This window comes from Diospyros lotus, chromosome 3 (genome assembly GCF_014633365.1).
Source record: "Diospyros lotus cultivar Yz01 chromosome 3, ASM1463336v1, whole genome shotgun sequence".
Lineage (NCBI taxonomy): Eukaryota > Viridiplantae > Streptophyta > Magnoliopsida > Ericales > Ebenaceae > Diospyros > Diospyros lotus.
The window spans coordinates 15,612,618-15,665,778 of NC_068340.1; the positions used below are offsets into that span (position 1 = coordinate 15,612,618).

The 53,161-nt window shown below is 37.9% G+C and overlaps 1 long non-coding RNA gene across 1 annotated transcript; it reads left to right on the forward strand.

Annotated features, from left to right (window-relative positions):
* The first annotated feature begins 34,079 nt into the window (after nucleotides 1–34,079).
* On the forward strand, nucleotides 34,080–35,779 carry LOC127798259 (uncharacterized). The gene is made up of 3 exons (XR_008022366.1): nucleotides 34,080–34,767; nucleotides 35,055–35,148; nucleotides 35,518–35,779. It is a non-coding gene; the product is annotated as an uncharacterized LOC127798259 (long non-coding RNA).
* Nucleotides 35,780–53,161: the final 17,382 nt, after the last annotated feature.

Consider the following 53,161-nt stretch of genomic DNA (forward strand, 5'->3'; position numbering starts at 1 on the left):
GACGGTCTGGTTGCCTTCGAGCATAGGGAAAGTTCCTCCAAATGCACTTCATTGTCAGGGGGATCTTCTAAAAAATTTTGGTACCGTAGGGGTGCACCAGACTGGGGCTTCTTATGGCTCCCATCCTGGTATGAGTGCTCCTTCGGGTGGGGTTAGGCGGGTACGCCAAATTAGCTGATCTTGTCCCTCTCTGCATCTTGTGTTAAGATTGGTTTTTTGTTCGATTCCCACAAATGGCGTCAAATTGTTGCCAAAAAAATAACAATTAAATTTTATGATGTGGGGTTCACACGAGCTCGGTGCCGGGTGAAGTGAGGTTTCTGTGAGAAAAGTTGTCGCAAGGGAGTTTTCCATAAGGATGCTCGCCGTAAGGGTGTTTGCCACAAGGATCTGTCTTCGTCGCAAGGATTTAGCTCCGCCACAAGGTCTCGTTGCAAGGATATGATTTCTCCGCAATGATTTTCCTTTTCCACAAGATCTCGCCACAAGAATTTACCTCTGCCACAAGGTCTTGCGACAAGGATTTGTCTTCGCCGTAAGGATTACCTTAGCCATAAGGTCTTGCCACAAGGATATGACTTCGTCGCAAGGATTTTCATTTCGCCACAAGGTCTCGCCATAAGGATTTGACCCTGTTGATGCTCAAAAATGGGTTAGAAGGGTCGCGGGAATCCTCCCTTGCGATGACCCTCCAATGCCTAAGTCAGTGTTGGATCAAGATAATTATTCACGAAAACAATAAAAATGCAGTCATAATGTCAAAAGTTTACCAAAATTGGAAGTTCCCTTTAAAGTCTTATAGCTGGGTATTTATAAGGCATGATTCTCAAGGATAGTTGGTGCTGACACGTGGCAATTGCTGAATGGAGCTTAGGCTTCATCGAGAGGGGGCTTTTGCTACAAGGCAGCTCGTGACAAGGCTACTGCGGGGCTAGCCCTTGCGGCCAGCCCCTGCGGCGAGGCAGCTCGATGCATGGCTGCGCATGAAGCTCGCGGAAGCTCTCGCGGTAAGGCTGTTGCGAGGCTGGCCCTCGCGACCAGCTTCTAGCCATGAGGTAACTTGCGGCAAGTCTACTGCAAGGCTTGGCCTCGCGGCTTGCTTCCAGCCGCAAGGCCACTTGCGGCCAACTTCTTATCGTTAGGCCATTTCGCGGCAAGCCTTTTTGCAGCGAGCCTTCATTTTTTATTTTAAAAAATCCTCATTTTTTTCATGGCACAACATGAAGCAAAATCGGGACTCATTCGTTGGATTCTTTTGTTGTAAGAATTTAATTTAGAAATAAGAGATAAGAAAGGAGTTGAAAATCTGGTAGTAGACCATCTATCTAGACTGGGAGTGGAAGAAGAAAAAGAAGATGCATTTCCTATCAATGAATATTTCCCCGATGAGCAATTATTAGCAATCAGCTTTTCCAATACTCCCTGGTATGCTGACATTGTGAATTATTTGGCATGCAATATTGTTCCTTTCCATTTATCTTATCAACAAAGGAAGAAATTCTTTTTTGATATTAAATATTACTTTTGGGAGGATCCATATTTGTATAAATATTGTTCAGATTAGGTTATTAGGAGATGTATTCCTAAAAATGAGATTGAAAGTATTTTAAATCATTGTCACTCTTGGGAATGTGGTGGACATTTAGGTTTTTGAAAAATAGTTGCTAAGGTACTTCAATGTGGAATAGATTTCATTGGACCATTTCCACCATCTTTTTCAAATCAATATATTCTTGTGCCTGTGGATTATGTATCTAAATGGGTTAAGACAGTGGCACTTCCATCCAATGATGCTAAAAGTGTACTCAATTTTCTACGAAAGAACATTTTCACTCACTTTGGCATCCCAAGGGCACTCATTAGTGATGGAGGTAAGCATTTTTGTAACTATTATCTTGATTCTCTATTGACAAAATATGGTGTCACTCATCGTGTAGGAACTCCTTATCATCCTCAAACGAGTGGCCAAGTGGAAATTTCCAATAGAGAGATCAAGTGAATATTGGAAACAACAGTGAATTCTTCAAGGCAAGATTGGTCCAAAAAGCTAGATGATGCATTATGGGCATACAAGACATCATTCACAACACCAATTGGAATGTCCCCATATCGTCTAGTCTATGGTAAGGCTTATCATTTACCGGTGGAACTGGAGCATAAAGCTTATTAGGCAATGAAGCTGTTGAATTTTGATATGAAAGTTGAGGGTGAAAAGAGATTGTTGCAATTGAATGAAATGGATGGATTTCGCCTTGATGCATATGAAAATTCCCGTATTTACAAAGAAAAAAATGAAAAGATAACATGATAAAAATATTGTGAGTTGATAATTTCAATAAGGACAATAAGTACTTCTTTACAACTCCCGACTTTGATTGTTTCCAGTAAAACTTTGCTCTCGATGGTCTGGCCCATTTACCATTACTTAGAGTTTTCCATATAGTGCAGTGGAGTTGCAAAGTGAAGATAGAACTTTCAAAGTTAATGGTCAAAGGTCGAAGCCTTATGTGAATGGATGTTTTTGAGCAACACAAAACTTCCATTAAACTTGATTAATGCGACATGTTGCCAAGTCTAGCTAAAGACTATAAACAAACGCTTTTTGAGAGGCAACCCAAATATATTTTTCATTTGCTGCATTTTATTTTATTTTGTCACCCCAATTTTTAATCTCATATGTGTTCTTTAATTTGGTTTTGCATGTTTTGTAGGAACATCAATGAAAGAAGCATTGAAGCACCACTCATATTCCTTCAAGACTGCAATAAAACTATGGGAGTATTTTGCTTTTTATATCTTTTATTTCTCTTACAATATTGAGTTTAAGTTTGGGGGTAGATGGAAAATTTAAAATTAAAAAGAAAAATGGTTTAAAAAAATATAAAAAATCAAAAATTGTGTGAAAAAAAAATTATTTGTTTTGTTTCGATTTGAGGCTTGTTTGTTTGGATGATTGAAGAGCCTATGATAAAATTTGATTGAAATAAATTATGACTTTTGGGAAATCCTCTACATTATGATTGATATACCCTGCAAACTTGGAAAATCGCAAGACCTAAAAGAGTTGCAAGACATGGACATGAAGCCCAAAGGCCCAATGGGTTGTAGGAGATCAAGGAAACAAAACGAAGGAGCAAGAGGTCGAGCCGAGACCAAGTGGGGAGGACCCACTCGGTTATGCTGAGTGGGTACGACATTGCTTTGGTTTTTCAGTCGTAACTCTCTCATACAAGCACCGATTGAGCTGATTCAAAGTCCTGTGGAAATATAAGAGAATTATCTACAACTTTCATGTTTTTAGTTTTGAGAGATTCATACTTCATCAAGGCTGAAATTAGGCTCTAATTTGATGCATTTGCACTATTAAGGCTCAGAGTCAAGTATTGAAGGAAGATGGATCCGAACCAAGACAAAAGGGAAAAAGAAGGCATGAACGAGTGGCCCCCCACTCGGTCATGGGGAGACCAATTTCCCCTCACTTTTCATGACCCACTCGGTTATGCCGAGTGGGTATGACATTGCTTTGATTTTTCGGCCATAACTTTCTCATACGAGCTCCGATTAAACTGATTCAAAGTCCTATTAAAATCTAAGAGAATTATATGAAACTTTCATGTTTTTAGTTTCAAGATATTCGAGCTTAATCAAGGTGTAAATTTGGAATGAAGTTGAGGTATGGGAACCACCCAAAATCGAACCAAGGTCACTTGGTCATGGTCGAGTGGACTTGGGCCAATCTCTCATCTTTTCCCTCTTGGATGGTTCGCAAAATCATCGAAACGGGCAGCGAGATTCTCACCCCGATTTTCGCACGTCTCCTATCTCTCCTCCGCTATAAATAGGAGACCATGCCTTCATCACAAGGGACACGCACTTTTGGGCTCCTCAACACAATTCCATATTTTTGGTTCTCGAGAACTAACTTAGGCATTAGAGGGTTTACGTGGGGACCCCCACCCGCGCCCTAATGTTGCTCTCATTTTACAAGTCACTTAGTTATGGAGGGCCACTCAGTTATCTAAGGCTATTTGGTTGTGGAGGGCCACTTGGTTATGAAGGGCCACTCGGTTATGGAGGGTCATTCGGTTATCCAAGGCCACTCGGTTATGGAGGGCCACTCGGTTATCTAAGGTCACTCAGTTATGGAGGGCCACTCGGTTATCTAAGGCCACTCGGTTATCTTGGGCCACCTGATCATCAGCCCACTAGATCACCAGATCTACCAAATCCACAAAGTCATCAGCCCACTAGATCACCAGATCTACCAGATCCACCAAGTCACCAGCCTGCCAGATCATCAGCCCTATCAGACTATCAGCTCTGTTGGATCACTAGATCTGCTTGACTGCCAGATCCAGTTGCTCGTCAAGATTCTCATCATTGAAGGCACGACTGCCAAGACTTTTACATTTGTCCATAATTAAAAATAGATTATTGTATTTTGGAAACAACAATGATAATTTATATTTAAAGATTGAGTTAGTTTATTGTTCATTTGGAATTTTTGAAACAATTTGAGCACATAACATTGAGTAATGAGTTGTTTTGCTACTTTGAGAAGGTTTATGTAAATTTTGTAACTTTAAATAGATCTCAACAAACTCTAGAACTTGTTTGATTACCTCTTGAGGCCAAATCCTAGGCATTGCACAATTAAGGATATGATTTATGCATTCTTTGGATCAAAATTAATAGCCTTTAAACTTACCATGTATTTTGTATTTATCCATAGTTTACCCTTTTGAGCCTTGTATATATTTGAACCTTTTTATTTGGTAAACCACGTTAACCTACCTTTTATAACCTAAACACTAAGCCTACCTTTCAAGAGGAATTGTTGGTGAAAAAAAAAAAAAAAAGATGTAAGTGTGAGTGCTATAAATTTAAGGGTTAATTTATTGAGATTGATGAAAATGTGATGGAAGCTACCATTCCCACATACCTGATGAAAATTAAGTTTGGGAGGAATGGTGGAAACAGAGAAAATGTGAAAGAGCAGTAGATATTTTGTATTCATTTCCTATTTGTATTTTTGATTGCATATAGTGAAAATAAAAAAAGAAAAAAAAAAGAAAGAAAAAAAAGTGAAAAAAAGCATATATTCAAAAAAAAAACAACAAGAATTTGCTCTTCATGTGGATTCAATGCATCATATGATTATAATCTTGTAGTGTTTTTGGGGCTTTGAGTGAAATTCTCTTGGGTTAGTGAGAAAAAAAATTTCATTAATTTTTTCTTTTGTTTTGCAATCTGTATCTTTTCTTGTTAACCCCTACCCAAACTATAACATTATAAGCTAATAAAGAACTATTGATCCTTAATTGTGCATTATTCTACATTAGTGGAGAGAGGAATGGAAAGTATGCCTATGGAGTTTGAATTCTTTCTATCTAGAGGTCATTTTCTAGCTACTTATTTGCATAAACTCATTTGAAGTGCATCAATAATTTACAATTGGCTATACACACACTCAAAACTTTCAATGTGAAGATAAATTGATTTTTGATTTAAATATAAATTGTTGTAATATTTGAAATTTTCTTTAAGTTATAAATTTTGTATATCTTTGAGGCAAACCTTTGAAAAATCTAAATCAAATAAAGTCTCTTTATTTTCTGTTTAAGTTTTCATTTGTGTTTCATTTGCTTGAGGACAAGCAAAAATTTATGTTTGGGGTATTTGATGTGCTAATATTTTCTGCATATTTTCTATACCATTCTTACTTGATTTTATGCTTAATTCTTATGCTTATATATGTTTTTTATATTAATTTTAGGTAATTTATCACGTTGACAGGATTTGAAGGAAAAGTGAGAAAGAAGAGCAAAAGTTATGAATTTTCGCTATTGAAGGGTCCGATTAAAAATAAAATCTGTACTAATTGGAATATAAAAAAATTCTGAAAAAAATATATCTGAGAGCTCTATATGTCTACTTTTCTACGCTTCAAATAGTGCATAAATCTGAATTTTTTATAAAAAGTTATGGCTGTTGGAGTGACAAAAGTCAAAGCTATCAAAAATTCAGCATTACCTACGAATTTTTCATTCCATTTTCTCCAAGTTGGGCTGATTTGTAGATGGATTAAGAGACCTTTTAAGGGTTATTTGGGCTTCCTATTTCATGAAGAATTAGGTCGAATTGGACCTAAGAAGGCTAGCCCAAAAGTCTAATCAAATTAATCCTATATCTTACAAAAATCCATAAATTGTAATTCTTAATATTTTGAGGGATTATTTTTTATTAAGTATGGGACCTAAACTTTTGAGTGGACATGGGTGGCATGAAACATGAACAGGAAAACATGGAGGAGGAAATTATGGAGGTAGGGTATGCCATGTTTTAAGGAGAAAATTAAGGAAAAGAAGAAATTGATGAGTATAAATTGAGAAGGAAGGTTGAAAAAAATGGAGGAGTTAGAGGTGAGAGAGTTTGAAGGATTGGAGAATTGAAGCATTCTTGGTGGAAGATTTCTTCTATTTTCTCAAAAAATTGGTGACAACATTTTTGGAGAAGAAAATCCTACACATCAAAAGAGTTTTATTCTCTTTTTCCATTTCTTTTAAATTCTATATTTATGTTCATTTATTTTGTTATGGATTCTATCTTTTGTAATATGAACTAAACTCTATAACTAGGGTGTTTTGATGTAGTTTAATTATGATAATTTGATTTTCATGGATTGATTTTCTTTATTCATGCAAGTGTTTATTATTATGCTCAATGCCATCAAATACTTGGCCAATATTTGATTGATATGTTGATATATGTAACGAACCGTTATTGGGTCAATGCCATTATTGATAACTATTTTGTTTTGGTGTATATATATATAATGACATTACTTAGAAATTCAATAAAATAGATTGAAGGTTTAATGAAGTTAGGCGTGGGCCAAGTTGAAAATAAGCCTTTAGGTTTTGTGAGATGTTGAGCCTAATTAAGTGAGCTGGGCTTAAATTATATGTGAAGGATTAATGGGTTTAGGCTCGAGCCCATTTACAAGAGGATGATTTAAATTTAAAAGAAAACTTAAATGAGTGGAAAATGTCTACAATAGGCATGAATGATTGAGGCTTGTGTACTTGTATGAAGGGCAAAATGGTCATTTGTCTAAGGAGTTAACTTTCCATTTTCTCCTTCATCTTCTTTCCCGAGAACCCCATTTCCATCTTCTTCTTCTTCTTCTTTGTGTGGCTTTTCTCCTATTTTGGTGGTGGTTGGGAGACTTCCTCCTTGTGACAATTTTCTTCAAGTAAGTAGGAAAGGTGAAGCTAGTCAAGGCAAGTTCTTGATCCCTTGAGAGTTCTCCTTCCACTTTCATTTTATTTTGTGCAAGTTCCTATCTCCTCTTCCTCATTTAAGGAATTGAACTTGAGATATGGTGGTTTTAGTAAGAAAAGATCTCATGGTTTTCCCGAAAGATAGTTGTGTAGAAACCTATGTCAAAATATTTATAAATATCTCATTTCCTCAAGTTGATTCCATTAATTTCATTTGGGTTTTGAAATAGAGGTTGTTACGCCCTATGAGATGAGGGAAATTGAAGTGATTTGAGTTTGATTGGGTATTGGAAGAGTTGGGATGGTTTTAGGGTGTTCCCGATCATTTCTGTGCATTTTTGGGTTCATTAGTTGACTTTTTTTTGTCAATAGTCGACTATTTAATGGGTTAGCTGACCTTCGAAACATTATCTCTTGGCTCAGTTGACTAATCCTTTCAATAGTCCACTAATCCTCTCATTAGTCAACTAATCATCTCATTAGTCGACTAATCGTAAGTTAACTCTACACTGCGCACCCTATACTATTTCGATCATAACTTTTTGTGTAGATGTCCGATTCAAGAATTGTTTGAAGCGTTGTAAACTAAAATCAATAGGATTCGTTTTGGTATATAATTTAATCCATTTGGCTAACATTTGAGAATTCTATTCTTGTGAGATTTGAAGGGTTTGGTCCTCTAGTCTGTTTGTAGTGGAATAAAGCTAGGTTGTTGTGGGTAGCTTCTTGTAGAGGTTGTTGTGGCCAAGAGAATTTGTATTTGTTCCTTTTATTTCCAGTATATGGTCAGTTCATATGCATGCGAGAGCTTGGGATATGCATTGGGGGTTCAATGTGACTTGAGTGCTTGTCACACGACCATGATATTTATTTATTAGTTGTTAAGCACGAGCATATGCATTTGACATGTGTTCTTCTAGTTGAGTGAGTCTTGGTGGGATGCTTGGCTTATGGGGGCTTTGTATCCTATCCAGTCTACTACGCCACCCTTATTTGTTGCATCTGTACGAGTCATGGCACTAGTGTTGAGATACAACTGTACGGTGTCGAGTTTTCTGAATCGAGTTATTAGGGATGCCTCGGTGTGCCTAGTTTTTATCTTGGACGCTTATGCATGCCAGTTGGTGTGGTAGCTCCCACCCAAGCGAGTTTTGGGTCATAGTACAAGTACAGTCTGCCTTCAGGGTAGTAACAGGTTTGTTATAAGGACTTGGGTGCTAGTGCATTTCCTATTTGGGCCCCAAGATCCTGTATGTGTGCATTGTTACTTATATAGTTGATACCTGTATCAGTTTATGAGATTACGTGGCATGTTATGCATGAGTTTTGATTTGTTATGCACTGGAGATACAGGTTTACTTTTAACACCTACTCTATTCGTCCTTCTTTTCTTTATGAGCTTGCTAAGTCATTTGAACTCACCTTGTTTTCTCTTCATTACAGGTAGAGGCAATGACCTAGTTGTGGGCGAGTCTAGTGGTTCCTGATTTCTTGGTTAGGCAGTGTACATGGCCATGTAGACCTAGCAGTGGTCAGCCTGGGGGATTCCTTTTTGTGCATTTTGTCACTTTTGGGTTGTATTTTTCTTTCGTTGATTTGAGTCTGTATGGATTATGTTTTATTTTATGGCTGGTGTGTCAGTGATGTATGTTATGCATGCTTGGCTAGGTAAGCCTAGAAATTAGTTGTTGTATAGTAGGTTGAGGTTTTGATATTCATGCCAAGATGACAAGTTTCCTTTATCAGATTTTTCTGGTACTCAACAGTTACATGCATGACAAGATCATCCAGTCTAGGTTGTCTCTATTTTATTAGGGTACCGGCTCTGGTTCTTTGGGGACTTAGGTGGGGCCCTTACATTTCGGGGTATCAGAGCCCGTTTGGAGTTATTAAGGATAAGATGTCCCTGTACACCTAGGCTGGCGGGTAGAGTTAGGTTGTTTTGTTGTTAAGTTAATCTTTGAGACTGCATGTTGTTTCTAAGTATTGTTTTTTATGTAGTAAGCATGAATACGCATAGTGGACGAGGACGAGGACGACCGCCTACTAGAGGTCGTGGGAAAAGTATACCTCCTCTTGAGGCTCCCCGAGATGTTGGTGAGGCAGAACAACAGGGTACTCCCGATGTGTAGGTTGCCCTGGCGAGTCTTGCACTCGCCGTGGAGGCTTTGATCATTGCTCAGTTGAGGCAGGGGCGAGGTGAGGCATCTCAGCTAGTAGCATCGGCAGGTGAGGGTATTTCCAGGGTAGCTCTTTTGAAGACTTTCATAGCATTGCAACCATCAAAGTTCAAAGGAGTAGCGGATGCAGCCGAGGCAGAGAATTGGCTACTTGAGGTTGAGAGGCTTATGCGTCCCATGGGCTACATAGAAGATCAAAAGGTTCAGTTGGGTACTTTTCAACTGAAAGGAGATGTAGGACGCTAGTGGGAGACCACTAGACGACAGTTTGGGGATCGAGCACCCATGTGGCCAGAGTTTGAGGCATTGTTTCATGAGACATACATACTAGACTGGGTGCATGAGTAGAAGGTGTACCAGTTCATTGAATTGCAACAGGGAGATATGAAAGTTACTCAGTATGAGGCAGAGTTCATCGCCTTGTCCATATACGCCCCTGAATGGTGACGCCGGAGGCCCGCAAGGTTAGTAAGTTTGAGGGGGGCCTGAGATTAGATATTAGACACGCCATGGCTAGTGTTCAGGTAGATGATTATCCTACAGTGGTGAGACGCGCTCATACAATAGAAAATTGTCCGGGGTTCACATAACAACGTATTGTCCGGTTCAAGTTGCAACCAATCTCCGGTTTTATCGCTCTGGGATTTAATCCCAAAACGCACGTCACTATGTAGAACATCCTCCGCACTTATATGCCCGGTTCCCCCCATTTGCATGGCCGATGTGGGATTCGCCTAAGGTGCATACACGCACCCCTCTAGGGACTCAGCGTCCTCGCTGAGGTTTGCCCTACCACCATGCTCAGAGGCTCGGGAGTCGGCTCTGATACCATTATGTAACGGTCGGGGTCCACATAGCAACGTATTGTCCAGTTCAGGTTGCAACCAATCCCCGGTTTAATCGCTTTGGGATTTAATCCCAAAATGCGCATCACTATGTAGAACACCCTCCGCACTTATATGCCTAGTTCCCCCCCTTTGCATGGCCGATGTGGGATTCGCCTAAGGTGCATACACGGGTAACGACCCATTAGAGGGCCCAGTATTTATTCAAGAATTATTTAATTAATTGTTGAAGTATTTGATTAAAAGATTTTTCCAATTAATTATTTAATGTGGCAATTTAGAGATTTTGAAGGAAAATAATAGCATTTAATTCTATTTAATTTTGGAGTTAAAAGAATTTGCCAATGTGGCAATCTTGTAATTTTTAATTGAGAGAATAGTATTTAAATAGCATTTATTTTGTAAAAATTAAATGCAAGGGCATGAAGGTAATTTTGGAGTTTTATTGTTATTTGAGAGTTTTAATAATAATTTTTGTATTATTATTAATTAAGTGAGATTATATATTTAAGGGAGAGTGAGAATCCATGTATGAGATGGATTTGGATTGAGAGTCTCCTAGTTAGATTTGGAGAAGGAATCCAAGTTGTAGAAGGAGTGTGATTTAGGGCTTCTATGTGTATATATATAGCCCATTAGCTTAGCTTTTCTTCACGCCGCTGGAAGAGAAGAAGTTGTGAAGATCAGAGAGTTTAAGAAGTGTTGGCAGTGTCTCGCGTAGAGGGATTTCCATTGAAGCTGGTTGAGTTGATTCGTCCATGATCATAAGGCAAGTTTCTTCTCCTTGTAATCCTTTCTTACGAGAGTATATTAGCACTCGATCTCAGTTATTCCAAATTGTTTATCAAGTTGTATTAGTTCCAGTTTTAGATACGTATATATATATGCGATTTTAGTGAGTTCAAGTTAATGCATGCATGATTCTTTTCCAGCGATTCTTATCAATATTATTGTCGAATCATTCATGAGTTTGTTTCAAATCAATTGGGATTCGATTTCCCAAGTTTCCTTTCGGAATGGGGTAGTTTATTTAAGTTTGAATCAAGATCAAAGTCTCTATGAGCATTCGTTTCCGAGTTTAAAAGTTACAGACATCCAGATAGGTTCCCTTATATTCGGATGAGTTTTTCAGAGTATGTGAGTGACATTCAGATCGGTCAAAAAAATTTATGTGAGTGGTATTCAGATTGCTCTTGTTCATATTCGGATGGTCTTAGTGGTATCTGGATGCTTTGTTTCCGTATCCGGATGTGCCAGTATTAGTTTGTGAGTGATATCTGGATGCCTTTCTCATGCATCTGGATGAGTCAAAAGATATCCGGATGCCTCGTTTCACATCCAGATTAGTCTTATATAGATTGTGAGTAATATCCGGATACCTCAAGTCGTATCCAGATGCGTCCAGTACTTGTTGAGAGTCATATCTGGATGTATTGATTCATATCCGGATGAGTTCCAGTTCCTTGCATATGATATCCGGATGGCTTTTCTCATATCCTGATAGTTCTTATCTAGATGCCTTTTCTCCTATCCGAATAGGTCTAGTATATTCGGATGCTTCCTTCCGTATCCGGATGCATCTCTCCAAAGTTGAATTTTTCATTCGAATAGTCTCCAGTTATATCCGAATGCCTCAGTGAGATATCCGGATGACCTGAATCATATCCGGATGTCCTAGTTCATGTTCGAATACATCCCAGCATATCCGAATAAGCTTCTGCTTTGAATGCCAGTGTATCCAGATGAGCCTTCTTCATATCCGGATGTCTTTCATCATATCCGGATATCCTTCCTAATATCCGAATGGCTTTTCCAGAAATCTAATTGAACTTCTAGAATAGTTTAATTCAAGTTTTAATTAAGTTAAATTATTCAATAACTTCCAGTAATGAGTTTAAATGCCAGAATATAACAAGTTAATCATACCCATACCATAAATCATACTTGATAGAATCTTTGTATTCTAATATATAGATGAAGATCATATCATGTTCAGCATTATTTTATTATGACATGATTAGGATTATTTTGTGAGATTATGTGCATACAATTTGGTATGAGCATTGAGCATGACTTTATATGGAGCACTACATATCGTGTGCTAGCATTTATGTGAACATTGCATTGCATTATGCGCGCTAGGCGGCTTGTCCGCATGGATCCCATCAGTTTCAGTTTCAACTCAGTTTATGAGTTGTCCGCCTGGGGGCCACCAGGGGGCTAGGGGCATATTGCCCACAGTATGTGCTTACAGTTTTTATGTATGCAAGATTCAGATCAAACAGGTATGTATTATCAGATTATGTGGGCCTATGGGACAAAGTTGCATGCCTGCATTTAGTTTACAGTTTATGTGCATTACATTTTTATGAATGCAATCAGACAGTGATTATTCAGTACAAGTTCAGTGAGTTATTTATCAGTATCGATATTCTTCGATTCAGCTCAGTATTTCTTTCCAGCTTATTACTTGCTGAGCTTTGTAGCTCACCTTGTACTCTTCACCCCTCCAGGTTCTAACGGGGGAGTACCAGACGTGGGGCGTAACAACAGTGGTCTATAGTATGTGTACGTGGAGCCGCTCAAGATTAAAGATGTCTGGGAGTTTGTTAGTTTATAGTGTTTGTCAGTTTAGTATTAATTTTCAGTTAAGGGATTTTTCCCTTAGAGTTTATGGTTTTCAATTTGTAATAACTTAGAGTTTTATTCCAGTTGACTGAGATGTTCAGCTATGGTATCAGATTTCAGATTATCAGCTAGTTTATCTTATTTTACCCGTAGCACCTATTCTCGAGCAGTTCTAGGAGAGGGGGTATTACATAGTTAGTTAAGAAAATTGCTACAGGAAAGACAGGTCGGAGTAGTAGCAAAAAAAGGAGATGGGAGTCTAGTTCTGGTAATAGCTCAGTTCAGGTTATAGAGTGCAAGACATGTGGGAGATGGCATCGAGGATAATGTAAGGTAGCACAGGGTAATGTGTGCTACCATTGTGGGCAACCAGGTCATATATGGAAAGACTTTATGCGAAGATCAAGTGTGGCATCCAGCCAGGGAATCACATGTTATCGTTGTGGCCAGCTAAGTTACAAGTCTAGTGTATGCACACAGCCAACACCAGTTGAGGGACAAAGCACTGGGGATTTAAGTTAGAGGCCAGCACTGAGATCTACAGTGACTAGAGGGCTGGGAGCTACTCTATGACCTGCCATTACTGATAACCCCAAGTATCAGGCAGGGTGTTTGCACTGTCAACGGTAGAGGCTGAGGGAGGTAATGAGACTGTACATGGTATTCTCTCACTATATGGCTTAGATGTTCGTGCTTTATTTGACACATGCTCCACTATTCCTTCATTGCACCATGTGTTTTGCATTTTGTACCTATTGCCAATAGTCATCTACCGTACATCTTATCTGTCACAACACTGGGTGGTAGTATACTATTAGGAAGTGAAGTGGTGTTAGATTGTGAGATTGTAGTCGATGACAAAGTTATGCCTGGTGATTTGGTGGTGTTAGCTATTTAGGATTTTGATCTTTTATTGGGCATGGATTGGCTGTCTTGCTATTATGCCAAGGTTGACTGTTGACACAAGGTTATTACCTTTGAGCTTCTATATTAGCCAGAGATGATATACCGAGGAGTAAAACCAATTGTGGCTATGCCGATGATTTCAGTTATGCAAGAAGCGCAGTTGATAAGGCAGGGGTGTGAGGCATATGTGGCATTTGTGACTGTTGATGCTGGGGAGAGGAAGGAGTTGGCCGACCTTCCTATTGTTCGGGATTTCCCTGACGTATTTCCCGACGAGTTACCGAGCGTATCACCCTATAGGGAGATTGATTTCTCCATTGAATTACTACCAGGCACTCAACCCATTTATAAGACTCCCTATCGCATGACTGCCAACGAATTAAAAGAGTTAAAGGTGCAACTGCAAGATCTTTTATGTAAAGGCTTTATCCGACCCAGTACTTTTATGTAAAGGCCTTATCCAACCCAGTACTTTTATGTAAAGACCTTATCCGACCCAGTACTTTTATGTAAAGGCCTTATCCGACCCAATACTTCATCGTGGGGAGCACCAGTGTTATTTGTGCGCAAGAAAGATGGCTCCATGCAACTATGCATTGACTATAGGTAGCTTAACCAAGTAACAGTCAAGAACAAGTATCCATTGCCTTGTGTGGATAACTTGTTAGATCAGCTTCAGGGCGCCTCAGTATTCTCCAAGATAGATCTACATTCTGGGTACCATCAGGTCCTAGTAAGGGATGAAGATATAGCCAAGACTGCCTTCTGTACTAAGTATGGAATTATGAGTTTGTAGTCATGCCATTTGGGCTGACTAATGGGCCAGCGGTGTTTATGGACTTACTAAACCGAGTGTTCAAGGATTATTTGGATAGCTTTGTCATTGTCTTCATCGATGACATCTTGGTAAACTTGCCTAGCCTAGTAGATCATGAGATTCATTTGAGGATGGTGTTGCAACAACTTAGAGAGAAGCAATTATACGCCAAAATTTCCAAGTGCGAGTTTTGGAAACCTCAAGTGATATTCTTGGGTCACGTAGTATATGGGGAAGGCATATAAGTGGATCTTGAGAAAATCAAGGCAGTGTTAGATTGGCTAAGGCCTACTACGGTGATTGAGGTACGTAGTTTTCCGAGACTAACTGGTTACTACAGGTGTTTTATTAAGGGTTTTACTCATTTAGGCTCTCATACGACCAAGCTGACGCACAAGGGAGTTCCTTTCATTTGGGATGACGCCTGTGAGCAGTGTTTTCAGGAGTTGAAGTAGCATTTAGCTTGTACCCCAGCATTGGCTATTCCAAGGAGTGGCGAGTTGTTCACAGTTTACAGTGACGCTTCATATTCAGGTCTGGGTTGTGTACTGATGCAAGAGAGACGTGTTGTTGCCTATGCTTCTAGGCAGTTGAAGAAACACGAGATGAATTACCCTACCCATGATTTGGAACTTGCTGCAGTGGTACTTGCTTTAAAGATATGGCAGCATTATCTTTTTGGAGAAAAGGTACAGATCTTTACTGACCATAAGAGCTTAAAGTACTTGTTCTCTAAGAAGGAATTAAATATGAGGCAAAGACGTTGGTTGGAGCTACTCAAAGACTATAACTGTGAGATACTCTAGCATCCAGGTAAGGCAAACATTATAGCTAACACCTTGAGCTGCCGAGGAGCATCCACTGCAGGAGTATTGGTTTAGGAGTGGTCTCTACTGGAGTAGTTGAGCGAGCTCACTATCTCAGATTCAGGTAGTGCTCCTGGTATTTATTGTGCTTTCATGGCTATTCGTTCAGATTTGGTGGACTAAGTCCGTAATAGGCAACAGTATGACGAGACGAGAGGTTGATGCGTATCATGGAGGACATGGATAGATTTAGGCCTTTGGGGTACAGTCTGAGGGATGATGGTTTGTTTCTATATCAGGGAAAAATCTGTGTGCCAGTGGACGAAGGTTGTGATTTTTCACATGGCATGATATTGTTGGCATATTGATACTTGTGAATGGGATGGGATGTCACCCTAATAGTGTAGCCATAATTCTGATAGGGTGTTGCTAGAACAACGTAGAGGAGTATCCCGTTGCCTTGTGTGCATGCTAGGATGATTGCCTAGGGTTTTGTGATGGGTTGGATTACCAGGAAAGTTAAACTAGGGTATCTGTTTATACATGTTCATGCATCGCGTTCCAGGAAAGACGAGCGGTTAGAAAGGCAATGGGGGTGATTGAAGCATGAGTGTGGTGGAGGTTGTGGTGGGTCCTATGCCATGACTAAGACTAGTTATCTAGTTAGTTTTTGTTATTTACATTAACGGTTATTGTAATGATATGATGGATGAATGATATGTATGAACTTACTTATGTATTGATTTACGAGATTTCACGAGGTTCTGATTCTACTTCCGCTTATGAATAAGTTTACCGTTCCTTAGTTCTATTTTGGGAATGTTATTCTTATGTGGGTATGTTGAGGATTTTAGTATGAATTGTGAATGTATGTGGAAAAAAAAAATCATAACATAATTAACGCCTTGAAGAGGCGGGGTGTTACGCACATGGCAAAGGGATACTCTTGTAAGTTATTCCAGCAACACCCTTGGGGAATTATGTCTAAACTATCAATGCGACATCCCATCCCATTCACAAGTATTGATATGCCAACAATATCATGGCAAGGAATACCACAACTATACTTGCAACAATACATGTACAAATATGTCAAAATGCAAATAAATTACATATAACTTAGCAACCTTCGTGAATATCATGCTCAACATAGAGAAAACATAACACGCATAAGTTTGTGGGGAAAATCACATGCAACAAAACCAATTTTTGGGTAGAACCACTCACTTTGAACAAAACTCAGAACACCTTGAATATCGTGCCCACTCTCGATTTTTGTGCCAGGCCTAAAAAATTGCACAATGACTCAACTTTGAGCCTCAATGGACCCTGGCCATCATATTTATTCAAAGAAGTATTAACATCTATTTCCATTTTTTTCTCATAATTTTTCACTATTTTCTTCCTATTTTTTCCTCAAAAATGCCAAAATAAATAGCTCCTCAAATATTTTTTTTTCAAATTTTCCAACACCATAATTCATAAAATAAATTTTCAAAAATATAAATAAAAATTCAGAAAATACTTATAACCCTACACGTGCACTGGGTGTGAAGACTAGCGCGTGCACCTCACGCGCCGGTTATCTTCTCCAACTTTGGCCATCGACGATCTATGGATTTTACTTTTAGTTTGCTCTACACCTTAAGTCGATCACAACGGTGATAGGTTTGAAATGCTATGGCACCAACCCAAGAGGGGGATGCCATAGCATTTCAAACCTATCAATTGGTATCAGAGTCTAACTCCTTATTTCAAGATCTAACAACCTAAGGAGAGATCAATGGCTCTTAGAAAAGGTTATCCTACAATATGACACTGTACTTTGATGGTTCTTATTATGATTTTTGGAGAAAAAAGATTTGTATTTACTTGCAATCCATTGATTTTAATTTGTGGTATATTATAGAAAAAGGATTTGTTTCAAAACCAAAATCCATTTGGAGTGAAGATGATAAAAATCGTTTTGTTTTAAATATCAAATCCATGAAAATTTTGCATCAAGTTCTATATGAAATTGTTTATGCAAAACTTTCTGTGTTCAAATGCTAAAGATATTTTGAATACTCTTGATTCAATTAATCTTACTAATCAATCTTGTGAGTTCATTGATGATGTTCATAAGGAAAACAAGGAAGATGCTTTAAAGGAAAGCTCCCATGCCTCTAGTGAAGAAAGCTCAAATCCCATCATGTGCTTCATGGCAAATAAAGAAGGAGAGGTAACCTCTACTTCTACTCTCATTAATGACATGGAAAATGATCATGAGTGTAGTTCTTTGAATGCTAAACATGATGATCATGATGTTTTTACAAATGAAGAGTTGTTGAATGCTTTAAATGAATTATATGTCACTTTTGAAAAACTTTTCTTAAAGAACAAAACTCTTAAAAAACAATTGGATTTATTGTCAAATGAATTGGAAGTTTTGAGATCAAAAAATGAATATTTGCTTGCTTCCAATAAAGAATTTTCAAAGGAAAAAGTCTTGGAAGAATTTGAATTAAAATCCTCAAATAGTGCATTAAATGAGAAATCCATTTTAAAAGGAGAGATTTCAAATTCATGTGATCATGAAAAAGGTGTTCAAAATTTTAATAGTCAAAGTGCTAATGTGAAAAGCTCACTTTCACACACCTCTCATGATATTAAATGTTTTTATTGTTGTAAATTAGGTCATATTGCATACAATTGTCCTTTAAAAAGGAAATCTTATTGTGGTCCTAAAATGAAATGGATTTATAAGGGAACTAAGGTATCTAGTATTTCTCATACTAAACCCCAAGGATTCTAGCATGTGTTGATACCAAAAAATTCTTATTTTCATAGGAATGTGCATAAGGATAAAATGAAAATGAATTTTAAATAAAAATCCTTTGCTTCACATCCTATCTATTGGTATCATTTTAGGAACAAAGGCTTTGAAAGAAATAATCCACATAAGTTTAAACAAATTTGGGTTGCTAAGGAGGATCTCTATGCTAACAATGGTGATCCCAAGGTGGTTTAGGCACCAAAGGCTCATGGATAGTTGTTTTTGCAGGTTGCTTGTCATCCAAATAAATCTCAAAGTGAAATTGTATGGATGTATCAAGCATGAAGAGAAGAGGAAGGTGAAGAAGAATATCACCTCTCATTTTACCAACCAAGAGTAGAAGATATTTAAATTTCATCCTTGGTGGTATATTCCCTAAACTCTATGTTTATAATTTTAATGATTTTGATCTATAAGTTTGCCTTTATGATTTTGTTGAAAATGTTTATTGATTTTTAAAATTAAGGGACACTTATAGTGTTTTGATATAGGCATTGACTAAGGGGGAGAATAAAATTTGTTTCCCTAAATTTTGTGCTAGTAAATGTTGTCCTAGTAGAAGGTCTTAAGCACAACCTAATTAGTATAAGTTAATTGTGAGACATAGAGTATGCTTTAATGCCAAATCATGTAAAGTATTTTGTCTCAAAACAAAGGAAATAAAGATTAAAGGAAATAGGATAGAAAATGTATATATTATTTACCTAGAATTATCATTGTTTAGTATAGAAAAATGCTTAGTATCAACCATTTCTCAAAACTTGGCTATGACATAAGAGACTAGGTCACGTGAGTATGAATGTTGACTATTTATCCAACATGATCTTGTTAAAGGATTGTCTAAGCTTAAATATGGAAAAGATCACATTTATGGTGCATGAATGAAAGACAAACAAATAAATATATTATTTAAGCCTAAAAATTAAGTAACCACTCCTAGGCCTCTAACTTCACTTCATTTAGATATTTTTGGTCCTATGAGAACACTAAGCTTAGGTGGAAAACAATATGTGCTAGTTATTATGGATGACTATTCTAGGTTCACTTGAATAATATTTCTTGTATCTAAAAGTGAAACATATAGATCATTTGAAACATCTTGTCACTACAAAAAAACTGGCATTTAGTGGCTTTTTTTTTTTGCATTTAGCAACCGCCGCTAAGTGATTCAGCGGTGGTTTTGAAAATCGTCGCTAAATCAGCCGTCGTGGAGCATTTAGCGACGGTTTTGACCAACTGCTGGAATAACCGCCGCAAATCATATTTTTTGCGGCGGTTTTAAAACCGCCGCAAAATTAGTGAATTAGCGGCGGTTTATAAAATATATAGCAGCGTTTTTCAACCATCGTGAAAATTATAAAAAAAATTAAAATTTTAGTGGATGTTTTTCAACTGCCGCAAAAATTTAAAAAAAAAAAAAAATTTAATTTTAGCGTTGGTTTTAGAAACTGCCGCTAAAATTAAAACAAAATTAAAAATTTTAATTTCCTTCACCTGCCCGCGCCCCCACCTGCTTGGACCTGCCTGCCCGCCCACCTGTGCCCACTCGCTTGGACCTGCCTGTGCCCGCTCAGCCACGTGGCCGCATGTCCACCCCTTCCCTAGTTTCGAATACGCGACCTCCACTGTGCACGTGCATGCACGTGACCGTTTGATCTGCCAAGCCCTATTGTTACATAACCGCATATATAAATTATATACCAAAACAACCACATGGAAAACACTAATTGATTAAAAATAAAAAAATTATATATTTTTTAAAATTATTAAAATTTTGTTAAATTTATTTTTATTTTAATTTTTTAAATTAAATTTTTAATTAACTAGTGGTGAACCCGTGTGATATATGGGAGAGTTTAATTTAAAAATAAAAAAATATAATTATTATTTTAAATAATTTTAACAAAATTGATAATTATAATTTTTTTTAATCTTTAATCATGTTGAAAAAAATTAAGTTTACTTAATTATTCACTATTCAATATGCTGATAGAGAACACTTTTAATTCAATATAGTGTCATTCAATTAAAGAATAATTAACATATTAAATAGGTCACTTAAGAAAATACTTATAATTTTTTTTATTATATTATATTTATTTATAAATAAATATTATACAATCTATAATATTTCCACTTAAAAATGTTCGTTATTTTCTATTTATTATATTATATTTATAAATATAAATTAAAACTCTTAAATATGAGTAAGAATAAGTTTTTTCAATAATAAAAAAATTTAAAAAAAATTAATTTTGATTTCTTCCATGGTCTTAAAAATGTGATACCTTATATATTAATTAACATTGAAAAACCATAGCATTTGACAACTTTAAATAATTTTTTATGAATTTGTTAAGACATCATATTTTCAAGACTATAATATAATTATTAAAATAATTAATAATTAATTAATGACTACCTTTGATTTAATGCAAGTTTTTGAGGAAAAAAATTCACCATTAATTGACACTTGGCAAAATACTTTATTTGACTATCATATTTTAATATTATATAAATATATATAGAATAAAGATATAAAAATAATATTTTAAATAAATAAATAATTTTTTATGACTTAATTAATAGTTTAAGTTGTCTATTAATATTTCTCATAAAACTCATGCAAATTTAATACAAAACAATTAGCATCGAAAAACTCGTATATTTAAAATTTATTATTAATTTTACAATAATTAGTACATATTATTTCAAAACAATTGAAAGATTTAAATTATTAATGCAATAAGTATTAAACGCAAATCATTAATTCAAGTTTGGGGGGAAAATTTTATTACTACTTATTATTTCAAAGCAATTGAAAGATTTAAATTATTATTGCAAATTACAAAATACAAATTATTAATGCAATAAGTATTAATTGTAAATCATTAATGCAAGTTTTGGAGGAAAATTTCTTTTTTCAAAACTATTCTACTTTTATATATATAAAGATGCAAATTACAAAATGTAAATTATTAATGCAATAAGAATTAAATGCAAATCATTAATGCAGGTTTTGGGGAAAAATTTTATTACTACTTATTATTTCAAAGCAATTGAAAATTTTAAATTATTAATACAATAAGTATTAATTGCAAATCATTAATTAATGCAAGTTTTGGGAGGAAATTTCTTTTTTCAAGACTATCCTACTTTTATATATATAAAGATGCAAATTACAAAATGTAAATTATTAATGCAACAAGTACTAAATGCAAATCATTAATGCAAGTTTTGGGGGAAAATTTTATTACTACTAATTATTTCAAAGCAATTGAAAATTTTAAATTATTAATGCGAATTACAAAATGTAAATTATTAATATAATAAGTATTAATTACAAATCATTAATGTAAGTTTTGGGGGAAATTTCTTTTTTCAAGACTATCCTACTTTTATATATATAAAGATGCAAATTACAAAATGTAAATTATTAATGCAATAAGTACAAAATGCAAATGATTAATGCAAGTTTTGCGAGAAAATTTTATTACTACTTATTATTTCAAAGCAATTGAAAATTTTAAATTATTAATGTGAATTAAAAAATGTAAATTATTAATACAATAAGTATTAATTACAAATCATTAATGCAAGTTTTGGGGAGAAATTTCTTTTTTTAAGACTATCATACTTTTATATATATAAAGATGCAAATTACAAAATGTAAATTATTAATGCAATAAGTACTAAATGCAAATCATTAATGCAAGTTTTGGGGAAAATTTTTTGTAATATCCCGGTAATTTAAGAATAATTAATAACTATTAATTTAATTGGGAACAACTGATAATTATTAATTTAAATTGGGAATGGTTAATAATTATTAATTATTGTAATTCAAGTGATTATTAAATGGTTATAAGTTTAAAGGAAATATTAATTTAATTTGTATTAAATGAAGTGGGTAAGTAATTATTAAAATTTGGGGGTGTAAGAGTTATAAACTAGTGTGGGGTATGTGGCAAATTTTGAAAGCACTGGGGTCTAAATGTAATATCCAAAAACTGTGGCAAGTTCATGTTAAACTTAATTAAGTGCATATGTTTGTTGAGGGAGCTGCTAGGCGAGATTGCACGCTCGCGAGGAGGGTGGACAGTAGGTCGCGGGTTCAAACTGGGAGGCTGTCATGCTCGCGGTGAGGGAAATGCTGATTTTTCAGCAAAGCCTAGCTCCAAAACGACGTCGTTTTGGGGCAAGGCGGTGGGCAGCCCTTGGCTGCCACGCGGCATGCGCTGGTGGCTCTCTCTTTTGCCTTTTTAAAGGTCGATTTCAGCAAGTGTCGCCTGGGGTTTTAACTGCAAGTAGGAGAGGAAATTACAGTGAAGAAGAACAGCGCTGAGGGTGAAAATTGGGGGGAAAAGTCAAAGGAAATGGTGGAAAAATTTTGTCTAATTAAAGTTTAATTGTTCAGGTAAGTGGGGTAAATTGTGGAAGTAAATCTATACGGTTGGAATTTAATTTAGGGTGTGATTTTATTAATTTTGGTTGATTATACTATTGTTATGTAGTGTGTATTAATTTAGCAGTGTGAGGGCAGAATAACGCTATAATTAGCTAATTTAAGGCAAGCTCTTTACTCCATTCGTGATTCTCATTTGATTTATGAATTTTATATCCTTCCTCAACCCGATTTGGTTATAGAAATTAATTGTGTTCGTTATAGTTAATTACCATGTGGATTTTATTAAATTAAATTAAATAGGAGACTTACGTGGTTTAATTCTGTAAATGCTTACGGGGTATTGTACCGCCCCTACTTCCTTGGGAATGATGTTGAACCTGGTTGGGGTTAGGTTCTTAGTGAGTCAGTAGTTGTTGTGGATACGCTCTGGGATGAGTTGTTATAATCGGGAGTCTTGGGGTTTTATTTGTGTGAGTCGTAGGGTGTGGGATATACAGCTACTGACCGTCGATCGTTGGGTCATGGCAGTTGATGGCTAGACATATGGGAGTTAGTTATCAACTGTTGCGATAGACTATAGACAGGTCGGGCAAGCTGGTACCGTCGAACACCCACCATTGGTGTGTGCCTGTCATGGTGTGGTTATGGTTTTATTTTGTGGGTATGAGTGATGATAACAGGCGGCATGAGCTATCGTCCGGTGAGGTAACGTGTTGACTGTTTGTGACACTGGAGCGAACTATCATCGGGCCGAGGGCGGCTGTTGACTGGTTGTTCCTAGTCACGGGTTGTCGACCGGTACCTGGTCACTATCGACCGGCTCTGCCAATATGTGGCATATTGCATGACATTACATTGCATGGGATTGGGCTTACATCTATTGGGGGTCATGCTTTGTATGTACAGGGATGTGTGCTCATTGGCATAACCCGATTGGCCTGTTAAGTGCTAATTTGGGTACGATAGACGCCCATGTGCATTTAGATCATTTTGCCTGTGTGAGTTCTTATATGGGCGTAGCATGGCCTGATGCTTGGCTTATGGGGGCTTTGTCATCACGTTAATGCTGCAAGAGCCATTGCATTTATTATCTGTTGCATCGCATGGTTACCGTTTGACTTGGTATATGATTGTGGTTTGTGGTATGGAGTTGACCCTCGATAGCTATGAGTGTGAGCTGGGCTCCAAATAGCTATGACACGGGGACTTCGGTATGTAACTATGATGAGAGCTTCGGGCTCATGGGCTTTATGCCAGCTAGTTCATGGCTGTGGCAGGTTGGTATGTTGGGACTTGAGCGCCAGGATGTGCATTTCTTATGTGGGCCCCAAGGACTATTATGTGCATTGTTATATTTATGTGGAATACCGAATTCTCGATTGCACGGTATGGCATGGCATTTTCATATATTGCATTACACTTTGTGCGAGTATATCTTGGGTGAGAGTTGTACTCCCAGTGTTGACATTGTTAAGTTGCGAGGTGTACTTCGATTGTAATTTATTTCTTATTTATCTTTGTCTAGTGAGGCGTATGTCGAATATGGCTATTTCGGGGTTTTGGTTTGTCTTACCTATATTAGTGGGATGCACTCCAATGTGGGAGATCTATGTCCAGCCTTACCTCTATTATTTTGTTATGCTTGCAGAGCCTTGTGGCTCATCTTGTTTTTACCATCATTCCAGGTGTAGGAGCTGACGCAGTGGCTAGACTATTTGGCGTGTCAATTGTAGATAACTGTGTGTACAGGGCAATCCCGACTAAAAGATCCGTGAGGTGCGAGTTGTGGTCAGGGGCTCGGACAGCGTGGCTTGTTTGATTTATCTGGTCGTTATGTTGTTATGTATGATTAAGCCCCTGAGTGGTTTATTCCGTATTTATCTAGCTTCCGTTGTTGTGGTATAATGTGTGATTTTGGTTGAATTGTAATTAAAAAGATGAGAAAATTTTTTTAGATCGTGACAATTTTATTACTACTTATTACTTCAAATCAATTGAAAATTTTAAATTATTAATGCAAATTATAAAATGTAAATTATTAATACAATAAGTATTAATTGTAAATCATTAATTAATGCAAGTTTTGGGAGGAAATTTCTTTTTTCAAGACTATCCTACTTTTATATATATAAAGATTTTGTAATTAATTTAAATTAAAATTTCAATTTCTTTTTAAGATTTTATATTTCTTTTTATTAATTTAATTTTAATTTTGAATTATTTAATTATTTTTAAATTTAGTGGCGGTTAAAAACCGCCGCTAAATTAAAATTTTTAATGAATTTTTCCACGATTTTTAAAAATCGCCACAAATGTTAATTTAATTTTAATTATAAATTATTTTTTTTAATTTAGCGACGATTTTTCAAAACTGCCGCTAAATTAAATTTTTTAATGAATTTTGCAGTGGTTTTTAAAAATCCCTGCAAATGTTAATTTAATTTTAATTATAAATTATTTAATTTTTTTTAATTTAGCGCCGATTTTTTAAAACCGCCGCTAAATTAAATTTTTCATGAATTTTGCGGTGATTTTTCAAAACCGTCGCAAATGTACTTTAATTTTAATTTTGATTTATTTAATTATTTTTTAATTTAGTAGCGGTTTCTCAAAAATCGTTGCTAAATTCAATTTTATTTTTTAATTATTTAATTATTTTCTAAAGTTAGCGACGATTTTTTGAAAACCGCCATAAAATTGAATGTTTTAATGAATTTTGCAACGATTTTTTAAAATCGTCGCAAAATGTTAAAAAAATCGTCGCTAAAATAGTATTTTTGCGGCGGTTTACAAACCGTCGCAAAATTCCATTTTTTGTGGTGGTTTTAAAAACTATCGCAAAAAAACAGCTGTTAAAAATCAATTTTTTTGTAGTGTGTAAAAGAGTTAAAAAAGACAAAGATATATGCATTTTCAAAAATCAGAAGTAATCATGAGGAGATTTTGAAATGAACAACTCAAGCACTATTGTGAAGAAAATGATATTGATCATAATTTTCAAGTTCTAGATCATCTCAACAAAATGGGATAGTTGAATGGAAAAATATATCTCTTAAAATAAAATGGCTAGAACTATACTATGTGATAAAAATCTTTTGGTCTAAGCCATTAACACCTCATGCTATATGTTGTATAGGGATTCCATAAAGCCTATCTTAAAGAAAATCCCTTGTGAGTTATATAAAGGTAGGAAAACAAAATTTCATATCTTCATGTTTTTGGTAGTGCATACTTTATGCGTAACAATGGTAAAGACACTAGTAGCAAATTTGACGCTAAGAGGAATGGAATAATTTTCTTAGGGTATTCTATTCAAAGTAAAGCATAAAAAGTGTTTTAACTTTTGTAGTAGAAGAATAAATTCAAGTTGTAGTTGTGTAACGCCCAGCTCCCACTTACGGGTGTTACTTGTGAACAATTACCCTAATAATCCACCTGCCCGGCCTTAGGTGAAGGGTGAACCATGTTTTCAGAGAAAACGCCCTAGGTGGGAACTATGCTCGTCCTTCCCTTCTCTCAACCTCAGGATTCACTATCAGAATTGGGCTTCAACCACACCATATTTGATTAAAAGAAAACTCATGAAAATGCCCAACGGCTATTTTCTTATTTATTTTAATTCTTTCTCCATCCGAGAATTTTACCGGGCTCCATGAAAAATCACCATTTAAATCAATCCATTGATGGATTACCAATTTTTAGAGGAAAAACTCAAAATTTTTAATTTTCCAAAATTTTGGCATTTTCTCAAAAAATGCCTGAAAAATCCCTTTTATTTTGAAAATTCCTCCGGGGCCCAAAATCAAATAAGAATTGCCCCCCAAATCCTCAAATTTTAGCATTTTTAAAAAAATTTGGTCGGCGGGGCCCGCTGGCGCGCCCGGGGCCTCGTTGGGCCCTGGCTGCGCATGCCGCGCGCGGTCGCCTGCGCACGCGAGGCTGCTGCTTGTTGCCCCTGCTGCTGCCTCTTCACTTCTTTTTTTTTTTTTTTTCCTTTGGGCTTTTAAACCCATATTTTCCAGAAAAATAAATTAAATAAAATACTTCACTTTTATCCAAATTTTGTCTCTATTTTCCAACAAAATCATTTTATTTTACATCTTGGTTGCTTCCCATAACACACCCAACAATGAGGCTTTCACCCAACCTAGGCTTCAACATGCCTTAAGCCAATGCCTCATTTCAAAATATAGATTACACACATGATCTTAGGCTTGAACAGGCCATCACCAACCAAATAAATTTACATCTCATAAATCAAACACAACAACATAGGCTTCCATAAGCCATAACATACACTTGAATCTCCTTTCCATGCTTCCACATGCCATTCCACCATTTCCTTTACTTTACCATGCTTTCACAACCTACATGTGAGGGTAAAACCTTATGAGCTATTAAGCCCAATAAGGGTGCAATGCAAAATAAATATGAACATTACAATTTTATATGATGCCAAATGCATGCAAGTGTGGCTAGGTTTCTTTGCCCTCACAACCTTCCAAGGTTAGAGGCAATCAACCCATCATTTCAACCATGCTCCTAAACTAACCTATGGCCATAAGTCTCATGAACATAAAAGAACATGCCAAATGCAACATATACATTTATAAAACATATTTACAACCCATTGCAAGGCCACCCTCCCAAGGGGCCATCCCTTATCTCTTTTTGAATATTTAAATCTTCATTTTAAGAGAGCTTCCATCTTCATTTTCTCCCATCTAAGATGGCATTCCAAAAGAAATTTACTTTCTTTGCATACAAGAACACTAAATAATAAGAAGAAGAAGGAGACTTACCTTGATTCCTTCTTCATTTCTTCTCCCTTCTTCCATTTCCTCTCATCTCTTCTTTATTTCATTCTTTCTACAAATGGCCAAAAGGGAGACAAGTCTTCCACACTTGCCTTTATATACTACTCTTTTCCATTTTCAAGAATGGATCTCCACCATCCATTCAAAGCACAATCCATGTGATTAAGGAGAATTAAATCTCCACCATTCATTAAAATAAACAAGTCTCCTCTCTAGGAGAAAACACACTTTTAATATGTTGGCAATCCATGCCATTTACTCTCTTTAAATCTCCACCCTTGGATTTATTCTCCTTCTCAAGAATGCATCTCACCAATTAGATCTCTTGCATTTTTCATTTATTTCTCATTTACTTAAATGAGACTATTTTCATAACCATCACACACTTGAGAGACATAAATAATTTCTTTCCCATTTAATTTAATGGGACCATTTTCCACCATCACATGAGAGACCACTTTGAAAGACATAATATTTTCTTTCTCATTTAAATAAATCCCACAATTTTTCCAAAGCATTAATGGGTGACCATTTTCCCATTTCATTTGGATTTAATTAACTCTCCTTAATCATACTCAATATTAAATGCTTGAAAGACTAATTAGAATTTCCTTTGCATTTAATTTAATCTCTTCATTTAACTTGGACCACAAAATGCCAAGTGTCATAACAAGACACTAACCTTGGCTTCCAAGTTCTAATCTCCTTTATCCATGTAGCATTACCACATTTATTCACCAATTTAAGGAAAAATAATTATTTCCTCCAATAATTTCATATTCTCCATTTTTCCTATTTTCCATAATTATTTTTCTCTATGGAATCACTCCAAATTACCAAAATACCCTTTCATGAATTATTAATCCCATATCTCCACATAATACAAAATTGGGATTAAATTCACTTAATCACCTAATTCCACATAGGAATTATTTCCAATTTACCAAATTACCCTTTGTTGGATTTCACTATCCAAATTACCAAAATGTCCCTCTCATAGGGCACCAATATTCTCAAGGATCTAACATCTCCTCAAGGGCATTTTTGGAAGTTTTCTTACGTCCTTTCTCATTCTCATAACACCGGCAACACCGGGTGTTACATTCCACCCTCCTTAAAGGAATTTCGCCCTCGAAATTCACTTTACCATAATCTCCTGCCCAAGAAAATCACATTCTCGGGCTTCATGGCGAATTCTCGTGCTCGAGAATCTCATAGCCTATCCATTTCTCACATTTACCTCGGGCTATACCCACCTCGAGGTCTAGCTTAGGCTTTTGGTTCTTTGCCTCTCGAGGACATTCAACAACCGGACACCGCTTTGGCCTCCCACCAAACCGCACCACTAGTCGCCGGTCATGCTTACTGCAACGTTGTCCATCTCTAGATGGATTTTCTCTGCCTCGAAACATCGCTTTGCAATCCACTTCCCATTTTCCCACCGATCGAACAATCTCTCACTAACATTACATTACTGATTAGTCTACCACGATTTTACGCCAATCACACACGGCAACGTTTCCCACTGCCAATCACACATGGCCACGATTTTATGCTGGTCCAACTAGCAACGTCTTAGCACTAATCATCCACCGCAATGTCTCTTTTAGTGCCCACCAGACACTCTGACACCCATTCACTATGGCATACCGCCATTAATCACACGCATGCATAGTTTGACTTGATCTTCATGGCAACCTCTCATTACCGATCAACTTATCGTGCTAGCTCTACATGGGAAGCACCCATTTGGCCCACCCTGCCAACTTCGACCATTTCATACATGGTCTTCTACCTTGACCAGCCGACCCTCATTTATCGATACGATTATGCATAATCGACATACTTAACACTATGCCAGGCTATCACACATTTCAACTATACGCGCATTACTCGAGTTCACCTCGAGCTTGGCGACGCACGCACCATTACAATCTCACCTCGAGCTCAACCATGCTCGGGCCACAACCTTCTTCCAACCAGGAGCTCTTTGCATTAAGCACACAAAGATACTTACTAGCCGATATCACATGCTAGTAGGGGTCTCATACCCATAATAGGGAACTCTTCATTGAGAAACCCCTTCAATACTTCACCCAATTCAGCTTTCACAATCATGCCCCATGCTAGGCCTTACCTTGGCTGTTTAACCCTACCATGAGTCAATGATCCTACCATTGCGCTTAAGGTCGTGGAACCATTAATCGACCCTTGTCATCACCCACAGTGCGTGGCACTAGTGATTGGCTTATTACCATCTGCACTATCACTTATTGCATCGCACCAGTAGGATGACTTGTGCCTTTGGTCCGCACCACAACAAGCTATCATGGTTACACCCCCACTCTTGTAGCGGTCTTCTAGCCAAATTTACTAGCCCAGCTTCACTTTCATTGGGACTTTTCAAATCTCACCATTTCTCAACAGAGCCTCTTACCCTAGAGACATGAAACTTTCAGCCATCCCACATCAGGTTCATTCTCAACTCACAATAGACACCTGATTTAAACTATGCATAATGGTTCCCTTTGTCCTCCTGGGCAAGGACAACACCACAACAACAATGAATTTCTCTCCACGGTCATTGCATCTCAAATTTCACAAGCACCAGCCTTCATGGCCATTCACACTCGGCTTCGAGGTCCTACCATGCACAATGGTTACCTTTGACCTTCCTGACCACATCTTTTCCCTGACAGCGACGATGACAACACCATGTCATCTTAAAAGACTCGTTGCTTCATGAATCTCACTGGTCATCATGACCAGCATGACCCCACTCTTAGGCCGCCTTTCTCATATCACTTTCTATACTTATAGCAGCTAGCTACTTCCCCGAGAGACTCAGGCTTCTCTCAAACTTCTTATAACCTTTGCTACAACCAGCTCACACTACTCGGTGAGTGACCACATGGGCTCTAACACCACAACAGCTTCACTAGCTGATTTCCTTTCACAACCATTAACCTTAGACACGAGGTTAATTCTCATCAATTGCCCACACTCCAAGGCATCCCTCTAGCTGTATCACTTACAGCCATTAGGTGGTTTCATCACCTTAACACCATTCTTGGAAATCAATCTCATCCCATAAGTTCTTCCTTCGAGCTCTCGTCACCCATTGGCGACATCTTAAATTCGCCCTCATCTTCCATCCAACCAACTTGATTAGCTCTAGTCAGATCGCTCGGCTTACAACCAACACAACCTTCCTCCAGGCACTACAGTTGCAATCATCGACTACTGCTTTGATATAAACTCCATGCATTGGAAATCACCCATGCCCTTCATGTGGAATTCACACTTCCACTCAATGCCTTAGGACTCATCTCCCGAATCAGGCGTTCACCATTACACTGGCTTTTCCCTGGGTGATCTCTCCCGATAAAATTATAGTGCCTTAGGAAGTTCATCCCACACTATTGCCTCATGCTCAACTTCTCTTTGGAGAACATCTCAAGTTCTATCCTGACCACATTTCAACTACCATTTATAACTCTCGCTACGGAGTAACACTCCTTCAAGCATAATTCTACCCTGACCAACCATCTTTTATCACCTTGGATCTCTTTCTCAAAATTCACCTGGTCTAACCACCAGGACCCGCCGAACCTTTATATTAAAGGCATACACGACACCCAACAAGACTTTACTTCACAATGCTCGAGCCTCACGCTCCATCATTGCCATCAGGTGCTACCACCTGGCAACTAATCATATGTTATCAACTGGAAACCCCTCCAGTGCCACATGAGGATATTTCCTCATTTCGCATTGACATAACCAAGACTAACACCAGACTGTGCCATTGCGAGCCTTCACTGATTCTAAGCCATGCCTTAGCCAGGCGTTCAGCCTGCCACAACTCACTTCACTGGATTAGAGATCCCTTTACTCAAAGCCTTCACACGCTTCAATTTCCCCATCTCATGGTTAGCTTCCAACTCGTAAGTCTCCCCCTCCACGACATTTACCTTACATCCTGGAGCCATTTACTGACTCTACCAATCAATCCCATCTTCATGCATTACTGCAAGATCACACTGGGTCCATCATCCCAATTTACCCGATCAACTTCGATTAAATTTAATCACAACTACGTTAGCATCCTTTAACAAGGAGCATCACCACACCTCTTGATATCACACCATAAGATATTACCCAATCGATTCACCAACCTTTTGTTACCATGACAACAAAGGCATTACCACGATACTTCAACCCTCACGGAAGTTTAGGTTTGGCTCAGGCATAATCTACAGCATACCCCAAGTTTTCGGCATCTAATCGTCTCCACTACAGATGAGTTACTCCACGTAGAGGGCTACAGTCCCTCCTGTGGACTAACTGTCTGTATCCAGTGGTCCTTAGCATTAGATCCGTCAACAATAGGCATCAACCGTAGCATTATTCCCACGCTAGACCCATTTCTTTTCCCCGGGTCTCTTTCTCAAACATCTCGAGATGCTAAACTGCCTCAACACCGCTTATTACTCGCAGCTGAGTTGCGGAACTGACCATAGCTTTTGCACCCCTAACGTGCATCTCATAGATCTTCAGTCCCTAACCATTTGCATAGTCACTGTGTTGCCCTGTGCTTTAGGCGAGCCAACACCTGGTCATCATCATCGTGTCACTCCCATACACTGACCCAACACTGGTTCCCCATCGTGTTGCCCTGTGCTTCAGAGAGTCAACACCCAATCATGTGTCACTCCCATACACTGGCCCAACACTGGTTCCCCATCGTATTACCCTGTGCTTCGGAGAGTCATCACCCATCATTATTATCGTGTTGCTCCCTTACACTAGCCCAACAACAGTTTCCAACAGCATGGCTCAGGTCCCACTCTGATCTATTTCACATCCCGTAGTGTGACTTTCAGCCTTCTAGTCACACCTTTGATATCGAACCCGGCATGACTACCTCACCACACTCACAGCCATTATCCTTACCAGGCTTCCTACTCGGTAACAATTCTATCAGATCATTACCACGCTCTGCGTTTCCTCCTTAGGACTACTCTAGATGTCCTATTCCTTACAGGAGATTCTCGGTCTCACCTGACCAAATTTCCTAAGGTGCTGCTCCAGCTCTTCGGGATCTGACCGTCACCTGCAGTTCACTAAATTGCTCAGGCCCATGGACCACTTGCCCTCAACGCGAGCCAACTCATTAGTCTTCTGCCACACGGTCTATAGCATCAGATCCATCACACCGAGCCTTGCACCCATAGCATCAAAGCTACTTAAAGCCTCCTGAGCTACGATGGTTCCGCCACCATCTTACCTAAGTTATGTTACTTGGTTATCCTTACCTTGATAACCTCAGGCTCATACCATAAGCCCCGCTCCTTAGGACTCTACATCTCTTGTCACTTAAGAGACTCTCAAACCACTTCACATCTAGAGGCCTCATGATCTTACCCCACAAGATTATACCTCACGGCTCTCATTCAACATTTGAAAGCTCCAACTTTCCATGACAATGGATCCAAATCCATCATGATTCATTTCACCACCTAGCTCATTCCAAAAGCTTGGTTATCTATAATCTCTCAATCCACAACTGACATGCTGAGCCTACCTCAAGCTCCGTTACCCATAACCATGGAGCGCCTACCATTACCCTCTAGGTAAATTGAGACCTCTCGTCTCTCCTTGCAAACTCACATATGCATTCAGTCACTACGCCCGGCCTGGCCTTCCCGCACACCTCGCTTGGGCTTCCTTGACTTGGAACTAAAATTCCCGGGCTTCCACATTGCTTACCATGCCCCTGCCCTCTTGGCATCCAATGTTGGCATTTCTTGCGTGCGTATAGCCCACGGATGTCCTGTTGCCACAGTTCACTACCCTCAGCCCACATACTGCTCACACCCTTCATTGGGTGACCTCTGCGTCTCCCATCAAGGGTCTCGTGACCTTAGGCGTCATCTCGACCCCAAGCATCATAATGAGGGTCTATTCACCTCTCATCTCCCGACCTTAGGCCTCTCGCTTGACCCCAAGCGTCAATGAGAGTTTAGATTGGCCCCTCATCCATCAATCACATGAACGGTCACTTGGCCTTTCACAATTAGGACTTCTAATCCCATGACTCCCACACGCATATCTACGCAAGCCCAACTCCTTTATCCCAATCCTGGATTCCCCTAGATTCCATCTTTGATATTTTACTCTTGATAATAAAATAGTTTTGATAATGACTATATGAAAATCAATCTCTACAATATGGATTATATGAATGAGAAAATAAATTTTTAATATGTAAATTTTGAAGCAAGGTATAAAATCCTATAGAAGAAATTTTGAGTATAGTTGAGTGTGGTTCATTTAAAAATATACATCTTTTGATAATCTCAACTTGCTTTCAAAAGAATCAAAATGAGGATTTGTTAAGTTTTCAAAGTTGTCAAAATGATAGTTGTAATACCCTAAAACTTGTAATCTATTTCTATTTAATAAATTAAACGATTTCCCGATTTTCTTTAGGTTCTCAAAGACTTGGGAATTTGTGAGATTCAAGGATCTTTAGGGGACTTAAGGGCAATGGACTTCAAAGTTCATTTAAACCTAACTTTGGATTCCAAAACGATATCAAAAGTGGCTGTGGATTTCAAACCCGAATTAAATTCAATTAATGGACACATGTCACCATATGGATGGAGACACATGGGTAGAAATGATTACATGGACACGTGGCGTAATTTGGATGGAAAATTAAAAGTAATAATTAAACACCAATCTCGAGGGACACGTGGCACCGTAGGATGGAAGCAATGATGAAGGCTCACATCTTGAGGGACACATGTCGTAGTAGGAAGAAAGCAATAATGAAAGCTCATATCTCGAGGACACGTGGCGCCGTAGGATGAAAGCAATCATTACGGCTCAAATCTCCATAACATGTGGCGAAAATTCATTCGTTAAAGGGTTAAAAATGTCATGATAAGGCTCATATCTCAAGAGCCACTTGTCACCATGGGAAGAAAGCAATAATTAGGGTGTAAATCTCAAGTGCCAAGTGTCACCATCTTAGAAAGCCAAGTGTCACAATCCTATGGATTTAAGGGCACTATATAAGAATGCCTTGGGTTGGGTTTTTGGCCACCAAATTAAGGGGGTAAGTTGCTTATAAAGGAGGGGAAACTCTGCTGTAAAGAAGGGAAGGAAACCCTGCCCGAGTAGGAGCCAAAAGCAAGCCGTTGGAAGGCACGAGCCCCTTGAAATCCGTGCAAAACAGTAACCAAAACTGCAAGGTAAGCTCATCTTCTTTCTGTAACCACGTAGAGGGTTGAAAGAGGAGTCCGTAGGTTCAAACGGCACTCGAATCGGAGTTAAAATGAGAGAGTTATGCCCGTTTTAGTTTTCAGGGTCGGAAGTCCGTCTGGCGCGTGAGCCGCACGCGCCCAACAGAGCTGCGCGTTCAGGCGCGTGGCCGAATTTGTGGGAGCGCGTGTGGGCGCGTTATAGGTCTTCTTGGCTTGAAATTTTTCATGAAAACTCATAATTTTAGTAGCTACTTATATATCTAAACTTATTTTAGGTTTGGATACAAAAAGGTCTCGGTTTTTATAGAACAGTCCACTTGGAGCGACGTTTGGCCGTGAATTTGTGCAACCAAGAAGTGGGAAGATTCGGTGAGTGGTTTCTAAACTGTATTTCTTACATGTTGTGCATATTATTGAGCATGATGGCGGTGATTGCATGCGCATATCATGTTATTTCATTTGATACGCATGTTTCTTTCCATTTGTTCATGCATCACTACGTGTGGCTTGTGACTAGTTGTGAATATCATGGGTGAAGGGAGTCTTCACTTGGCCGTGTTGTTAGGCTGTGTTACATGATAAGGTTGGCAGGGGTGATTGCAACACCCTGGCGTCACATCCACCTGGAGCATGCATCTCTGCATTTTGCATTTGCACGCATGAAGTTATTTTAACCCTCACTTAGATTTAACGATCTAACCCGGGTGTTCATACCCCTGGAATATTCAAATGTTCCAGATCTGTCAGGCTCGGGCTCAAAGGGAGAAGGCCTAGAGGCGGCGCGAGTGTAGTTATCTTGTTTAGGCGTCTCTTATGATGTTGTAGTATGTTACAAGATTTGTACTCTTAACTTTGACAATATTTTGTCTCGTGGAGAATGAAGTCTACTTTCCCTGCTATCTTGATAAATTGTGTGTGTGAATGTTTATTTTATGGAAGTCCCAACATTTCAGGTTACGATCCTTACTGTAGTATATGGGATTTCCTTAACGCCCGTGTAAATATTATAGTACCTTATATACTATCTTGGGGTTGGGGCGTTACAATAGTCGACTATGTGTTTCATTCTGTTGACTATGCCTAAGAATAGTCGACTATGCTGTTAAGGATAGTCGACTATGCTGGTTTGATCTGTCGACTATTTAAGGCATCTGTTGACTATTTTTTCATCTGTCGACTATCAAGTAAGGATAGTCGACTATGGCTTTTTATCTGTCGACTATTTTTGTTCTTTAAATTCAAAATTCTCTTCATATTTTATCATCTGTCGACTATGCTTTTGTATCTGTCGACTATGGAAAATTTGTGTTATAAGATAGTCGACTATGCATTTTTGTCTGTCGACTATGTCTTGTTTTACTTATAAAAATAATCAACTATACATTTTCTTCTGTCGACTATATCTTTTGCAGAAACTTATAACGGCTAGTTTTTGGCGCATTTAATGCTTGCCCAACCACCACAACTGTCGAATTTTTGGATCTATCTACCATCTACTATAAATATGGGTTGGGAGAACCGATTGAAGGCTGTTGGAAAACATTTAATATCTTCAACCACTGAGCTTTCATTTTTACATCGAGCGATCAATATCTTCTCTCACTGTATTTACATTTCTGAGGCTTTGTATACACTGTTACATTCATTGTAAGCCTAAATTTATCAGTTGGAGAGAGCTTGTAACTAAGAGTTCATACTCTTAGACTCTCATTTTCACGATTACTGTAATTATCCTAGCGTAAGCTAGAAGGCCCCTTATATTGGGAGGTTTGTAAGTGTTTCCTAGTCACGGACTAGAGGACCTACTCGGGTTGAGTAGGGGGTTGATAGTGAATTTGCTTCAAAATCCTTAGTGGGTAGCTAAGGTAGTGAACTAGGCTTGGAAAGCTGAACCACTATAAATTTGTGTCTTCACTGCTCTTCATATTTTCTCTTTTACGTTTGCATCTTTGCTCTATTGACTTTGTTTATTCATTGATAAGATTTCATTTTTATTCTTCACCATATGAAAGTATCTTTGTGTCTCAAAAGAATTTTTTTTTTAATATAACCAATTCACCCCCCCTCTTGGTGTGTGCCATAGCACCTTCCATTTTCTAACAAGCTTGACTCACTTGGGATTTCCATCTCATACAAACACCCGCTAGGGTCCATTTGCCACACACCTATCCTTTCTTAGGATATATCTTGTTTCATCTTGAAACCAATTAGGGTCCACTCACACCCTAGGCACGTCCCCTCTAGGATTGCCATAACCATACGATCACCTCGGACCATATACATTTAGCATGCATACCTCGCACCCGACCCCTTCGGAGTCTTTCTACAAGCCACCAACGTCATGCCTACCCTAGCCATGATAGGCATATGCTTCACATGCTCGCTCCACCTAGAGCCTCACTGGAAGCAACCTTAGCTTACTCCCTTCCCGGAGCTCGTCACACAACCTGTTGACGACTTCTTTGTTTGGGCTTCGAGTAAATCTCAGCCTTAGCTCACCCTAATTCAAGCACACAACCCTTAGCACACCACTCATACGGGAACACTCCATTTCCTCATGCCTGCTTGATCATCTCCCCCAACATAGGGGTGCTCCGCTAATCCCTTCCTGGATTAGATATACTTTCGCTCTCCTTGTCCCATCATGATTCTTATCATGGCTCAGCTTTGTGTCCCCACACAAGCCTCAACACTTCAATCGCAAGGAACTCTTATCCTTAGAATGCCTCATGAACCTCCAAATTTCCACATTCGAGTTCTCGATACCAATACCCACACTTGGGCATTTGACTCTTCTTTGCTCGACCCGTATATCTCTTACGGAATATCATCTCAAACCATGATATTTTCCCCTTCCTATAGCAGGAATTATTCAAGCACTCCACTTCCATAACCATGGACCTCAATGTCTCCACCCAACCCCTAGGGTCCTCGGTCACTTGTGGTTCTACTTCCAAGGCCTTCAGATCAACCTTCAACCACATTTCTGCAAGCATCCTTTACTTGATGCCCTAACCATGCTCTGATACCAAACTGTAACGCCCCGCTCCCACTTACGGGTGTTACTCGTGAACAATTACCCACATTGTCCACCCTTCACCTAAGGCTGGGCAGGTGGACAATTCGGGTAATTGTTCACGAGTAACACCCGTAAGTGGGAGCGGGGCGTTACAAGTTGACAATGTGAGTATTGAAGTTCCAAAACCTAAGGAAGATTGTGAAAATGAAAAACCATAATTTCAAGAGAAAGAAAATATGTGGAAGATAATGACATCATAGGAGATCCCTCTAGAAGAATTAGAACAATATCATCTCTTAGAAACAAGTGTCAATTTGCTACTCTCTTATCTCAAATAGAAACTAAAAACATTAAAGAAGTCTTAAATGATGAAAATTGGATCATTATGTAAGAAGAGATAAATCAATTTGAAAGAAATCTAATGTGGCAATTAGTTCCAAAACCTAAGGATCACCCAACCATAATAATCAAATCGGTGCTTTTAAGAAAAGTTAGAATTAAAACTAGATTAGTAGCTCAAGGGTATAATCAAGGAAAATGAATAGATTATAATGAAACTTATGCCCTCATGGCTAGGTTAGAAGCATTGAGCATATTGTTGGCATTTGCATGTCATAGGAAGTTAAGCTATTTCAAATAAATGTTAAAAGTGTATTTTTGAAAGGATATGAATGAAAAAGTATTTGTGGAACAACCTCTTGGTTTTGAGAATTCTCAATGTGAGGATCATATGTTAAAATTTACAAAGGCTATATAGTCTAAATCAAGCCCCTAGGGCATTGTATTAGAGACTTAGCAAATGTCTTTGTTGACACACATTTTTGTAACACCCCGCATCGAGCGATAGGAAGGTCCGGGACAACTTACCCTGATGGGCCTACGCAAACTTCCCAGGGGGTCACCCATCCCTAGATTACCCCAGGTCAAGCACGCTTAACTTGGGAGTTCTCTGCTTACATTCAGCCCAAAGGGTATCCAACTGGTGTTGTTTCCTTCCTTACTTATTCTCGATATATACTACCCTTCTTTGGGCTCTTGGGGTGTTACACACATCGTGTCATCATCGTGGGGCCCACAGTTGCGGGTTAGCTCTCAGCTATCGTCATTTGACGACCAGGAGGCCCACCACACTTATGTACACAAAGTTCATAATCTGCCTCTGGAGAGTGGCATTTCTATTGGCTGGAAAGTATTTTTTCAAAAAGGTTGTTTGTATTTCCTTCCAGGTTCCTATGGACCTAGGTGGAAGAGTGCTCAACCACATCTTAGCCTTATCCTTAAGTAAAAATGGAAAGAGCTTCAACCTTATGACATCTTCATTCACTGTGTGATCCATACAAGTGCTACACACTTCCTCAAACTCTTTCATATGGGCATATGGGTTTTTAGAATCCATGCCATGGAAAGTTAGCAATAGTTGGATGGTGTCAGGCTTGAAATTAAACCTATGATGGTTGTGTTGTATCATATTTTTTGGTATATGAGAAAAAGTGTTTGTTGTGAAATTTGTCTTTGAAGAAAATCATATTTCGAAACAATGCATAAAGAGATTTTAAGCGCGAAACCTAACAAGTTCCACAAGAAGTAAGATGATCCTTTAATTTTTAAAGACAAAGCATATATTATAATAATTTCTTACTCAATCAATACACAAGAGTAAATACTAATTAGCCCAATAAGCATACATGCATGTCTATTATAGCCATAATGCAAAACAAGTTCAGCTTTTGACAATTTAGATCATAAATCACAAAATTTTTGTATATTTTCAAAGGATAAAAGATTTTGTATATCATACACAATTATTAAGCATATTCAATCAATCATGCATTTTTCACAAATATCAAGACACAATCCTTAGTAGTTCACTTTTAAAATATTTGAATTTATCTCCCTATCTAGGGGTTTTGTAAATACATTTGCTATTTGATGATTTCTATAATGATGTTTAAATTCAATGTGCTTAGTGTTTACATGAAAAAAATTCTTGGTTAATGCTATAGCATTTGTATTTTTACATTTTGTTGGAATATCTTGAAGTTTTATGCTATAGTCTTCTATTTGATGTTTCATCTATAGGATTTGAGTACACCAACTTCTAACTATTATATATTCAATCTTGGTGAAAGAAAGTGCAAATGGTATTTAGCATAAGCCACTAGTGCTCTTTTTATTATAATTTGCATTGATGAGATTCCTTTTAAATATCTAAAAATTATTTTCACTACTCTTAGATGAGATTCCTTAAGATTGGATTAAAATCTAGCACATAGATAAACACCAAACACAACGTTCAACCTACTTGCTATCAACATAGCAATGATCCAATCATACTTCTATCCACCATTTGACCTATCTCATCATTTTCTAAGCTTGATGAACTAATCATAGGAGTGGCTATGGGTTTGCTTTCATGAATATTTGAATTTCTTAAGAAGATGTTTTATGTATTTTTGTTTAGAATATATAAATTCTTTCATCTCCTTACCTAAGTTGTAATCCTAGAAAATATTATAACTCTCATCATATTCATCTCTGATATACTCGGGAAGGCGAAGCAGATATATGATCAAATGTGGGCCCTGAAAGTAAAGCAAGATCGCTACGAGGTAAACAGTGTAGTTCAAAATTTTTGAACTTACCCCGATCCCGGCGATTGGATCAACGTCGAAATTGAATCATTCACAAACAAATAAATAAGTCTAACCTTTAGATTATTGAGTCGTTCGCGGATTCGAGCCGTCCAAGAGTCTGGCCTCTAACTTGTGATACACGGCACACGTCCGTTGGCAAGGAGAACGGAATAGGAGTGCTAGCTCCTTCTCCTTTGCGCTGCTTGTGTATGAATGGTAAAAGAACGCCCTCGTTTTGTATTGATGCCAAAAGAAAAGGGGAAGAGTGAACGGCAATGCCTTTTTCAACTCTTGAAAAACGACACCGAAAACCCTCTTCAATTTGGGCAACCCATGAATGGGTATTTATAAGGAGCTCTAGGGTTTCTTAAACCCTAATGGACATGAGTCGGCCCATTTAATTTAGTCCAATTAGGAACTTAATTAAATGGGTTTATTCTAGTCCAACTAGGAATATAATTAAATGGCCCAATCCTTTTATAAGTTTAAATAAAATATTTTGGCCCAAATCTAATTTAAGCCCAAACATAATATTTAATATTTGGTCCAAATATAATATTTAATATTTAATATTTGGCCCAAATCTAATTTAGTCCAAATATAATATTTATTTTAATATTTGACCCAAATCCAATTTAGTCCAAATATTAACTTAAGCCCAAATATATTTTATTTCCTATTTGCCACTCCAACAAATAGAAAATTATTAAATTAGAAACTCCTTCCTAATTTAATCAATTGCCATTTTAGGAAACTTTTTCCATTATGACGACTCCTCGTTATATCGACGTCATTACGTCTATTTGTTCTTTTTCTGTGAGAACCTACGACGGCAAAACTTCTTGTCGAAGTGTCCCACTTAACCATACGTCCACTCTCCTGGTTTAAGCCAGGGACCGTGCCTATTGCGTATGACTCATTAGGCTTCCGAATATGTTGGCAATGTGTCGGTACAAACACATAAGACAAGATTGGCCTCTAGCAAGGCATCATGCCTACCCAATTATTCAGAAGGATTCATAATCCGCCAATAACCTTTCACGAGCATGGTTACCGTGTAATTCGATCCTCCCGTTAATGTATCTTATGTGATCTAAGTATGGCGATGTGTTGCTTGATAATGATCACGTGAGTTTTCTTCGTTCTTCTGGATATCTTCACTTAATAGAAAGTAAATTAATAACTCCTTATTGATCTCTTTTACCATGGCCATGGATTTAAAGTGAATATCCACCGAAGGTGCCTTAGATACATCATCCTCTATCAAGGGATAGACGAGTCCCATCTTGGTTATACACCCATCTCCATAAGCCTCACGATATACCAAACGATCGCCCACGTGCAGCCTTTGTCTAGACCCATCGAAACGATGTCAAAGCATACCGGTCTTATGAGATGACTGTGACAACCTCAGGTCCAAGGATTAGTTACACCCATCTCGTATGAGAATACCATCAACATATAACCAAAATGGATTCTCATGGCGAGTCATGTCCAGTGACACGTTCTCCAACATTGGTCACCTATGTACTTGTCTAGGCATCCCCATGCCTATGGGTGTGAGATCCCCATTGCTATCACATAGCAAAAACATAGCACATACAAGTCTTACCGCAATTGTCAATGTCCATTCTTGACATTGCTACGACTCGAGACGTTTAATGATGTCTAGAAACTGTGATGCATCATCTCACATCTTTATAGATTATTCACAGTATACATCATATGGACTTCTATCTAGTTTCATTCGATTATTACAATAATAACAAGAAACTAATAGAATGACTTCTTGTAAATTTGAACAACTCCTTATTCAAATAATAAACATGATTACAATTGTCAGTGTACAACATGCCCAATCAGATTGGGTCTAGAGCACCTACACTAACAAAACCAACACTCATGAACAAGTTCAAGCAGTGATTGTCCTAAGAAGTGGAAGATTAATTGAGAAACCAATTGATCCTAGGATAAGTCAACCTACTATTGAAGAGGAAGAACCAAAAGATCATGAACCCACTGTGGAGAAAAATGAAAAAATGAAAAAAAATGAAAAAAAAAGAAGATGGGAAAGGTAATAACATTTTAGGAAAAGAAATTCAATATAGACCCAAACCACTTTTTCCACAAAGGTTGAATCATTTGAAAAAAGAGCAACAAAATGCGGACATATATGAAGTGTTTAAGCAAGTGAGAATCAATATTGCACTTTTGGATGCAATAAAACAAACACCATCACATGCCAAGTTTTTAAAAGTCCTTTGCACTATAAAAAGAAAAATAAATGTGCATGAAAAATCATTTTTGACTAAACAGGTCAGCTCCATCTTACAATTTTAGACCCCTCCCAAATACAAAGATCCAAGTTGTCCAACCATCTCATGCATCATAGGAAGCCAGAAAGTGAACCAAGCACTCTTAGACTTAGGAGAAAGTGTCAATTTGTTGCCATACAATGTGTATCAACAATTGGGTCTAGGAGAATTGAAGCCTACCGGAGTCACTCTACAGTTGGCGGATAGGTCAGTCAAAGTACCTAGAGGGATAGTTGAGGATGTCTTGGTCCAAGTGGACAACTTCTACTTTCCAATAGATTTCATAGTGTTGGATACCCAGCCTCATCAGGGTCCTCAACCTCTTATTCCTGTCATCCTAGGTAAACTGTTCTTAGCAACTTCAAATGCCATCATCAACTATAGGAATGGTGTGTTAAAGCTATCTTTTGGGAACATGACTATAGAAATGAATATCTTCAGGGTAGCCAAACATCAGGACACTAAGAGTGAAGTGGAGGAGGTAGACTTGATCCAAACACTGACCAAGGATTATTTTGAAGAAGAGTTCATAAGAAGACCCAAAGAAGGAAATTAGAATTTTGAGGAAATGGGAGAAGTGGAAGTCATAGGTAAAGAGAGTGAGAAGCCTACATGGATGCCTAAATTAGAGCCATTAGTGAATTTGGATGGTAAACACATAGCTTCTGATAGCCACTCATCCATTCCTGAGAGAAAACCATTGCCCAGTAATTTGAAGTATGTCTTTTTAGGAGAAGGGGAAGCATTCCCAGTGGTCATCTCTTCTAGTTTGACACCTCAGCAAGAGCAACAACTGATAGGAGTTCTAAAAGCACATAGGAAGTCATTAGGATGGACTATCATAGATTTGCAAGGTATTAGTCCTTTGATCTGTACTCATAGGATATTCTTGGAAGAAAGAGAAAAACCAGTTAGACAAATGCAAAGGAGATTAAATCCAAACATGAAAGAAGTTGTCAGAAAAGAAGTGCTTAAGCTATTAGATGCTGAAATAATTTACCCAATCTCTGATTCTAAATGGGTAAGTCCAACTCAAGTAGTGCCAAAAAGGTCTAGAGTCACTATAGTCCAAAATGAAAAAATGAGCTCATTCCAACCCGCACCCAAACTAGGTGGCGCATGTGCATAGATTATAGGAAGCTTAACTCCATGACTAACACTACAAAAAAATTGGCATTTAGTGGCAATTTTTAACCGCCGTTAAGTCAGTCGTCGCGGAGCGTTTAGCTGCGGTTTAATTTTGAATTATTTAATTTTTTGAATTTAATGTTGGTTTCTCGAAAATCGCCGTGAAATTGAATTTAATTTTTTAATTATTTAATTATTTTTAAAATTAGTGACGATTTTTTAGAAACCGCTACAAAATTAAATGTTTTACTGAATTTTGCGATGATTTATGAAACCGCCGCAAAATTTTAAAAAAAACCGTAGTAAAAAACATATTTTGCGGCTGTTTCGAAACTGTCGCAAAATACCATGTTTTGCGGCAGTTTTTAAAATCGCCGCAAAAAATCAATTTTTTTGTAGTGTAGGAAGGATAGTTTTCCTCTACCTTTCTTGGATCAAGTTCTGGAGAAAATAGCAAGCCAAGCTTACTATTGCTTCTTAGATGGTTACTCAGGGTATAACTAGATAGAAATTGTTCTAGAAGACTAGGAGAAGACTACTTTCACATGTCATTTTGGGACATTTTCTTATAGACGCATGCCATTTGGGTTATGCAATGCTCTAGCCACCTTTCAAAGGTGTATGATGAGCATTTTTAATGAAATGGTTAAGCGGATTGTTGAAGTATTCATGGATGACTTCTCTATTTATGGAAGCAACTCCGAGGCATGCTTAGAGAATCTGAAAAAGGTTGTAGAATGATGTGAGGAAACAAATTTGATACTATAATACCCTGGATTTTTAAACTCAAATATGAGGTGATACCTAAGGTTAGGTTCTAATACTTGAGGAAATAGGTCATTTCAAAGGATTATAGAAGCCTTGAGACAAAGGTTCAGTTTCTAAACTAGTGGTGAAATCGTAAATATTAAAGTCGGGTAAAAGTGTAATTTATCTAAAATCTTGGGGTGCTAAGTGTAATTTATCCATTTTTCAGGGATCAAAAAGTGCAATTTAAAAATATCTCGGGGACCAAGTTGCAAGGGTCTAAGTGCAATTTCGTGAAAAGTTCAAGCCAAAGCGTCATTTCTTGAAACCTTAAAATATCTCTTTAAAATATCTTGGATTTCAAATTCAAATCAAATGTAGTTAAAGTCCAACTCCAAAGTCTTTTGCTTAGCCCCCAAGTTGCTTAGCCTCCAAGTGGGACACATGGCGCGTTTTGGTTGGATGTACATGGGAGAAATGATGGACCTTATCACTTCGCGACACGTGGTGAATTTTGATTCATCGAGAAACTCTATAAATATAACGCCTTTTTAGCCTTCATTTGAACATTCTTCAAGAGGGGAAAGAAAGAGATTTTGGAGAGGGGAAACGCTACAAAAATAGAGGGAAGGTTTTAACAAAATCAAGGGAGAAAATCGGAGAAGAAATGAGGCTTGTTGGAAGGTTTGTGTCTCTATCATAAAGTGTACCAAACGTTAGTAAAACTGCAAGGTAAGTCTCGTTTCTTTTTATAATCTGATAGAGGGTTGAATAAGGGTGATGTAGGTTCAAATGAGGGTCAAAATGGAGCTAAAATGAGAAAGTTATGGTCGAAAAATCAATAAGAGGCGAAGCTGTGCGATTTTTAAGGGAGGCGCGTGTAGCTCACGCGCCAGCAAAGGGTTGCGCCTGTGGGTGCGTCAGCCACCTTTCGGTGGCATGTGAGGGCATGTGGGACCCCCTCTTGACCTACAAATTTGCAAAGTTGACCCTTTTTTAGTTACCTGCAACCCTATATAAAAATATGTTGAGTTTGGTTCACGAAATCTTGTGATAATTGCAGAAAACTATTCCCGAATGCAGGGAATAGTGTACCGACAATCCCAAACCAGCAAGGTGACTGATTCCTACATGTTTTTGTGAAACTTTGAGCATTTGTTTCTTTAGTTGTGTGTGGATGTTGGCTTGCATATCATGCCTTTATGGCTTACACGTCATATTTTCCCTTAGTTATGCATATTCTTCTGCTTTGTCATATGTCATGTTCGTGCTGGTGAATGTGGCTAGTTGTTGGGCCATCATGGAAGATCTCGTGCTCTTATGGTGAGCCAGGGGTGACTGTGATGACCGCGGGGGTGATTGCAACACCCTGACATTGCTACCACAGGGGTGGATTTCATAATGGGATTATTGCATTTGCACGCACATACCTTTCCTTTTCTGATTCACTCACTTAGATGAAATATCTAACTTGGGTTGATGCCCCTGGAACGTTCACGTTCTAGGTATATCAGAAGTACCAAGTGTTCTAGGTTCTAGTTCGAGCAAAGGCAAAGAGGTGGTGCTAAGCCAGCTTTGGCTTTTATTTCATTATGTACCTTTGTAAACGAAGTGATGTATTGTAAATAGAAGCTAGGATACTAAAGGTTGTAAAAGGTGTGTGTGGGTGTCCTACAATTGTTCTTTTGTACATGTACACCAAGATGTACCTTGGCAATACCGTAAATTTGTGGGTATACGGGGTATGTGGTACTATTGTAGAGGTCACGATGCCTGTGTTTAAAGGATGTATGTTAAAACCACTATGGACATATCTCAAATGATGCACTTTGGACATTGTTCGGGGAAGCTGCCATGATAAGAGTTTACTGTTTGTTTGGGTGTGTTGTTGTTGTTCCTATAGGGATGTGTTGTGTTTTTGGCATATTGAAAACCATGTGCATTAATTGTTCTTGTAAGGGATAATCTAGTGGAAACCCCCTTTATCTAGTTTGGGCTAAGCTTTTAGGGTTTCCATAACGCCCGTAGGTGATGTGTAATACCCCAGAATTTGATGTAAAGCTTGAATGTTACAATGAAGGGAATGGTATATCTATTTAGGGGAAGGAGATAAATCCTTAATTCTATTGAACTGCAAATGTGGAAAGAAGGTCAGAAGTACCTAGAAAAGGATTAACAAGATAGGATCTTATGATTAAAGTATTTCAAATGGAAGTTTAGGGCTAAAGTGTAAACAAAAACAGTTTTAGGGCGTTAACATAATAAGGAAAAGGAGGAGATCGAACTTAAGTGCAAATGCCACAACCTGAAAAAGGGTTAGTTTGTTCCAACTAGAGGGAATAATTGCAATGATGATTCCTTACCCTAGAAGACATGATTTGGAGAGATAGGATTGGATTTGGGAATTTTACCCTAAAGTCTCAAGGAAGAATGATAGTAATGATTTATTTTACCCTAAAAGTCTAAGATGACATAACTTGGAAGACTAGGATTGGCTTGCAAAAGAAGAGATAATAGTGCTTATCCTAAAGGCCACGTGGGGGTGTATTTGGAGGCTTGGGATTGGAAGGAATGGAGACTTGCATTGAAAGATAGAATCAAGGGAGGAAAAATCAAAGATTGCAATGATGGCTTGGGAAGAAAATAAGGTGACTTAAGGGCTAAGAGAAATCTTGAAATTTGGGGGCTTGAGAGACTATAAAAGGGGTGGAGGAGAGACCCATGTGAAGCTAAAAGTATAGGGAAAGAACAAGTGCAACAAGGAAAGAAAGAAAGCCAAGAAAACAAAGAGAAGGAAAGATAGAGACATCTAGTCAGAAAGCTGCAAAAATAAAAGGAAAGTCGAGAAGGTATGTTGATTTTCTTTTCGTAGGGTCGTAGAGCACGAAAATGGGAGTCCGTAGGATCAAACGGAAGGTGAATCGGGGTTAAAATGAGCAACATATAGCAGTTTTAATTTCTAGGTGCAGAATCCGCAAGAAGGAAAGAAATGGCGCGTGCATCACACGCGCCAGCCGTTGCTGCGTGTGGCCACCCTTCTAGGGGTGCGTGTAGGCGCGTGACAGGCCATTTTTCCCTAAAATTTTTATGCAATACTTCCCTTTTAATGCCCTAGAACCCTGTATAAAAATATTTTGATTTGGTGACATGAAACTTTTGTAACTGCAGCAAAACCAAGGTCGATACCCTGTGAATAGTAACTCCGAAAGGTAAATCGGCAAGATGAGTGGTTCTTGCATCCAATAAAATCGATACCCTGTGAATAGTAACTCTGAAAGGTAAATCGGCAAGATGAGTGGTTCTTGCATCCAATAAAATCCATATTGGTCATATGTTGGTTCATTTGTGTGATGAGTGTGATGATTGTGGCTTACACTTCATGCTTCTCTTTGTTAAAGCATATTTCTTCGTTCCTACATGCATCTTCAATGTTGTGGATGGTTGATGAGATGGGTGTGGTGATTTGGGAAAGGAATTCGGTGCCCTCGGTGGGGCTAAGGAGTTCGGTGCCCTCGAAGGGGATAAGGACATCTAACTCCAATCATGTGCCTTGGTGGACTAAGGTGTTTGAGGAGACTTCATTCTCATGTTGCATTTTACATCTACACGTATTATTACTTTTGAACCATCTCACTTAGATGTCAATATCTAACTTGGGTGTTTGATACCCTTGGAACATTCCACGTTCCAGGTATGGTAGATGTGCCAGGTACTGGGGAGTCAAGCAGAAGAACCGGAAAAGAGGTGGCCGAGACTTAATTTCCATTGTATCTAACTTAAAGTGCTGTAAACATATGTCTCAAGTGATGTACTATTAAACCCTATAAGAGTGTGGGAGTTGTATGTTGCACTTATTTCTTTGATCTTGAGAAGGTTATGTTGTGGTTGGGGAATAACTGTTATTTGGATGGGTACATCTTAAAATTGAAGGGTTGTGTTTAGTGATACTTCTACTTGTGTGTGGGTATACATGTGTTCGTGATGTCGCAATTATGTCGTAGTCGTCTATTGTGAACAGTTGCTAAGATACTTGGAAGTCACCTAAGCATATGTATGCATCCTTAATAACTCATGGAAATCCTAACTATTTAAGCTCTCAGGTTCGGTCCTTGCTTCCATTAATAAAAGATTTTCAATAACGCCCAGGTGCTGTAAACGTTAAACATAGCCATCTTGTGGATTGAAAATAAAGGGCGTTACATGATGTCAGTTTATATTTCACATTATTTCGTATTTTGGAAAGTGGGGGCATTACAGATACTCAATTGGGAAAAGTGTCACTTCATGGTGAAACAAGGCATTGTCTTAGGGAAAATCGTTTCATCTAGGGGAATGGAGGTAGACAAGTCAAAAATTGAAGCCATTCAAGAACTCCCCACCCCTAGGAATGTGAAAGATATCAAAAGTTTTTTAGGACATGCAAGATTTTATTAGAGATTCATTGCTTCATTTAGAACCATAACAAGGCCTTTGTGCCATTTGTTGTCTCAGGATGTTCCATTTGAATGGACTCCTACTTGTCAAAATGCTTTTGATAAATTAAAAGACGCACTCATTTCAACACCATCATCCAACCACCAGACTGGACATTACCCTTTGAGTTGATGTGTGATGCAAGTGATTTTGCAATAGGGGCAATTTTGGGGCAAAGAAAGGAAAAGAAACCTCATGTCATTTCCTAGGCCAACCGAACACTCAATGAGACCCAAAAGAATTACACAACAATTGAAAAAGAGCTGTTGGCTGTTGTGTTTGCCCTGGAGAAGTTTAGATCATACCTGGTAGGATCACATGTCATAGTGTACACTAATCATGCTGCATTAAAATACCTCTTTTCAAAATCAGATGATAAGCCATGTCTTATTAGGTGGATTTTACTGCTTCAAGAATTTCACTTAGAAATCAGGGACAAAAAAGGTGTAGAAAATGTTATGGCTGATCACTTGTCCAAAATTCCAGGTCAGGATCTCACCTAATCAGAATTACCAATGCATGATAATTTCCCAGATGAGAAACTCTTTCATGTAAACTCTATTTCTAATCAAGTCATTGTCCCTTGGTATGCTGATATTGCAAATTACCTAGCTGTAGGGTTGATTCCGAACCATTGGACCAGATTAGACAAACAAAAGTTTTTTAGAAAAGTAAAGACTTACTTTTAGGATGAGCCATATCTGTTCAAATATTGTGCTGACCAAATCCTTAGGAGATGCATTCCAAAGCATGAACAACATAGTGTGATCAACTTTTGTCACACTCTTTCTTGTGGAGACCATTTCTCCACAAGAAAAACTATTGCAATAATTTTTCAAAGTTGATTTTATTGGCTGACATTGTTTAAGGATGTGAACAAATTTTGTTCTTCATGTGACCATTGTCAAAGATTAGGAAGTTTGACCAAAAGAAACATGATGCCTCTGCAGCCCATCCATGTCCTAGAAATCTTTGATTGTTAGGGAATAGATTTTATGGGTCCATTTGTCTATTCGTTTGGATGTGAGTACATTTTGCTTGCTGTAGACTATGTATCCAAATGGGTTGAAGCCATACTTGCTAGAAACAATGACCATAGGACCGTGTTGAAATTTTTGAAAGATAACATCTTTAGTCGATTTGGGATGCCATGTGCCATCATCAGTGATAGAGGATCACACTTCTGTAATAAGCTAGTGGCAGAGCTCATGAGAAAATATGGGGTAGTACCCAAACTCTCCACACCTTATCACCCCCAGACCAATGGCAAAACTAAACTAGCCAATAGGGAAATAAAGAGAATTTTAGAAAAGACTGTCATTTCTAACCGAAAAAATTGGTCTTTAAGGTTGATTGATACTCTATGGGCTTACAGGACTGCATACAAGACAATATCCCTATAGGTAGGTATTTGGAAAGGCTTGCCATCTACTGGTGGAAGTGAAACATATGGCTTATTGGGCTATCAGAAAAATAAATGAAGATCCAAATGAGGTAGGCCACAATAGGAAGCTGCAGATGAATGAACTAGAAAAAGTAAGAAATGAAGCTTTTGAAAATGCTAGAATTTCAAAAATGCACATCAAGAACCTACATGACAGACACATTAGCAGAAAGGATTTCAATGTAGGTCAATATGTGCTTTTGTATGACTCTAAGCTTCATTTGTTTCCTAGAAAACTAAATTCTAGATGGACTAGACCTTTTAGAATCCGAGTTATCTCAAATCATAGTGCTTATGACATAGAAAATCTTCAGGATGGTCAAGTGACTAAGGTAAATGGGCACAGACTGAAAGTTTATCTTGAGCTCCTATCTAAGGAGGAAACGAGCATGGATCTTGCAGATCCAGGGAAATGAAAAACAAATATATATATATATATATAAAACAAAAAAAAAAGAGAAAGAAAAAAAAATATAGTGTCTTGTTTTGATGTGCTATTCTTACTTTTTATTTTGATTTTAGTATTTTAGCAAGCTCATGGATTCACATCTGCATTAAAGACTACCAGGTATTCTTCCAACTCCCTTTGATTTATTTCATGTTGTTCAAAGTAAGAAGAAATAAGGTATGTCTGTTCTTATACCTGAGCCACGCTTATTTTTGATTTTTGCTTTAGTTGCCTTTTTTTATTTGTTGCAATTTATTTCCATTAAGTCTTAATTCATAGTTCATTTAAAAAAAATTAATTAAAAAATAAAAAAATAAAATTTCTCTTGACATTCGAATAGCACTCTACATATTCAAATGATTGCTGCATATTTGAATGACCCCTTGCCCTTAGTAAGCATGTCGTTGAAATGCATTCAAATGCCTTCATTTTCATTCGAATGTACAAGAAATTCATTTGAATGAGAGCCAAATTCATTCAAATGAAGTGTTTGCTTGTTTTAAAAAATCCTTAGTACACATTTGAATGTCCTCATAGTCATTCGAATGACCGAGAAAATTCATTCGAATGCATTACTGTTGCATTCGAATGACTTGTGCAAAGCCTCAATAATCAAGTTATTGTTTAAAATTCATTCGAATGAATTTTTCTCACATTCGAATGAGGCATCCAGTCTTTTAAAAACCCTTAACAAACATTTGAATAGCCCTTCTCTCATTCGAATCACCAGTTGCCCATTGTTCTGATACCCGAACCCTCATTCGAATCGCTCAACAATCATTCGAATCGCCTAGTGATCATTCGAATCTGTCTCTATCACTCGAATGAACCCAAAATCATTCGAATTGATGTGCCCCATTGCATTCAAGCCTCCTCTTCAATCTATGCAACCCTTCATCCACCCCAACCGAAACCTCCATATAAAATCTCATCATCTGTTTCAAATCATCCTCGTTCATCTTTTGAGCATTCATTTGAAGATCATCGCGGGTTACCAAGGTGGATGTACAGTGGCCATTTATTCGAATTTGGGAATCACACATTCGAATTCCTTTTAAAGACCACGATCGAGAGGTAAGGGTTCTTTGCCTTATTTACATTTGAAGAGCCAGTTGTTGGGTGAAGGAGTTTTGGTTAGAGGGAGGAAGGGAGAATGATGTGAGTAAGAGAGGGTTGGTTGTTTGATTGAAAGAAGAGAGAAAAGAAGGAAACAAATTCTGCCCACCAAGTGTTCGACAAAAGTGTTCAACCAACTCCCTAGGCTTAACACCCAAAACTTAGCCATGTCCCCAAAGCAAAAACGATCCAAAGTTGTAGGGGAGAGTTCTAGAGCACCAAAGAGGCAAAGAAGAAGGGAAGATCTGCTTGCCAGTCAACCCATAAAACAACCCCCACCTTTTACAAGCACACGGTTCATTAGCCCGAATGTTGAACAAAATTACAAGGAGAGATATGCTAAGAGGCTTGTTCTGTGCGAGAGATGGATTGTTTTGGAGCAATTTGAGGGGGCCCCATGTGATTTTTTGCCATTAATCATGACAAAAGGATGACAGTCTTTGGGGAAGTAAAACTTGGCTAGGATTTTGACAGGAAAGAATGATGTCGTATAGTTAGGTCCTACCCTCCCAAAGAAAAGTTTGTCCACTAGATGATCATCTTACATAGACTGCTTTGCTCACACTTTATGCCTCATGCATTCACTGGTACTGTCTCTATGAAGCAAGCCACATTCATGGGTAAGTGCATATTGATTTGGCCAAGCACATTTTTGATACTATTGATTATGTGGCAAAAAATGCACAAGGAGGGGGAAGGATTACCATTTGGAGGGCAAATTACTTATTATGTGTTGAAGAGTGGGTAAAGGAGAAGGCAACATTTGAAGTCATCAACCCCATTGATAGGATTAGCCCAGCATCCACACGTAAGAGTAGGCGTAGTTAAAGAGGCTAGAGGCCACACCATTGGAAAGAGGAGAAGCATCGGGCAGGCCAGTTGAAGAACAAGAATGACCATCTCAAGAATCGCCATTACAGGAGACCCATACATAGAGGCTAGTGGAAGATTATTCACTGAGGGGTTTGTATAAATTGGTGAAGAGCATGTAAGAGAGGCAAGTGAGGCATGAGACTTTATTGGAAGAATCACTGAAGAAGATGCAAAAGAGGCAGGAGG